Genomic DNA, 72,089 nt, shown 5'->3' on the forward strand with positions numbered 1-72,089 from the left:
CATTTTGCACTTGCTAGGCTCAGGTTTTATCTGCCCACCTCTCCAATGCTGGTTCCTTTCCCATCCCAACACTGGAGGGAACCACTGTTATCAGATTAGTGTGGAGCTTTCTATTCCCTTTTTGGTCCATTTTCCAACTATGCATATATATACATATATTCTATTTTTTGTTTTGGGTCTCGAACTTTTTGTGGCAAAATACACATAACATAAAATTTACCATCTTAACCATTTGTAAGTGTGCAGTTCTGCGGTATTAAACACATTCATAATGTGCAACCATCACCACCATCCATCTCTAGAACTCTCTTCATCTTCACAAACTGAAACCCCAGACCTATTTATTAAACATTCACTTACCATTTCCCCCTCCTCATAGCTCCTGGAAACCATCATACTATTGTACTTTCTATCTCTACGACTATGACTACCCCAAGTACTTCATATAAGTGGAATCATCCCTATATGTCTTTCTGTGACTGGCTTATTTCACCTAGCATAATGTCCTAAAGGTTCCTCCACATTGTAGTATATGCCAGAATTTCCTCCATTTTTAAGATGAAGAATATTTCACTGTATGTATAGATCACATTTTGCTTATCTTTTTGTTCATTGGTGAACACTTGGGTTACTTCCATGTTGTAGTTATTGTGAGTAATGCTGTTATGAACATGGGTATACAAATATGTCTTCAAGACTCTACTTTCACAGTATCTATGAGCTGTGGCCTATAATATCAGCACAGTCTCTGATGAAGGGTGAATCTCATTGCTACTACTACCTCTAGACCTTTCCAAGCTCACCTACAGTTGGAGTGATTATACTATAGTCCTTGTGGGATTGAGATAATTTTTTTTAGCCCTGCAGGATGTTTCTGCTATTGAAAGGAGCTAACACAGTCTGCTGCATTTTTTAACTGGCTCTTTGAAAGAAGCCCACCATGATGTGGACTCCTATCTCATGAGCCCCCTTGATGCTTTTAATATACTGAATATGTACAATGAGTCCTGCTATATTTTTTTTCCTGGAAAAAACAACAACACACACACAAAAAAAACCCTTTCCTTTGCACTTAAGGATACCTACACTTGTAAAGATTTTGCATATAAGAGGCTACAATTAAGTTAATATATTCAGAATGTCTATTTTCAAATGAAATGAGTGGCAATCATTAGCATGTTCTATTTAAAGAAGAGGAATATATGGTTCCATTTTATTTTTTTAAATATATATTTTATTGATTTTTGTACAGAGAGGAAGGGAGAGAGATAGAGAGTTAGAAACACCAATGAGAGAGAGTCATCGATCAGCTGCCTCTTGCACCCCCTACTGGGGATATGCCCGCAACCAAGGTACATGCCCTTGACCAGAATCGAACCCTGGGGCCCTTCAGTCCCCAAGCCGACGCTCTATCCATTGAGCCAAACCGGTCCCGGCATATGGTTCCATTTTAAAAGAGGCTTTTAGAGGAATTCAGGCTACAATGGAGTGAAGAGACATTATTAGAATGTTAAAAAAAAAAGAAAAAAAAAGAAAAAGTTAATGAGATAATGCAAGTATTGAGCATATAGGACATTGTTAAATAATGTTTATTCCCATCTATGCTTCTAGCCACTTACTTAGCCTTCTGCATTCACCATCTGTTTATTGGGTACCAGCTATGTGCCAGAAGGCACTTTACACAAGTACTGTGACTGTGGAGTGTAGGGGTGCCTCAGAGAGGGTATCCCAGTTTCAGAGGGTTTTTAATATAGTGAAAAAGACAGGTGTGGCTAACTGGACTCAATGAAATGGTATGCACAATAAAAATATTGTGTTCTCAGTCCTCATCTCTCAGCAAGGAAAATAAGAGAGAACTTTACAGAAGTGTTTCTTGAACTTCACCTTGAAGGATGAGAATGAATTCACCAGACAGGTAAGAAGAGCGGTGTAAAAGCAAAGACAGAGGAGCATGGAGTACTCTAAAACTGATTAGCTTTTCTCTTTCTTTTCTAGAATGCCCGGCCTGGAATTATTATAGTCTCTCTTTTGGTGCACATCCACGTTCAAATACCTGGGCAATGTAATCAACAGAGAAGTCAAGAATTACTAATGCCCCTTGCATACTGGAGCTTGGAGCTCCATAAATGAGCCCAGGCCTACAAGTTGATCTAGAAAATGCTTAGCTCATACTTTTCTGTTACCTTTTCAGAGTGATAAGAAAGCAAATCACAATACAGTGGTGCCTCACACAACGAACTTAATTCGTTCCAGGAGCAAGTTTGTTATGCGAAAAGTTCGTTATGTGAAACGTGTTTTCCCATAACAATGCATGTTAAAAAAAATAATTCGTTCTGTAGCATAAAATATGCTAAGATGACATAAAAAGATAATTTTTTTGTTATTATTCACCTATGTTTTTCATGAAATAGTTTTGATACTCCTTTGGCTACTTTGGCTGATTTGATTGCATCCTTATTTGTCAAAATGGTGAAAATGGTGGTCTTGCTGAGGCCAAACTCTTTGACGAGGTCACACTGTTTTACCCCACATTCACTCCTTCTAATTATTTCCTGTTTCATTTCAACAGAAATCACCTTCCTGCTTTTTTTTAGAAGCCATGATATAAAAAAATATTGAGTTTAACTTAAAAGGACGACTGCCGTGATACGTGCATGATTTAATTCGTAATGAAGAACGATTGCCGCGATACGTGCTTAAGTTAAGCGCAGTGACTAACGACTGCCTGCAGTGCCTGTGCGGAAGGATGCAATACATCGGCAGCGATCGTGGAAGCTCGGGCGAAGCGTCGTGGAAGCTCGGGCAAAGCAGTCGTGGAAGCTCGGGCGACTTCGTTGTGTGAAACGAAGTTCGTTGTATGAATCATGAAATGAAGTTCGTTGTGTGCAGCGTTCGCTGTGCGAGGCGTTCTTTATGCGAGGCACCACTGTAGTGGTGTCTGACTGTAAATAGGTTCTGCCTATCCCTGCTTTGACAATGAGAGATTTTTCTCTTTGGAATCATTTAATCTCATTTTTAAAAGAAGTACTGATGTGGTAATGGGTGTATGGATATTTCTAATAACAACAAATGATCAATGATTCTTCCAGCAAAAATAGAAGAAAGTCATCTAGTGGGCAGAAAAGTCTGTTCTTCCATGCTCATTTAATAAAGAAAATTCCGAGCATGAATTAATTTGTAATTAAAAGTGGCCATTCCCAGATACAGTTCTTATCTCTCTATATTTTTTGTAATGCTTTTATAAGCATTTTATAAACCACAGGCATCCACCAGCTACTGCTGAGACACAAAAACATGGTAGGAAATTAGCATCCTGAAACCAACATGAAGAAAATACCAACTTTTGATGGGTATTTTAAAAGAAATTCTAGTCCAGTGGTAGCTGAGAGATGACTCATTCTATTGACAGAAGACCAAGAAAAATAAAGTGGAGAGGATGAACAAAAACAAGAATCTGTTTTACATAATTCTCATTTTCATGTGAAGCTCTGTTCAAAAGGCTCGTGAAATTAGCCAGCAATTTAACTACCTCATTATATACAGTATCAGGCAAAGTACACCAGGTTTTTTTAAGCTAGGGATGATGACAGCTGGGCATTGTAATCAATAGAGAAGCCAAGAAGAAGGTCTAAGCCAATAAAAAGATTGCCATAGACCATAACCTACCTACCATCTATAACACCAAGAAAAGGTCAAAGCCTATCAAAAAGATTGGGAGGATCTTTTGATTGCAGCAAAGACACATTCAAGTGACCTCAGAAAAGGTGGTCCAGGGAGTTATCAGTGGATCTCAAACTTGGCAACACATTCACTTCACCTGAGGAATATTTATTTATTTATTATTTTTAAATATATTTTTATTGATTTCAGAGAGGAAGGGAGAGGAATAGAGAGATTGAAACATGAATGATAAGAGAGAATCCTTGATCAGCTGTCTCCTGCATGCCCCATACGGGATTAAACCTGCAACCCAGGCATATGCCCTGACCGGAAATTGAACCTTGACCTCTTGGTTCATAGGTTGACATTCAACTGAGCTATGCCAGCCAGACATACCTGAGGAATTTTTAAACTACTGATGTCTGGGTCTCACTCCGGCTATAGTCATTGATTCAGTCTGGAGTGAGATTTGGGGATCAGATTTTTTTTTTAATACCTTAGGTAATTCTAACATAAAGCAGAATTTAAGAACTATTGATAGAGATATATAGCAACTGGAACTGGAGTAGGAAAATGCTAGGAAACAAAATGATCAAGGCTACTGTATTGCAGTTTTAGGGAGCAACAGTCACAAGGTGTCCTGTGTGAATGGTGCACCGTAGAGTACAGCTCCATGATCCTGTGGCAATGTTGATGATGGATACTCTCTCCATCCCTACAATTGGGTGATAAACAGATTGTTACTCACATATTGAAAGCTGCCTCATGTGCTTTCATTATAGCTGTGTTACCGATGACCCAAGTCTCTTGATTTCCCAATTTCAAATTCTTGAGAAAGGACCTTAACACATCCAGCTCATTTTTTTGAGACAGATGACAAAAATCACCTGCTTCTGACCAGCCTATGGATGAAGGACGCTTGAGCCAGGTGGCCACCCCAGGCCATCACGACTGGGGAAACATGTGGTGCTGGCCGTTAAGGGACCAGAGCTCTGGGCATGGCACGTGACTTCGAGAAGTGTAAGTAGGAAGATGATGGTAGATCTTAAATGCAATGAGTTTGGTAGAAGCTGACAGATTTCATTAACAGTGTTGAAGCTTAGGTGGCCATAAAATTAACTGGACAGATAAAGACACTTGAGAGAGAAATAGTGCTGTTAATAGTAACATTGGAATAGTAGGTGTAGACTGGAACAGTCTCATGCAAAGTGGCATATATGGCTTAAATTGTGATAGAAAAGGAGAAAGAAAAAAAAAAAAGACCTAGATAAAATTGCAATATATGGATATGAAGTAGTCATGTGTTACAGATATAGATGGAAGAACCATAGTGAAGAAAGATCTATGAAGAAATATACTCAGGCAATTTCTCTTATATAAGGTGGAAATTTATGGAGTCAGGCATCTCTTCATTCTATTATAATACAATTCTATATATGCAAATTGCCCTCATAAGACAGCTGTATTAATTTCCTAGGGCTATCACAACAAATTACCACAAATTGGATGGCTTGAAACAATATAAATTTATTGTCACAATTTTGGAAGCTAAAGGTCCGAAATTAAAGTGTCCTGAGACTCTATTGTTTAAGATTCTAGGGGATATTCCTTTCTTGCTTCCTGCAGCTTCTGGTGGCTCCAGACATTCCTTGGCTTCTGGATGCGTAACTCCAACATTTACTTCTGCTGTCACATGGCTTTCTACTCTTTCCTCTCCATGTCTCTTTTGTCTCTATAAGGACACTTGTCATTGAATTTATGGCCCATCCAGTTAATTCGGTATGTCTTATTTTGAGATCCTAAACTTAATTACATCTGCAAAGGCCTTTTTTTTCCAAGTAAATTCACATTCACAGGTTTCAGGTGGGCATATATTTTGGGGAGCCACCATTCAACCCACCATCGCAGGTTAAGGACCTTAGAGTCAGCTTCATTTAGAATAGAATGACCTGAAGAAAAAGACATACTCAAGAATCCATTTTTAGGTACTATATATTAGAATATATGTTGCACTAGAAAACCTGTATGAAACTGACCTAAACAATAAAGTAAATTTATGGTCTCACAAAAAGTCAAAATATAGGTCTAGCTTCAGGTGAGGCTGAAATCAGCAGCTCAGCCATGATTCATTCCAAGCCTCCACTTTGCCCTTCATGGAGTTTCTTCATAATAAAGCTGGTTTCACTTGTGATCTTATAATGGCAGCCTATAGTTCCAACTATTCTAGTTCAGAATCTCCAGGAAAGAGTAGGCTCTCCCCCGCCCCTTTTTTTTTGTCTAATCCTCTAATCCTCACCTGAGAATATGTACCACTATTCATTGATTTTTAAAGAGAGATGAGTGGAGGGAGGGAAGGAGGGAGGGAGGGAGGGAGGGAGGGAGGGAGAGAGAGAGAGAGAGAGAGAGAGAGAGAGAGAGAGAGAGAGAGAGAGAGAGAGAGAGAGAGAGAGAGAGAAAGAGAAACATCCAAGAGAAATGTGAGATAAACATCCATCAGTTGCCTCCTTATGTGCCTTGACCAGGGATTGAACCTGAAACTTAGGTATGTGCCACAACCATTTTGGTGTATGGGTCAATGCTTCAACCAACTGAACTAGCAGGCCCATTTTTTAATAATGAAAACTGAACACTGGAATGAATTAAATTGGACTCTCATTGTTCTCGACTTAAAGTGATACTCTAAATTGGCTTAAGTTAATTGGGACTGACTCCTAGAGTTGGGGTGGGGTCAACTGAACCCAAACCACATGGCTGAGACTTAAGATACTGTTTAAAATAAGGAAAATAATAGGATACTGAAGATACAACTAGCATCACAGAATCACTACAGGTATTAGCAAATAATGAACATGAGGAACTAACAACTGAAGTAATTTTCAAAGTGTACATCATGCACCATGGACATCACACATGAACTATATCATATGTTTGCAATACCTGTAAGAGGTATGATAATTATTCCCATTTGATTGATCAGGAAATGGAGGCAAGAGATGTTAAGTAGCTTACTCAAAGTCCCACAACTAGTAAGAATATTATTCTGAAGGCAATGATGACTGTCATAATAAAATTTGTTTTATAAATATCATTCTGGCAGTACCATGGGGAAAAGATTGGAAGGACAAGAGGGGTTACTGGAAGGTCAGCAATCCAGATAAACAGCCAGGAAGACTTGAACTATGGAATGAGCAGTGAGAACGAGAAGAAATAACTGGTGTGGGAAATGTCAAGGAAGTAGAGTCACTCGACTTGGTAAATTCATATGGAGCAACAATATAGGAATCAATGATGAGCCCTAGGTCTTCAACTTGAATGACTCAACTCATTCACCACCACTAACTGAAACTATAATAATAGCTTACCTTTATAGAGTGCTTACTTTATTTTATTAAAATATGTTTTTATTGATTTCAAAGAAAATTTTATAGAGTTACCTTTAAAAATTAAAATAGAACTGCCTTATGACCCAGAGGTTCCAATTCTGGGAATTTATCTGAAAAAAACAAAACAAAAAACAAACAAACCCTGAAACACCAATTGGAAAGAATATATGCTCCCCTATCTTCATTGCAGCATTATTTACAATAGCTAAGAGATGGAAGCAGCCCAAGAGTCCATCAATAGGAGTGTATAGAAATGGTGGTACATTTACACAATGGAATACCACTTGGCCATAAAAAATAAGAAAATTTTGGCCATAAACAAATAAGGAGTCAGATTGGGACATATTTCATGGGGTTAATAAAACATTTAAGTGGAGGTGTCCTGAGGACCAAAGGTCCTCCAACAATGATAGATAACAAAATCTCCTGGGACACTTGAAAAAATAAATCTGGGGAGTGTATTGGGGTCTGGATGTCTGTCTTAACAAATTTCCCCAAATTCTTTGGAAGCCTAGAAAAGATCTGGAATAAACGTTGGTTGGTCATGTGACCTTATGAAAAGTCATTTAGTGTATAATATAATATAAGGCTGACTCTGTTTATGCAAAGCTTTTGGTTTCCAAAAGAGGTCTTGCAAATATATATCTCCTCATTAATTGGATTTCAAGAAAGAAAACTTAAAACTTACATTGATTAATGTAAGGCTTTTAATATGTAAAAACACTTTAATATTCACCAAAATAGCAACAGTGGTTTTCTCGGGTTAAGGGTGCTTCAGGCAAGATTTGTAGTTGCAAGCATTAGAAAAACAATTATGGTTGTTTTAAGCTTACAACAGATTTATTTTAAAATACCTGAGATAGTTTACAAAATCTTAAGGCAGGGAGGGAGGAGGCATAAAGGACTGAATAGGCTAGCTCAGGAAGCCAGGAGCAATGTTCAAAATCACCCCAAAGCCAGTTCGGTGAAGTCACTATTGCTCCAGGCTTTGTCTGGAAACTTCCTCAATGTGATGAAAGACATCAATGTACAGATTCAATAAACTCAATAAATTCCACTTATTTGTGGATGGATCTATATATACATAAGATTTAGGCAGTGGGTATAAGCTACAGTTCTGCAGTGCCACATGGCCAGAGAAGACCAAGAGCCTAAAAGTTAATTATGAACAAAAAACCCAACTGACTGCTGTGTTCCTTTCAGGAAGAACGTTCTTGTTATTCTTATTGAGAACCAGAGGGAGAGGAGGGCCAGAGAGACTTCCCCCTGACTCCTTGCTACAGACGTGGACCTCTAGTCAAGTATCCATAAGGCTCTAAGGAAGACCCTGGGGTGACATTCCAGAGTCCCTGTAATAGAAACCCAGCATGTCCCAGACTCTTGCTTGTCTTAGAATGCAGCGAAGACCTGAAGCTCAGAACTGGGATTTCATAGAGCCTGCTTCTGCTTTTAAATACGAACCAGACTTATGGCTGAAGGTGTTTTACTTTTTAACCTGAGAACAAGCAAGTATTTAAGAACTTATTCACCTGGTAGACCTTCTGAGTGGTGTATTTTTTGGGCCAGGCACTAGGTTGGATTGAGCAGTTGAGGATGAAGAAGGGCAGGTCTAGCCCCTTAGGGAGCTCATAGTCGGGTAGAGGAGCAGAAAACAGGTAAATGTAGTCAGTTAAGTCCAGTGCTAGTTGCTGCACAATCTCCTGGGAGCAGAGAAGAGAACACGTGGAGCACTGGTGGTGGCGGTGAGGTTCTGCAGAGGAAACAAGGTCTGAGCTGATGACAAGAGGCCAACAGGACATGTGCAAAGCCCAGGTATGTGAGACAGCACAGTGAGATCAGGACTCTGCCCTTTAAAGAAGGAATATGGAAAAGAGAGATTCCCAAGGCTTTCAGGGCAAGTATTTTAATAATCACAACTTGGACTTTCTAAATTTGGAGACTTTCACTTTGGAATAGTAAATGTCTTATTTTGTACTCAACCAGGGACAAACACCTGTTTGTTTTTAACCCTCACCTGAGGATATTTTCTCAGTGAGTGACTGCCTTTGCACGTGCCCCCACCAGGGCCTGGGAGAAGCCCACAACCCAGGAATGTGCCCTTGTCAAGAATCAAACCTGGGACCCTTCAGTCCATAGGCCGATGCACTATCCACTGAGCCAAACCAACTAGAGCACAAATACCTGTTTGACGGAGCTCTTTATCCATTGGTCCCTTCTTCCTTCAGTGTTACCTCTGGTGACACTTCATCTCCTGCAATGTCCAGCCAGCCCAGGAAGCTGTTCTTCTGCAGGCAAGTTAGTTCCCCAAGAGGTCTGGGTACACCTGGGAAGAGAGGATGCAGGACAATAACTGCAGAGCATTTAGGAGTCCTGCCAACCACCTCAGACCTCCTGTACTCTCTGGAGTCAGGATGCTGAGATTCGAATACTGTCTCTGATTCTAACTGTATATTTGCCTTGAGGCAAGTTATTTAAGTTTTCTGAGTCTTAGTTTGCTTATTTGTCAAGTGGGAATATTGATAATTTCCACCTCATGGGGATTGTGAGGACTAAATGAGATAAAGCATGTAAGTAAGGTAGATAGCATTGTGCATATTAAGGATCTTAAAAGTGATGATTATTATTACTGTTGTTAATATGCCATGTTCCGATATTTTTTTTTAAAGTCCATGTCCTTTCAATGCTTTTTCACTCCTATAGTTTGCATATAGCCACTGGATAGTTCCATTAAGCTTTACTTTCCTGCGTTTACTAGTATATTATGAAACGAGTGTTGTATGTGCTTTCTCACACCTTAATTGCTCCTCTGAAGGTCCTGACATCAATCTCACCCCCTACAACCGCCACTGGTTGAGAAATGGGGTCATTGTAAACTTTCAAGCAGGGAGGGGAGACACCTGACTTGGTGAGGTTGCTTGCAATATCAATTAATTGTCTTGGAATCAAATGTTTAGCATGTGTCTGGAATAGTTTAGTAGTCTAAGCTCTGATGTCTTCATTTATCAACCACATCAATTTTTTTTTATTTCTGGGGAGATGACACTCAGGCTTACCATATCTATTGTACTACGCTGGGCCCAGAGATGTTATATTTCACACAATGTTTAAATAAGCCCTTGCCATTTCCTGAGCTAACACTCCTGGGATGAGTCAGATGTTTGCCTCTGAGCAGCATGGCTCTGCAAGCAGCGGCCCTGCTTTCAAGGGCCAGGCTGCTCTCTCAGAGGAGCTCTGGCTTGGCTGCCACCTAATGGTGAGTTTCGTCAGTAAAAAAAATGACGAGAAACACTTCAAACTCACCCTTGGAAATGAGACATTGTCACTGTGAGTCATTCCGGATGACAGCGTGATGGATATTAACTCATCTTTGTAAGAGATGACTAAGTGCCTCTGGCCAACCGGAGGCTGTCTTTGAAAAACAATTCCATTTTGTCTTCAACAAATACGAAGTTCAGGATTTTCTAAACATATTAATAATTTTTCTTTTCAAAACCCACCTGAGCAGGGGAGAAACTAGGCCAGCATCGGAGAAAGGGAGGGTGTATTGCTAATATCTCTCAAGCCTTTAGAAGGTGACAACTCTGTTGTAAGCACTAAGAATATCTCACTTAACCCTCATTTCAATCCTGAGATAAGTACAGTAATAAACACAAATCTAATAATTATTATTTATTGTCATTGTTGCGATTGTTATTTTATAAATGAGGAAATTAAGGTTTTGATAGTCTATCATCACTTTGCTGTGGCAGTACTGGAATCCTAACCCAGGCCTGTTTGAAATCAGCTGTGTTCTTGAATGATGCTTTCACTTCTCTGCATCAGTTGGGTTCCAACATTAACTCCTCTGGCAAATATTTGTCAAGGTCCAGAATGTGCTCTCTATTAAGCACTGGTTATCAGTCAGCTATGAACTAGATGCACACCCTTCCCTCATGGAGCTTATAGGCTACTGGGAGAAAAGTAAAAAAAATTACAACATAACTGGATACGTGCTATAATGAGGCGAGCACAGGCTGCTAGAGACCATATACATAAGTGGATTATGCTGTCACCTTGGGGCAGTCAGGGTAGACTTCCTAGGGGAGGTAACCAAGGACTGAGAATAGATCCAAAGAAGAGAGATTAGAGAAGGACATTTCAGCCAGAATAAGCAGGCGCGGGGGACCAGAGGTCCCAGGTGGATACTGAGTACCTGGGAAACACTCTCAAGACTGGAGAGTTTCAGGGAGGGACCTAGGAGTTGGCTCATTTTGTCTTTTGTCTTCTGGGTCCAGCAGGCTACCTCATTGCAAAAATAACACTGCTTGGCAAGGAGAGGCTCTGAGAAAGTTTTACCCCCCCCTGGTGGCCCGAAATGGATGTGTCGTGGGCCTCAGTGAGAAGCTTGGTGAGGATGCTGGTTACTGAGCTCTGAGCTCAGCCATGGTGGGTCTGGTGGACTGGCAAATGTTGTGTGGTCAAGAAATCACATCACCACATGCTATATCGTGGTGCGTCTCAAAGCCAAAATTTGGGAAGATGAATCCTGGTTTTCTGTTAAGCATAACTGCAGAGAAAAAGGAACCACTGTAATAGAATGGACCACAGAGAAGGCTCTCTCTTGTGAGCTGCTAGTTCCTCCACAGATGGTGTGAAGGAATTTCTGGGCTCTGAAATATGGTAGCATTCATACTTGGGTAAAAACTGCTGTTTGAATTTTAACCTTGCTATCTGACTTCGACCTTCGATTACTTGCTTAAACAATAGGGTAGTTACAGGAGATTGACTCCCACTGACTCAGTGGCTTCAGGGGTAGAAACTGTAGATAACCTTTAGTTCTGCTTTTGTATTATGGGCAAGATAGGGCCACATTCCAATGTTCAGCATGGTGTGACTGGAAACCTACCCTGCGGGCTGTCCCCAGTCTTTAGAATTTAGTCTTTAAGACTTAGGAACAGACAACTGATTGGCCAGTTCTTTGTCCTGAGGGGCCAATCAGGGTTAGCTGAGGCAGTGACATCACCACCGACCTGAGTAAAACCCCTGGACTGGGCGATATTCGCTCTCTTCCTCTTCTGACATGCTGCCGGGGTGAGTGGGACAGCCCATGCTAGCATGGAGATGGCTCTTTTGTTTATTGCATCAGACTCGGCTCCCTGGTGGTCCTTGGGGATCATGAATTCGTCTGGAATCCCCAGCCAGGACCATGAAGGACCCCGGTCTGGAGAGCCTGACTGGCCGCGGTAGGTGTGTGTTTGTCTGTGTTTTTGTGTGAGCGCTCTGGAGGGACTGCCCCTCCATCGGGGCTCTCACCTGGATGTTTGCCAGCTGCTGCGTCAGCCAAGGTTTGAGCCCGGATTCAAATCTGTAATAAACTCTAGCATGCTTAATCAAATTGGCTCCGGTGGTCCATCTCTTGGGGACTAGCTCTGTAACAGGCTCTTCTCAAAAGGGTGAGCCCTTAAGAACGCTATCTTTCCCTTTTGTTTCTCCATAGTATTGCCCCACTAGTGGTCTTCAGCACAACTGTCTCAGTATACAGATGCTTGTTGGGCAAAGTGATTTCACCAAATGATGAGTAAGCCACGAAGCAGGTGATTTAGAGGTATGTGATGTATTCAGTCAACTGGACTTGGCCTCACACAAGGAGTAGGTTGTTGCGTCGCATTTTTGTCCCTTTTGCTTACTACCTACCTAATTGGTCACTTCATGTGGGCCCCTGGGGATGCTTTAGACTTTCTTTGTTGGGAGCCATCAGAGTTGAGACAAGCAACTCCGTCTTTAGGAAATAGAATTAAGTTCCTTCTAGCAGAAGTTATGCGGTGCCCTGAGGGTTTGGCCAGAAGATAAGATTAACCTGCCGCTTAGCATCTTTGCAACTTCCCCTTCCTGATCCTCCTCCACAGCTAGCCCAGCCTTGGAATGTTACACTTTGGAATGTTACGCCGCCCTGGCAGTTAGCCAATCCTGTGTTGCCAGATACCATACCACCTTGTCACTCAGTGCCTAAACCAATTATACACTGCCAAAGACTCCTCTGCATAGGCAACCCTGCCCCCCTTTGTTTCTGCTGTATATATACAGCCATTTCAAAAAATAAAGTTGAGGCTTGATCAGAACCTTGTCTTGCCTCCATTCTTTCGCGTTCCTTGTTTGTTTCATTCTCTTAGGTGGTTCCTGCGTGCCCCCGTTGTTGTCCCGTGGGTCGGGACATTTCTTATTAGATTTTGCAGACTTAACCCTTTGGTTCAGGTTGGAATGATTGTTCCATATCCTCCTCAGTCCCAGCCTTATGTTTCTTCATTTTTCTGTATCTCTTGGCCAAATTTTCCCTCCTAGGCACTTTCTTTCCTCAAGGAGAAATTCCCCCGCAGAGATTGCATATCTTTATTTAAATCTTTGTAGAATCAGTGTGAATCTCCCAGTCTTAATTCAAAAACAGGAAATTACTGTGGCATGTGGGAGGACTTAGCACCAATTTTCTATTTCTGACTCATTTAATATCCTATTAAACTGCTTTCATAGCATAGCAGTTAAGAACGTGGGCTCTAGTTTCGTCACTGTCTAACTTAAATCTTGGGCAGTTAACGGAATCTCTTTTCATCTTATTTTCTTCATCTGTTAGTTCATGGGGTTGTCCTGAGGCTAATCAGCCACAACTGCACAGTACTTAGAACAGTGCCTGGCTCAGAGGAAGCCTATTGAGTGTTCACTTTCTTCTGGTCAGTTACTGTTACGTTTTTTTACTACTTCCTGTGGTGCCTCCAAACATGAATAAATCACAGTTAAGTCTTGTTTAGATAATACTTGCCTACAGAAACAAGTTGTCAAGGACATCATGATGTTTATTTGGGAAATGGCATTCCTTCACTGTAACTTTCACAAGCCTTAAGAAAGCCCATATGGCAGTAACAAAGACCCTATGTATATGGACTCCCAGCTCATTCCTCCTACTTAACAAAACCACACTCTAACTTTCTCTAGAATGCCCTTCCAATGCCCAACTGTAGACTGTTCTAGTTGTGCCCATTTCCTATTCTAGTATAAGTTCTGAACCCTCTCAAGTAATCTCAGGTAGTAGGTATTACTAATTTATTTTAAATAGCTTTCTATTAAAATTTGTAATTTATTCTAATGGATACCAATATTCTATTGTATGCTAGTTTATGCTAGTATTTGGTCTTGAAATCTGATCCATTCATTTGCGGGTTCCTGAATAGAATTTGGATAAATGTCTACCTTGGTGTTTTCAATATATTCTATAAGTCTGAACAAAAGCCTGACATGGTACTGCACACTCATCATTTCTTATCTTCATGAATTACTCTGTGCAATAATAAATGCTATTCTTTCTAAGTGATTTGTTTGTGACAAAAGCCAAAATTGATATTCTGCTGAAGAAAGATCATATTTGCCTTTTAAAACAAAATTTTAATTCTTTCAGCTATATTATATAATTTGATTTCTCATTGCTTCATGGATATTACATTTTCATCTTTGTTTTTCTGAATTCTAATATTCTAGTTATCTCTGTTTTATCATGAAGACGATGAGAGTTTAAGGCAAAAACTCTCAATACTTGAGCCAGTTTTACTCTTTTCTTTGCAAAGATGTAAGAGATAAAATGACTATTCCTATATTATCTCCTTTGTCCTGTGGAAAGGAACATAATAGACTTAACTAGAAGCCATATCTTAGTGTCTTTGCGATTGAGAATTGTGAGGGTAAGTAATGGCATCTTTATTGACAGCTATGACTATTTGGCAATGAGGGAAAACATCCTGAGTTACTTAGTAGAGTACATTAGCATAGTGAATGTGACTCCTGAGTAGGTTACTATACTTGCACTGTCTAGAATAGAGTCTCCTAGTCACTGAGTGATTTCAAATCCAGACACATTACTTTTACACAGTTGGGTGAAAACTGGGAATTTCATAAAGGACCTCCTCCTTGAAAGGAGACATGTGTGAGATCATAGGTCTCCATGCCTCACCCTGAGCTGGTGGTGGCTTTGGGTGCTTCTCGGCAGCACTGTGAAGTAAGTGAAGGCCACCTGGGGTATCTTTCCACATTTCTTCCAGGGACCCCTCACTTCACTCTGGGTCTCCTCTCCTATGGCATTTCTCGCTGCCCAGAGCCTTTGCTTGGGCCTCTCCCTTGGCAGCTCTTACTTCTTTTCCTTTTTTATCATTGCTTTTGAGAGAAAATATAAATACATAACATTTACTTTTAACATCTATTTCCATTTCAAAACTCTCTATCTCTGAACTTATCTATATAAAGGATTTAAAATTTTTTATTGGATTTTTCAAAAAAAATAAAACATGTATAAGATATGTATGCTGAAAACTACAACATGCTGTTGAAAGAGATCTAAACAAATGGAGAGATGTATCATGTTCATGATTTGGAAGATTCAACATGAAAAAGATGTCAGTTCTTCCCCAACTGATTTATAGGTTTAATACAATTTCTATGAAAGTCCAAGTAAGATTTTTTTTAGTAGACATAGAAACATTTATTCTACAATTCATAAAAACAAAATAAAACACACACACAAAAGAATTAGAACAATTTTGAAAAAGAACAAAAAAGATGGTATCACTCTATCTGATTTTTAACACTTGCTACATAATACAATAATCAAGAGAGTGTGGTTCTGGCAGAAGGATAGAAACACATCAATGGAACAAATAAAAATCAAGACAGAGGCCATACAAAAATGCTCAAAGAAGTCAATGGAGGAATGGTACTGAAGCAATTGGACATCCATAGGCAAAAACAAACAAACAAACAGAAAAACCTTGAATTAAACCTCAAATTTCAAATTAAAATTATCTTACAATAGATCATATATTTAAATATAAAACTATAAGACATTTAGGAGAAAATATAGAAGAAAATCTTCAGGACGTAGGGCTGGATGGAAAGGTCTTGAGGTGATACCAAAAGTACGATTCATAAAAAAATTAAATAAATTAGAATTCATCAAAGCTAAAAACTTTTATTGAGGTTTAGGACCCTATTAAAATGATGAATGGGCAAAATCCAGAGTACAAGAAAATATTTTCAAACTACATGTCTGAGAAAAAAAAATTACATTTAAAATACATAAAGAGGTGATGTCAGAGGAATGGCAGTTGACCTTAAACTGCCCATTGACCTTAAACTCTACCTCCCATCTATTTCCTCTGGCAAGGGATTTTCTTTTAAACAAGGGACAAGTCCACATCCTACAACTAGAGATGTTGCGAAATGCAAACACTGGTGCAAAGGTAGCAGCATTGATGTGAAGTGTAAATAAGCAACCTAGTACAAAGGGAAGAGTTCTGACTTTGCTGAGTCAGAACTGATTTCAAACCCGGCTCTGCCAGATGTGAGCTGTGTGGCCTTGAGCTTGTTGGTTTGATCTCTGCACCTCAGATTCCTCATCTACAAAGTGAAAGTTATGCTGCTTACGTCTAAGATAAAGAGAAAAATTACTTGAGAAGTACACAGAAGTGCCCAGCACAGTGCCTGGCACACAGTACATGCTGAATCAATGATAATTATTCTTTTTTATGACGGTGACAACTCCTCAGTATTTTTGAGTTCCCAAATGTGTAATCAGACAGGACAAATAGCACCTGTTATTTGCTGATTTCAGCTCCACCATTTGGTGTCTTTGTAATTTTAGGCATGTCCTTTACCCTCTTAGCCTCACATCCCTCACTTTAAAGCCAGACCATTGTATCAAAAGAAATGTATGTGAAAGGGTGTGCAACATGGAAAAGTCTGTCCATCTGTAATTGTGGTGGATATTTGAAAGTGGAGGGTTATATAGAAGTATCATTAGTTTAGAATGATAACATTATTGACCAAAGTACTAATTACAGGTTAGCGGATGTTGATGGCAGAATCTTGCTGGAGTTGTAAAGAAATTTCACCTTCATGTTGTATCTCTACTAAGGTGTATATGTGTAAATAGACACCCATTTTATAGATATGTGTAATAATATGTTGTATGTAATAATATTAGTTTAATTATGCCTCACGTAAATTCCGCAAGAGGCCCCTCCTTTGAAGTATTACCCTCAGGCCAATCTGGGAATAAATGCTGCTGTACATGTGGATTCACAAAAACAAAACATGACACTGAGTTGGGTCACCAAACACCCAGATGGAGCCTGAGGCCACACCATGCCCCTGAACAGAACTTGTATGCAAGCATTTCACAGACGTGGGCTTCCTCTGAGGTGGCCAGACAACAAATATGAAAAAGTTATTAAGGGTTTCCCAGGCAGATAAGTTCAGAAATAGGCTCGACAGAGTGGAAAGCTCTTTGAAGTTGCCTGAGCAGCTGCTGGTGGCTACTGTATCTGCTCTGGAGTCTGGCAGCCTGCTCCTCCTGAAGGTACTGTCTCCTTCACAGTATGCCTTCTGTCTCCCTCTGCTCCCCCTCCTTAGCTAAAACAGTGTTCTCAGTGTTCATCGGCTTGCCACAAATTCTTGGTCTGTGTTTTACTAGAAAATTCTCTTCCCTCCAGAGAATTTGCCAAGAGGGCCTTGCATACAGAGCAGGTTAGGATGCCAATAAATGCAAAAGGGAAAATAAAGGTTGTTTTTATGAAGTCGTTGGCCAATTGGATATAGTTAGCAGCTATCAAGTCCTTGAAATAAGAAAATTAATTAAATTTAATTTGATGAATAAGAATAGTCACTTCAAATAGGATACTGTGATAAATAACCCCTTACATAAGAACAACAATTATCTCAATGCTATAGGTGCCTTATTTTGAGAATTGCTGAAATGTGAAAAATAAAAATACAAATAAATCCAAGTGTATGAAAATAATGGTACAAATGATGACGGTGCCCTGCCCTGAAGCCCCCCACCCCCCCACCCCAGTGGGACTCCTGCTTCTCACATTGCAGCCAAAGGGGAGTGCTGTGATCACCAGAGGAACATACTTCTCCTCAGAGTATTCATTGCCTATTGCTGCTATATCACAAATTACCACAAACCTAGTGGCTGCAAACACCTTTTTGTTCTCTTTTGGTCTGTACATCAAAAGTTTGATATGGGTCTCACTGGATTATAATCAACGTGACATCAGGGCTGTGTTACTTTTGGAGACCTTAGAGGAGAATCCATTTCCTTGCCTTTTCTAGCTCTTTTAGCCACATACACTCCTGGCTCATGGTCCCCTCCTGCATCTTCAAAGCCAAGTAACAGCTTCAAATCTCTCACTCTGACCCTTGCCTCCGGTTTGGCATACTAGCACATGCACTTAGAGTATATACATTTGTGCAAATCCATAGAACGTACAACACCAACAGTGAACCCTAACGTGAACTGTGGACTGTGGGGTGGGGGGGGCAAGGGGAAGGGGGGCCTGGAGAAATGATGTGTCATTGTAGGCTCATCAATTGTAACACAGGAGCCATTCTGGTAGGGGATGTTAACAGTGGGGGAGGCTGTGCTTATCTGGAGGAAGAAAGTAGATGGCTCAATTTTGCTGTGAACTTAAAATGACTTTTAAAAATAAAATCTCTTCTTAAAGTCTTTAAAGAGAAGAATTATGTGAGCAATGTTCTTGAAAAAGTTGGGAACCACCGTACTTGAGAGAAGAGACGCTAACTTATTTCAACGTTATGTCCTGAGCGTCGCACAAATGCCTGCTTGTGGAGGGAGCTAAATCCATGACCAGAAGGAGACCAGGGTGTGTCAGGATCCATGCAGTTCACAGTCGCCCTCAGTGACAGTGTCTGCTTTTGCAGGGTGATGGCTCCTCCTTAGCTCAGAGCATAAGGCGGGAAGAACACTAGCATTGTTCAGCTCTGTGCCAGGCACTTCTGTATGGTCTCACTCCGTGCTTACAATAACTCTACAAGGTAAATACTAACAGTTCAGTGTTTAAATTAGAAGAATGGGGTCTACATGGCTAAATAACTTGCTGAGCTATAGCCTGAGGGGCTGCAATTCAAATCCAAGTTTGTGTGAATCCAAAGCCCAGGCTGGGCTTCCTCCTCAAGTGACAAGAGAAGAGGATAGCAGTTCTTTGTGAGTGTTCTGAGCTCTGGGTGTGGAAAATGATGCAGGAAAATGAGCCTGCAAACCAGGAGAAGTCCAAAGGGAGGATTCACTGTTGAAGCAGGTTTACAGTTGTTCAAATAGAAAATAATATTAAATTAATAAATAATAATTCAAGAATAATTGTAAGCCTACTTTCCCCCCACCATGTATTCATATGAAAGACTGGTTGTCCCTGAAGGAATTTTCAACCTTTGTAAGACGCCAGTGGTCTCTGTGGGCCCTCCCAGAAAGGGGAGCCATCTCTCAGGCCACCAGGCTCAACCAAGAAGTGCTGGAGCAGAGAGGCCAGCAGAGGGCGCTGTGTAGGCATGTTGGCCAGGTCTTTCTTTCCAAGGCCCCTCCCCGACAGACCCAAGACACCCAGAGTAGGTGCCTAGGACTAAGGCAGGGATGGAGAAATGTCTTTTTGAACTAAATTGGTTTCCCTACTTTGAGAACATGAAGCCCAGAGAATATTTTTCAGAAAATATTGGGGAGTGAAGTTTGCCTCTTGCAAAATTACTAATAGTGGTTTCTTTTTCTTACATAAAACTTCCTTTTGCCCCAGTAGATGTGAGGAGTCAGTGCAGAAAGTGGATATAGCAGCAAAAATAAGCATATGCAGTCCTAGATCTGTCTCTTATGAGAGGTATGGATTTGCTCTGTGTCTTTTTTTTTTTCTTTTTTTTTTTTTTTTTTCTTCTGGAAGCTGGAGATCAAGGCTTTATTTTACAGATCTGTTCTGGAGAATAAAGAGAATGCACCAAAATGGTACATAAGTACATGATGTCACACAATTTGCAATTATTGTATTTTGGTCTGTGTCCGCTTTACACTCTTAGAAATTATTGAAGACTCAAAGAGCTTTTGTTTATATGAGTCCTATCAATCAATATCTACCACATTAAAAACTAAAATTTATTTTTCACTTAAATTTCTTATTTAAGTATTTATGTTAGAAAATAACAAGAAGCCTATCACATGCAAAATTTAAAAATTTGCTTTTTTGAAAAATAATTACATTTTCAAATTTTAAAATAGTTAGAAGAATGACAGTGTTTTTCATTTTGCAAACCTATTCTGTGTTCAGACTGTTGACTTCATACATCATGTAGCCTGTGAAAACTAATGTAAGAATGGGAGTGAAAATGCAAATAATACCTTAGTGTTCTATGAAAATTGTTTTGATCTAGGCACTCAATAAGTGATAGTGATTACATTGTTCCCTGAGCAAGTTTATCCCAAATTCCTGGTAGCAACTCTAGCTTATAACAAAAGATGCTCTAGCAGGTAACCTGATCTTTGGAGAGAGTGTCTGACTGGAGGGTTATGAGAAGTTTTACTCAGCATGCAAAGAACTTGATGAGAAATCAAGTAATTGATGAAATAATGCAGACATGCACATCTGGAGCAGGCCTGAGCTTGTGTACCTTACTGTATGCCAAGGTACATATCTTGAACATAAAAAATCAAGTCACAAAGAGAGCAATTGGTTAACCAAATATTTTATTAAAAACTAGAGGCATGGTGCACAAAATTTGTGCGGGGGTGGGGAGGGAGGGGTACCTCAGCCCAGCCTAGACCCTCTCACAATCTGGAACTCCTTAGGGAATGTCTGGCTGCCAGTTTAGGCCGCAGGGATTGGGCCTAAACTGGCAGTTGAACATTTCTCTTGCAGTCTGAGACTGCTGGCTCCTAACTGCTCACCTGCCTGCCTGATTTCCCCTAACCCTTTTGCTTTCCTGCCTAATTACCCGTAATCCCTCTGCCTGCCTGCCTGATCACACCTAACCATTCTGCCTGCCTGCCTGATCACCCCTAACTGCTTTCCTGTTTGCCTGATTGCCCCTAACTGCCTCTGCCTCAGCCCCTGCCACCACGGCTTTGTCTGGAAAGATGTCAGAAATGATGTCCAGAAGGTTGTTCGGCTATCCAGTCTAATTAGCATATTATACTTTTATTATTATAGATTAACATAAAATCTGCCTTTTAGGGACTTCTAAAATGTTTCATTCCTTCCTGCTTTGGATGATGAAATACATTTACTGTATTTCTATCTCCTCCTCTCCAGCTGGCATCCAAGCCAAATGAATCCCGTGTTAAGGAACTGAGACCCATGTCATCTCTGCACAGGCCTTCTTCTACCCAGGTGGGCATAAAACCTTCCCCAGGCCTTCTGCAGAGGGACATCACTGGCCAGCTTAACCAACTGTGTATCTAGATTCCTCTTCTTCCCCTACTCCTTCTATGCTGCCATCCTTTTACAAAGCACCCTATACTTCAGCCTTTAGATTCTCTCAGACCTCTTTGTAACCCCCATTTCTCCCCTAGTTTCCTCTGTCAGCCCAGCCTGAATCCTACTCTCCACTGACTCACTGCTCTCTCTGTGTCCAGGCCTACCTTTCCTTTCAGGCCCTTCTTCCTCCCTCCTTTCTCCTCTGTGCATCACAATAGAACACCTTTCTTGTGCAGGAAGCCAGAGCCCCAGTCATGGGGGGGCCTATGAGCCGTGGTAAGCTGTTATAGGATTTGAAGCCATAACTTGCTTCCGGTATAATGCTTTTTACATTGCATCATGTAACCTCCTCAAGGAGCTATCATAAGAGATAGTCCAGTTTTAAAGATCGGCAAAGAAGGTGGTTTGGACTCTCTTGACATTTGCTTTCCTTCAGTTTACTTGCCAACCAGCCAACAATCGGAGTGAAGATTATGTACAAGACCAAGAATGCAAGGGACAACTCTTCCTAACACCTCCCTTATTCTTCTCAGAGAACCCAAGTTCTGAGTACATATAACTCAAGAGGAAAGAGGAATATGCCATCAAGAGGAACCAGAACCACTGAGATGAGGAGAATCATGTCGTTCTAAGGGGCTCTGCCTCAAAAGTATCATTAAACTCTTAAAGACTGAACTACATTCCCAACCAAATTCATATGTTGAAGCCTTACTGCCCAATATGACCATATTTGGAGATAGGACTTTCATAGAGATACTTAAGGTCCTAAGGGTGGGACCTTAATCTAATAGGACTGGCATCCTTATAAGAAGGAAAAGAAATACCAGAGCACCCTCTGATGAGCTTGCCTCACCCCAGAACCCCACATGCACCCCATGTACACAGAGAAAGGCCATGTGAGGCACAGAGAGAGGACAACCATCTACAAGCCAGGAGGAGAGGCCTCACCAATCCAGCCCTGGTGGCACCTTGATCTTGGACGTCTAGACTCCAAAACTGTGAGAGAAAAAAAAAAGTATCTATGGTCTTAGGCTCTACAGCAGCGGTTCTCAAACTGTGGGTTGCTTAAGACCACCAGAAAACACAGATATTTACATTATGATTCATAACAGTAGCAAAATTTCAGTTATGAAGTAACAACAAAAATGATTTTATGGTTGGAGTTCACCACAACCTGAGGAGCTATATTAAAGGATTGCGACATTAAAAAGGTTGAGAACCACTGGGTTAGGGGGGATCAGGCTGGCAGGCAGAAGCGGTTAGGGACAATGAGGAAGGCAGGCGGGCGAGCAGTTGGGAGCCAGCAGACCTGGATTGTGAGAGGGATGACCCACTGTCCATTTAGGCCCGATCCTATTGGGATCCTATTGGGATCGGGCCTAAATGGGAAGTCGGACATCCCACGAGGGGTCCCAGATTGGAGAGGGTGCAGGTTGGGCTGAGGGACACACACCCCTGTACATGAATTTTATGCACTGGGTCTCTAGTAAATGAAATAATGTTATTTGTCTTTCTCTATCTGACTTACTTCACTTAGTGTAATATTCTCTCAGTCCATCCATGTTGATGCACTCTTACATGGTAAGATTTCATTCTTTTTACTGGTATGGCTGAGTAATATTCTACTGTAGCTATGTAACACCTCTTCTTTATCCAGTTATCCTATGATGGGCACGTAGGATGTTTCCATATCTTGGCTATCTATATATATAAAAAGCCAGCAACAGGAACAACTGTTTGCTATGATGCCCACTGCAGCCAGCAAACCCGCCTGATCAGAGGATGGGGCCAGTTGGCCAACCTCCTGCAGCCCCTCCCCCTGGCTTGCCCTGACCCTGATTGCCCCTTCACACTCCCATACAGTTCAGGGCCTGCTCACCAACTTCCTGCAGCTCCTCCCCATGGCTGGCACTGCCCCTGATTGACCCCTCTACCCCAAAAGGGAGCAGGGCGGAAGTCAACCTCCTGCAACACTGATAGCCCCTATTACCCTGATCAGCCCACAGCCCCTGCCCTCAATTGGCCACCCCAATCTGATCAGGGGCAAGACCACTGGCCAACCACTCATGGCCTCTCCCCCAGGCTGCTGCCCTCCCCCCCATTATTCCTCCCACCTCATGTGGGGGTGGGGCCAGCCAGCCCACCATCCACTGCCCCTCCCCATGGTTGGCCCCACCCCCAGTCAGCCCCCACCACCCAATTGGCCTGTTCCCCCTCCTCCTATCCAACTCCAACCATGATGGGCCCCCCCACACACCAATCAGGGGTAGGTTTGGCTGGCCAACCTCCCATGGCCCCTCCCCCAGCTCCATTTGGAGGCAAGACTGGCCACCCCACAGCCCCTCCCCACAGCTGGTCCTGCCCCCACTAAGCGCCCCCCCTAATCAGGGACAGGGCCCACTGGCCAATCACCCATGTCCCCTTCCCCCAGCCGGCCCAGCCCTGATCAGCCCTGATTGGGGTGGGCTGGCTAGCTAGCCTCCTACCATCTCCTCCTCTGGACAGGCTCAGGCTCGACCCGCTGATTGGGGCCAGGCTTCCTGGACCCCACCTGTGCACAAATTCGTGCCCTGGGCCTCTGGTTATAAATAATGCTGGTTCCAGGTGCACTTGGAAAGAATGTATATTCTGCTGTTTTGAAGTGAAATGCTCTAAAAATATAAAATAAATCCATCTGGTCTAATTGTGACATTTAAGGCTACTATTTCTGTACTGATTTTCTGTCTGGAAGATATATCCATTGATAACAATAGGGTATTAAAGTTCTCTACTATGACTGTTCTATTGTTGATTTCTCCTTTTGTGTCCATAAATATTTGCTTTATAGATTTAGGTGCTCCCATGTTGGGTGCATAAATGTTTACAAGGATCATATCATCTTGTTTGATTTATCCCTTTATCGTTATAAAATGTTCTTCTTTGTCTCTTAGTATAGCCTTTGTTTTGAAGTCTGTCTTTTCTGATATAAGTATTACTACCCAAGCTTCTTTTGTTTGTTTCTACTTTTAAAAAATATCTTTTTCCATCCCTTTACTTTCAATCTCTGTGTGCCTTTCAAACTAAAGTGGATCTCTTGTAGAAGCATATATATGGGTCTTGTTTTCTTATCCATCTAGCTATCCTATGTCTTTTGATTGGAACATTCAACCTATTTACATTAAAAGTGATTATTGATTATTGATAGTTAATGCCATTTTATTAGTATTTATGCTCTCCCCCCCTCCCCCGCCCCCCGCGCACTTCTTTTCCTCAAAGAAGTCCCTTTAGGATTTCTTATAATATTGGTTTGATGGTGATGAGTTCCTTTAGCTATTTTGTGATTATGGCTTTTTTCATATATTTCTGTAGTTACTAAATATATTATGTAAGAAGCTGTTTATAGATGTCTGCTTCTTACATAATATTTGAGAGGAGGTTATGGAGATCCAGAGTCACTTTGGATCATAAAGAATTTGGCTTTCGTGATGCCACTTCTTAAAGAAAGAGGATTAAGGTAATTTGGCCCCGGGACCCCTGCGGAGTGCGTGGAGGAGCTCAGGATGTTGTCTTCTCCCGGAGGTCCCAGGTTCCCTTCTGTCCGCTGCTGCGTTATGCTACAATCATTGCAATCTGTTCAGTTGAAACATGACTATGACCTATTTTCAGAACCTTCAAAATAACCAAATTCAAATACAAACACACACACACACACACACACACACACACACACACAAATTAGGGACTGACATCACAAAATAATTATTTGCTTTAATTAAATTTATTGATTATTTCACTTGCATGGCAGACTCCACAAAGGCATTTAAAATATAATTTGAGTAACAAAACTCTATTTATATAAAATATCTAGTAGTGTATAATAGCTCGCATTTCTGTAGGGTTTTATAGATTTCAAAAGGATTTGACATCTGATTTCATATTTTATATTGTCTTCATCTTGCAAGATTAGACTTTATTGTCATTCCCATGTTTCAAATAAGAAAACTAAGGCAAAAAAAGCTAAGTCCTTTGCCTAAGGTCACATAGCTGAGTAAGACCTGACACTATTTATTTATTTATTTTATTTTTTAAAAATATATTTTATTGATTTTTTACAGAGAGGAAGTGAGAGGGATAGAGAGTTAGAAACATGGGTGAGAGAGAATCATCGATCAGCTGCCTCTTGCACACCTCCTACTGGGGATGGACCCGCAACTAAGGTACATGCTCTTGACTGGAATTGAACCTGGGACCTTTCAGTCCACAGGCTCTATCCACTGAGCCAAACCAGTTTCAGCAAGACCTGACACTATTGAAACTCTTTGTTAAAATATTCTTTCCCTATAAGCATTTTTTTTTCTGATTTATATTTTCTCTTGAAACAGAACTTAGATAGTTGGGAGCTATTTGGGGGTACATTCAAATTTGAAATAAAGAACTGTTTATAACAAATGATTTGACTTCTTCCAAAGGGGGTAGTTGGAGATCTGTCAGGTTTTGAAAAGATATATATAATAAATATATAAAAATATATTCCATCAGGATCACCAGTGAAGTTTTTAAAAAACACAGGTGATAGGAACCATGTTGGTGGCATAGGTAAATGCTGGTACTTGCTGCTTCCCACAATTCACATCAAAATTACACAACTGAAATATCATTGCTGGCATGTACACACAAGGAACTGTTCAACATTGAAATTGGGACCCAAAAGAACTGTTGGCCCAGAAAGGAACTCACTATAGACTGATTCATTTGCCTCTCAGCATAACCATTATTGCTTGTTTCATTTTGGTTCTTATAAGTGTATTTCTTGTGTCACATGATCTCACGCATCTAGGGGAAATAATGAACAACATAAACTGATGAACAAAAACAGACCCAGAGACAGGAAAGCATTGATCACACTGTCAAACCTCAAAGGGAAGGTAGGGGAGGGAGAGGGTAAGGGGGAAAGATCAACCAAAGGACTTGTATGCATGCATATAAGCCTAACCAGTGGTCATGGATAACAGGGGGGTGGAGGCATGCATAGAGAGGGGTTTAGGATGGGAATGGGGGGACGAGGACAAATATGTGATACCTTAATCAATAAAGAAATTTTAAAAAAAGTAAAGAAGAAAGTAAGTACCTTGAGACTGGTAGGAAGGGCAGAGGTAGGGAAGAGGTTGATCTGATACACACATGTGCTGTCTTTTTAATCAGGAGGGAGATCGTCCCTGCCTAGGCTGCCCATGAGGATCAAGGGGTCCCAGCCCCACACCAGACCATATCCAAGGTTCCAGAACTTGGAAAAAAAGTCCCCATAACTTCAACGTCAGGCTGTAAAAGCCAGTGGAGATTGTGGCTGAGGGACACAGAGGCTGCTGGAGACCCAGGTGCTCCTCTTAAAGGGTCGATACACAAACTTACTTGGACTTCATTCCTCTAAGCTCCAGCACCAGGCAGCTGTGGGTGTCCCAGATACATACGGAGAGGAACTGGATTGTCCGGCATTGGAGCAGGAACTCAGGGGTGGCTTTCTCCCGGACAGGGGTTCTCACCGGGGTCATTGTTCCTGTGCTGGAACCTTTCCTCTGTCCGAGAGCTGACTGGCAGCCATATCTGAGTCTTCATCAGCCCGGCTCACAGCTTGCTCTGCCCTGGTGATTCACAGAGACCCCACTCCAAACTGTGTTTCTTTGATTACTCTGTGGATTTGTGTGTCAGTGTCATACTCTTTATATTTATTATATATTTGAAATACATGTTAACTTTTTAACAAGCCCTCTCTTGTTATATTTCTCCTTTTGACTTTTATTAGACTAAACTATCTGCCTCTATCTACCTGGGGATGAAATGTCCTCAGAGGAAGAATCTCCCATTGCCATATTCCCTGGTTTACCCCCCTTTTTACCCCATTCTCCCCTGATAGGGTCTCTGCTTTCAAGTTCTGTTCCAAGAATAAAAATGAGTTCTCTATGGAAAGCCACCACCTTGCCTATTTCCTCCTCCTAACCTGTTTTGGGCCAGTTTGCCATTATTTCTACTTCAGAATAAATTTAAAATCAGCTCAATTAGATTTAAAATAGAGAATTAGTCATAGAAAGCACAGTTTCAGTATCATAGTTATACTAAAATTTACACAACAAAAATCCTCTCTTCTAGTTGACCAATCTATGTACTTGCTTTGGGGGGTAACTAACCTTTCAAACAAAAACAAATGTGTTTGAGACCCTGAACACTCTTGGTTTTCATTTTGGTAAATAAAGGGTTCCATTTTGTTTACTTCCTCAAGAACAACGTTCTTCACCAAATGAGAAAATGAGATGCTTCACCCTGGCTAGAAAATGTCTTGAAAAATGGAATAATAAGTCATTAAAGCTTCTCTCTCTCTCTCTCACTCTCTCTCAGACACACACACATACACACTATAGACTTAAGTACACCAATAAATCACAACCCTTGCATTACTGCTCATGCCAAGGGCCTTGGTTGCTCTCAGTTATTTCCAGTTTTATATGGAATATCATATACTTAGAGAGTTGTTGAGATTTCTAGTTGTCATTAGAAAATATCCTATAACTTCTTCCTCAAGTGCATCATCCTTCCACCTTCCTCGGCTGCAGGGCCTGCTGCTTAGGTACAGTCCATGCCCAGCATGGATGCCTGGCTGGCAGTTCTATTTCCAACTCATTGAAGGGCAGGATATGTGGCTTCTGCAAGCCTCATTTGCTTCTTTTCCAGCTGAGTGTTCAATGGTTTAACCCAAACCTCAACTCTAATTGTAGACTCATATCATCCTTACTCAGAGCAATTCTTTCTTTCCTGATTTCCTTTAGAAGCTGAGTGTGTGATCTGAGTAGATCTTACCAAAAGGAAGCTCATTACTTTCTTTTAGTTGAGGTGGGCAGGAGAGATTCTGTTTCTTCTCCTGGATTCAACTAAAGAAGTATGTAGCCCCCAGCTGCTTGCAACCAGCTTTTTCTTGATGGGACCTGGCCATGGAACCAAGCCAATACCTGGAATCCCCAGCACCTGGAGAGGGAGGCTCACAGAACCTGACTGAATAGAGCCAACTTCCTTGTGTCATGTTTCAGTTATGTGAGATAATGATTGTTTAAGCCTCTTCGAGTTGTATTTTCTGTTACTTGCAATTAAAAAATATCCGGATCTTTCAAATCATCTCTGACCCCTGGAAGGGACACGCCTCCCATGGCAGAGGTGGGTGGGCATCCCTCAGGGTTCTAAATCCAAGCCTAGTCCTTTTTTGCTTTTCTTTCTCCTGTCAGTATTCAATTTCCACTTCTGGTGGGATTATTTCTCCCCTCATTTAAAAAAAGACAACACAAATAATTGATTTGAAGTTTAAATTTTAATTTAACTTAATTTTTATTTTATATCAGCAATACATATTTGTAAGTTAGACATTAAATAGTTCTTAAAAGGCGAAGAGAGGTTCCCACCCTATCCTCTCACCTGCAACTTCTCTGTAGAGTTAATCTCTGACTTTTCTTCTGGACTTTAGCTCCTATTGCTAAATAAATTTTATACAGTTATTTATCAGTTTCTAGCTTTAGTTATGTATTCTCTGCGATGGGAGATGGGGATTTAGTTTGCTGACACTCCTCTTCTCTCATATACAAATCCTAACCCCCTCATTTCTTGAAAAAAAGTTTATATCATAATATTTTGTTATTTACATTATTCTGTACATAAATATTATTCACAGCTAACCCATGCAGTATATTATATTCTTTCTTTAAAAAACAAATAAGCAGATTTCCTAGTATTTAATAATTGCATTGTCTTTTCACTTTCTATTTTTCTATTTATCTCCACTAGTTCATCCTAAGTTCTCTAAAAAAACCAACAACACATAAATCGCTCCAATGTTTACAAATCAATTTGTTTCTTGTGTGTGTTTTTTTGCTACATACCAACATCCTGGGAATTCTTTTCATCTTTCTCCTGTGTTGGATTTCTTGTTTCCTACACTGTTATGTTTTTCTCTGTCTTAGTTTAACCTGTTATTTTGGAAGAGCATATCCTCCAGTATATTTCTGATCAAAAGTGCAAAGGTGATAACATATTTGAGACCTCTTATACTGAAAATATCTCTATCTGTCTTCTCATTTATTTGTTGGTGTTTTCCAAGTCTGGCCATTTTTCTCTAATGTGTAGTGGTCATTGACTATTCATAATTAAGGGGGAGACTTTAACATGTTAATGGATATTCTAGACTAGGAGTGTCGAACTCAATCAGAGAAGGGGCCAAAATCTAAAATCCAGCCTAAATCGCGGGCCGAATGGTTTACTGAACAGTCATAAACTGTCGTTGTGATGGAAACGCAGCGGAGTGCAGTGATGACAGCACGGTGCGGGCCACATTGCAAGGCCTGGCGAGACGGATTTGGCCCGCGGGCCTTGTGTTTGACACATGTGCTCTAGACAATAGGATAAGCTCTGGTTTTTGTGATCCTCCCAACAGTCTGTATATGTTGATCTTTTTTCTTGGGATGGACAGTTTTTTCATGTGAGGATCCTCTACGAGTCTGTCATCATCCTGCCAGCTGAGTAAGGGAACGGTTCTGGGGCTTTGATGCATGTCCTCCCAAGCTGCAGAACACCACCTCCGTCCCTCCCTCCACTGTGCCCAAAGTCAACAAATCAGAAGAGAAAACCTCTATCTTCAGTCTTCTCATGGGAGTGAGGAAGGGTAGATGCCTGCTTGGAGAAGAGAACTGTTATTCTGACTCCCAACCAGTCTTCCTAGAAGTCTTTAGGGAGAACAGTGGAGGAAGCACCCAGCCAACCAGCCATAGAGGTTTTTGACTTTTATGATCTGTGTGAACTTGAACAAGTTTCTTGATTTCTCTGAACTACAATTTCTTCATTTGCAAAATGGGAACCCAGGGCTTTGGTGTGAGCATTAAATGGGATCAATGAGTGTGAAGTGTCTGTCCTGTCTGCCCAGCATAAAGAGGGCACTCAATTGTTGGACATACAGTGATCATGATGGTAGTAGCTGTAGTCTCCTTAGCCTTTCTACACTCTCAAAAGGAAAGCCACCCTACTTATGTTCTGCCAAAGTTTTAATAAAATTTCAGGGGTATCACAAGCTTTGTGACTTGTCGTCCATGCCACCCTCTCTGAGCACCCAACCAAACCTTTAGAGTCATCTCCTCCAGTCTGACCCCCAAACCCAGCGGATTAACATGACTGAGAACTTCAGTGAAGTCCATCTAAACTCAAATCTCAAAAGTAAAACTGATCACCCTTCTCCCTTATTCTGCACAATGCCCACTGTCTTTCTCCTATTCTCCCTCCCTTTCTTATCATTCCTGCCTCCAGTGTGCTAGAGTTCCTCTCCCAGTGCAAAGTGGGATTCCTCCTTCCCACTCTTCTCACCAGTTCTCTCATGCCCTTGTCCTTCTTCCCCATTTTCCTCTCACTGCTCACTTGGAACCTGGGCTCTGGCTTTGTTAGAGGATAGCCTTCCTCTTCACAATCAAGGTCTTTTCCCTAAATTCTTAGGTTTTCTCATCTGCTCTGGACCTCCAGCAACTTTGTTAATTGGCTATATCTCAGGGGGGGTGAATAAGGAAGAGGAACTGAAGAAGCTGGAGAGGTTGGGATTTTCTTAAAGTTAAGAATTTAGAATGCTTGATGGGCCATCTAGTACAGAATATGATGAAAAGTAGCACCCACTGTGCTTGGCATTTTTTCTCAGTCCGACACTTCAGATGGCAAAACTTTAGTAATGAGTGTCCCTACTATGTTCCTCCTGTGCCTCAACCACTCAAAATACACCTAATGAAATCTTTGAAGTATGTGTTACTAACAAGAGTCCTGGTGAAGTAAATGTTGGGAATTGACCTTTGTTGGGAACAATGTAAATACGTGGTCATTTGGAAACTATGTTTTAATAAAAGTAGGTGGTGAAATGTAAGAGCAAGCCTCACTTAATAATCTCTTACATTCTTTTTTCCTTTTTTAACCACACGAAACAGGAAAACCGCACTTTGTTGTCTGTACATGACCTTTTCTGAATGCAAACCTTAGTCTGTCCTTAAAATTCTCCCCAGCAAAATAATAAAGCAAAGGGTTGAGGCAGCTATTAGCAGCTGCCAAGGCCAGTGTGACGATCACAGCTTTCTGCAGCCTGTCTGTGCACTTGCCCATTTCCCACACAACCAGGTGGAAGGTTCTCAGGACATGATAGGGCAGAAAACACAGGAGGAAGATGATCAAGGCAATGATGATGGTGACGAGGGCCTTCCTGTGAGAAACCCGCAGCCCTGACTCCGGGACCTCCACCTTCAGCAGGGCTCGGATAATCAGCAGGTAGCAGACGCTGAGCGTGCAGAGTGGCAGCAGGAAGCCCACCACCAAGGCGATGTAGTTCATGATCTGCAGTTTAGCAATTTTATTGAAGCTCAGCTCTAAGCATGATGTGACATTTTCCTTCTGCTCAGAGCCATTCTTCAGAAGTATTGTTGAAGAAGCCATGATGAGGGTCCATATGATCCCACATAGGACCCAGGCACTTCTGATGCTGGTGACATGGAGGAGCCGGAAGGGGTGGACAGTTGCCAGGTAGCGCATGACACTCAGCACAGTCAGGAAATAGATGCTGCTGTACATGTTGACATACATGGAGTAAGACATAATCCTGCAGGCCAGGTCCCCAAATATCCAGTTGGAGCCTCTGAGGTAATAGTCAACCCTGAAGGGCAGTGTGGTTATAAACAAGAGATCAGAAATAGCCAGGTTCAGCATGAAAACATTTACAGATGTAGACTTCTTATAAGGCTGCAGAAAAACATAGATGGAAAAGCTATTTCCCAAGGCTCCACAGACAAATATTATCAGGTACACAACAGGATAAAAATCCCTCTTGAATTTTTCAATCAGGCAGTCCTTGTGGCTGTTGTTATTGCTGAAGGTGTCATTGGGTTCCATTTCTGATATGGAAGTGGATAGAGGCAAATACATAAGTTTTCTCTCCATGCTGGATTAAAAAAAAAGACATAAAAAGTTACTTCCTGCTCACTTTGTTTACCTATTTCCAGATTTTAATGAAGTGTAGAGAAATATTAGTTTTTCTTTGAAACTTAAATCAAAAATATATTAGCTAATATTTACTATATGCTCCATTATATTTCATGATAAAATTCTAGGATGCAGAATATACATTAATTTATTTGATTGGAGCTGAAGCCTTAAACTTGAGAGACTTTTGGCCTAGAGTTCATATTGACGTGAATGTCCTACAACACTATGGTCTAAATCTACCGGACAGCAGATTTCTGACTAGCATCAATGGAACACAGAAGGAAGTGGCACAACATTTTTCAAGTGCTGGAAGGAAGGCTCTACCAACCTAGAGTTCTATATCCAGCAAAAATATCCTTTAAGTGTGAAGGCAAAATCAAGACATTCTCAGATGATTAAAAACTAAGAGAATTTATTGCCAGCAAACCTACTTTAAAGAATGAAGAAAAGAATTTCCCAAACAGAAAAGAATCAATAAAAGAAGGATCTATGGAATATCATAAAGGAAGAAAGAACACAATAAGCAAAAATATGAGTAAATGCAATAGGACTGGTTCTTTGAAAAGATCAATATAATTGGCAAACCTATAGCAAGATGAACAAAAGAAAAATAGAGCAGACACAAGTTACTATTATCAGGAATAAAACAGGGGGCATCATTACAGGCACTGCAGACATCAAAAGGATAATAAGGAAATACCATGACCACCTCACAAACATAACCTTGACAACTTCAGTTAAATGGATTAATTACTCAAATAATATAAACTATCCCAATTCACCCAATATGAAATAGGTAATTTGACTATTAAGAAAATTAACTTCTTAATTAAAAATTCTTAATAAAAAAACTGCCAATACTAGATGGTTTCACTAGAGTATTCTACAAAATATTTAAATACTAGAAAGAATTAACACCAATTCTATACAATATCATCCAGAAAATAGAAGAGGAAAATACCTACCCCAACTTTTTTGTGAAGCTAGTATTACCTTGAAATCAAAACCAGAAAAAGTCAAAGAAAATACTTATATAAAACTACAGATCAATAATCTTTATGAAAATAGATGTAAAAATCTTAGCAAATAGATGTTAGCAATATACAAGACAAAATTTTTTTTTACACGATGATGAAGTAGGGCTTATTCCATGGATTCAAGATTGGTTCAATATTTTAAAAATACTCAATGTAATTCATGTAAATAGGCTAAAGAAGAAAAATCACATGATCATATCAATGATATACACAAAGCAATTGAAAAAATCCAATAGCTATTTATGATCAAAACTCTCAGAAACAGAGGAGAAGGGGGAGTTCTTTAATTTGATAAAGATCATCTGAAAATATCGACAGCTAACATGCTTAATGGTGAAAGACTGAATGCCTTCTCCCTAAAATTGGGAAAAATGCAAAGATGTCCACTCTCACTGCTCTTATTCAACATATTTCTGTTACAGTCTAGTCAGTTAAATAAGGTTTAAAAAAACAGGAAATAAACATCATACAGATCAGAAAGGAAGAAATAAAACACTTCCCATTTTCAGTGACATGATTGAAATTAAACTACAGTTCCGTTTGTAATCATTAAAAAATGAGACTTAAGTATAAATCTAACAAGATAGTGCAAGCTTTGCATACTGAAAACTACAAAATGTTAATGAAATAAATTGAAGTTCTAAATAAATGGAGATAGGTACCATGTTCATGGATTGGATGGTCAACAGAATAAAGATGTCAGTTTTCCTCAAATCGATATATAGGATTGATGCAATTTCTACCAACAATTTTATAGGACTTTTTTTTGTAGATATAGACAATATTATTCTAAAATGTATGTGGAAAGGCAAAGGAAGTAGAACATTTTTTTAAAAAAGAAGAATAAAGTGGAAAGAAGCAATCTACTCAATTTCAAGACTTATAGCAAAATTTATCAAGATTGTGTGACATTGAAGAACCTAGAGTTCTATATCCAGCCAAAATATCCTTCAAGTTCCAATTTTTTTTTGATAGACACAAAAAATAAGTGGAACAAAATAGGGAACCAAGAAACAGATTCACACAAATACGCCCAATTAAATTTTGACAATGGTACAAAAGTGATTCAACAGTGAAAAGACAATTTTTTGAGGTGCTAGAGCAATTAGATTCATAGATGGAAGGATACAACTGAACCTGAATCTCACACCTTATACAAAAATTAACCAACATGGTCATAGACTAAATGAAAAAAATAATTATAATTATATATATATATATATATATATATATATATATATATATATATTTTTTTTTTTTTTTTATTTTTTTATTTTTTTAAGAAATAAAGCATAGGAGAAAGTCTTTGGGATCTAGATTGAGGGAGAGAATTCTTAGGTTTAACATAACAAAACACACACATAATCTATAAAAGGAAAAAATTGATAAATGGGACTTCATCAATATGAAAAACTTTTTCTCTGCAAAAGGTCCTGTTTATGGGATGAAAAGGCAAGCTATAGACTAGTAGAGAATATTTACAAACCACATATCCCACAAAAGTAACTAGAATATATAAAGAACTTTCAAAATTCATTAGTTAAAAAACAACTAAAACACCAATCCAATTATAAAATGGTCAAAAGACATAAACAGATATTTCTGACAATGTGAAGATAACAAATAAGCACAGGAAAAGTTGTCCAACATCACTAGCCATTAGGGAAATGCAAAGTATAATTTTAATGAAATATAACTACATACTTATTAGAAAGGCTAAAATAAAAATTATTAACAACACCAAGTACAGAGAAATTGGACCACTCATATATTACATGCCAATGATACAGTCTTTCTGGAAATCAATTTGGCAATTTAAAAAAAAAAAAAAAAAAAAAAGCACCAAACATGCAACAACCTCACAACCCAGTAATTTCACTCTTGGAAAATTATCCCATGGAAGTGAAAATGTATGCTCTTACAAAAACCTATACATGAATGTTTATAGCAGCTTTATTTGTAGTAGAAAAAAAAATTGGAAACAAGCCAGATGTCCTTTATGGATTAAATACTATATACATGTCATGGAATACTACCCAGAAATTAAATGGAGTGAACTCTTTTTTTATATATATATATTTTATTGATTTTTTACAGAGAGGAAGGGAGAGAAGAGAGATAGAGAGCTAGAAACATCGATGAGAGAGATTCATCGACCAGCTGCCTCTTGCACACCCCACACCAGGGATGTGCCGGTAACCAGTGTACATGCCCCTGACTGGAATCGAACCTGGGACCTTTCAGTCCGCAGACCGACGCTCTATCCACTGAGCCAAACTGGTTTTGGCTGGAGTGAACTATTGATACATGCAATAACTTGGATAAATCTCCTGGGAATTATGTTATAAAAAAGCCAATCTCAAAATTGTATAAAGTACAATTTTATTTATAAAATAAAATCTTTGAGCCCAACTGGTTTGGCTCAGTTGGTAGAGCATCAGCTTATAGACTGACGGGTCCTTGGTTCTATTCCAGTCAAGGGCACATGCCTCAGTTGCAGGCTCAATACTTGGTGGGGGTTGTGCAGAAGGCAGCCAATCAATGATTCACTCTCATCATTGATGTTTCTATCTCTCTTTCTCTCCCTCTTCCTTTCTCTTTGAAATCAGTAAAAATATATTTAAAATCAATAAAAAATATTTTTAAAAATATTTGAAATGACAAAAATGTAGAAATGGATAACATAGATTAGCAGTTGGGATTAAGAAGGTGATGGCAATAGGAGAGAAGTGGATGTGGCTATAAGAGGGCAGCTTGAGGAATGATAGAAATGTTCTGTATCATAACTGTCCATGTCAATATGCTGGCTGTGATATTTCCTATAGTTTTGCAAGATGTTACCATTGGGGGGGGAGATAAAAACAAGTGATATCTCTATTGTTTCTCACAATTCCATGAAATGCTATAATTAGCTAAAAATGAAAAGTTTAATTAAAAAGAAAAAGGTTAGTTGTAATTTGAGCAGGATACCCCACAGGCGTCTTCAAACTACGGCCCACGGGCCACATGCGGCCTGCAGAGGAGTCTGATCTGGCCCACCACGTTTTTGGGGCAGTGAGCGCAGCCGAGGTGTTACAGTAGGAATTAGTAGTTCATATAGTCCGGCCCTCCAGCTCTCTGAGGCAGTGTTTCCCAACCTTCTCTCATGATGAGAATCACCTGGTGGAGTTGTTAAAACACAGATTCCCGGATCCCAACTAAGAAGTGCTAAACTAGAATTTTTGAGAACATATAGGTAAAATTGCATACCTAACTTAGTGCTCTGTATATAAAATCTGTCTTAGAGCACTAGTTAAGTATACAATTTTACCTATATGTTCCCAAAAATTCTAGTTTAGCACTTCTTAGTTGGGATCCGGGAATCTGTGTTTTAACAACTCCACCAGGTGATTCTCATCATGAGAGAAGGTTGGGAAACACTGCTCTGAGGGACCGTGATCTGGCCCCCACTTTAAAAAGTTTGAGGATGCCTGCCCCAGATGATTGTAGGATTCCATCTGGAAATGGTTTTGTGTTTAGAGCCTTTTATTATTATTATCATTATTATTATTATTATTATTATCATCATTATCATCATTATCATTATTATTAAAGGTCCTCTTCCCCACACACTGCATTCCTCTCCAACCTGTGCACACTGTGTACCCGGAGATATCATCTCAAGGAAGATGGAAAAGGCTCTCAGGAGCCTCATTGCAGTTAGTAATAAAGCCAACTTGTTTTGTTTAACAGGTGTGTTTCTGGTGGTCTTCGGCTGAAGGATATTAACAAATTAGAGTTTGACCAAGGTTCCCGAAAAGTATTTCCTGATTTTAACTAGTACCTCAACTCAGTAATAGTGCACCAATCTGAGACCCCTTGCTCATGGCTGGTTATGAGTTCATACTGCATTGAGCTCTGACATTTCATTGAGAACCTTCAGCAGGTGTGCGTTTTGTTTTCTTAGGAATAGACCCTCTGAGTCATTTTAGTTACCGATCAGACTTGTAAATTTAGTAAACTGTGAGAATGGTTTTCTAACCTTCTACCACCAGATCTGTAATCTGTCTATTGTCTTGAGCGTTGTTTGTCTATCAGGGGGAAAGTGTATAAGGAAAGAATAAGATAATTCCCTACTAAGTCCACCCTCGAGCTGCCGCAGCGGCTGAGTTCAGAAGGACCAGCATTCCTTTTTGTCAGGTCACCATTTCAAAACTTTGACCGACTTGCTCTGTCTTATCTTTGTGACCTTGAAAACTGTTAACTTCTCTTCTTTTCAGCTCTAATTGAAGACAATTGACCTTTGTCCAAATCCCAAGACAAAAATTCATACAGGTACCATTTTTTTTTTCTTTAATTTTTAAATTGATTTTAGAGAGGAACGGAGAAGGAGAGAGATAGAAACATCAATGATGAGAGAGAATCTTTGATCAGCTGCCTCCTGCACACCCCTCACTGAGGATTGAACTCAAAACCCAGGCATATGCCCTTGACCAGAACTGAAGCCAGGACTCCTCAGTCCACAGGCCAATGCTCTATCCACTGAGCCAAACCATCCTTTCACCCCTGCAGCTCCGTGGGACTCCCTCAACCTAAAATGGCACCTCTTCCAGGCCCAAAACCTGCTTCCTTCAGCTTTTCTTACTGTAACACAAATGTGTGCTTGTCTCTACAACTGGCACAATTTTGTTGGGAGCCATCAGAGTTGGGACAAGCAACTCTGTCTTAAGGAAATAGAATTAAGTTCCTTCTAGCAGAAGTTATGAGGTGCTCTGAGGGCTTGGCCAGAAGATAAGATTAACCTGCCTCTTAGCATCTTCCTGCCGCTTCCCCTTCCTGATCCTCCCCCCTAGATAGCCCAGCCTTGGAATGTTGCACCTTGGAATGTTATGCAAAGACCCCTCTGCATAAGCAACCCTGCCCCCCTTTGTTTCTGCTGTATAAATACAGCCATTTCAGAGAATAAAATTGAGGCTTGATCAGAACCTTGTCTTGCCTCCATTCTTTCGCGTTCCTTGTTTGCTTCATTCTCTTAGGTGGTTCCTGCGTGCCCCCGTTGTTGTCCCGCGGGTGGGGGCACAATTTCACCAGGATCGATTTGGAATTATAGTAGCCACTTTGGGGAGTTTTTAACATAAGATTATTTTACTTGGAAGCACGTTAGAACAATAAGTTTCTTTTGTTTAATGTTGACGATAACCTCCTCCTTTGCTTCCAAACTTTGGGAATTAATAAGTGCTGGCTTTTTAATCAGTTATTGATAAAATTGTCAGGGACTTAAATCAATTTTAATGTAACTGTTTTATGTGTGTTTATTTCAAAATCTGTTTTCTATGCTTTCCTCTCTTTGCAGAATGAATGTAATTCTCCTTTTTCAGTGTTAATGTCATATTCATACGAAGCAGCCTCCCTTTTAATCTTGTTTGTGATTCCTCTCTTCCATTTTCATAAGAAATTAAGAAATTAATTTCACTAACTTTGTGCACATTATAGGACTACCTAGCCCAGATAAACAGTCAAAATGTCTGAAATAAATAAACATTTATTAAACATGTGTTGAACTTTATGAACACTAAAAGTATATTTACATAATAGGTTCTTATTATTACAGTTGCAAGAAAAGAAGAAAAGGTATTATCTTAAAATTAAAATATAACGTGTGTGTTTTTTTGTTTGTTTGTTTGTTTTTTTGGCATGATTCAGAGTCTTTAAATATTTAGTTTAATATATAAACTAGTGACAATACAACATTTTGGTTTTTAAAAGGCCAGGGTTAATTATTTTTTATTATTAAACTAAATTTTCTACTTTAGTTTTATGAGTCAAGCAAGATTCTACTACTTTGATAACTTGTTTAAAATTTTAAAATATACATATAAAATCGCATTCAACTAAAATAGGTGAATAAAAAAATGAATGGCATTGTATTAAAATGAGTGACAGTAATGAATGCCTTTCTAAAGTAAAGATTTAAATTTATGAAATCCTCACATTGTTAAAAATCATAATAATTTAATGTGGTGTTAATTAAGATTATTTCCTGATCCTTAACTAAATTTAAGACTTTAGGCAAATAGTTAATAAATCTTTGGATGCCTCAATAAATAAATAAAACAGATATAAATAAAACACTGGCCACTACATATAATATTTACTTATTTGTTAGAATTGGCAATAGATAAAATATGCAAATGCCTTTGGATTATATGTTTATACATCAAAATTGTTTACATTGAATGATATAAACAGTAATAGAAAAAATATCTAAATAATCCCTTATCTTCTCTAATTGTTTTTATGCTTGAAGAAAAGGAAGATTGATTACTTTAAAGATGATAATTAATATAACTGGTTAATACTAATAGGTATATACGGTAATGAATATTATTTTCTGTTTATTTGGAAGCTACAACAATTTATTCAGAGGATAAATTTAAAATGATATACACATTATTTTACTTAATAGATTTCATTTTAAAGCTGTAAACACTTTAAATTTATTATTTATTTATATAACAGAGCCTGGTGCACAAATGTATGCACCAGTTAGTGGGGTCCCTGGGCCTGGCCTGCAGGATCAGGCTGAAACCAGCTCTCTGACATCCCCTGAGGGGTCCCAGATTGAGAGAGGGTTCATGCCAGGCCAAGGGACCCGATCAGTGCCTCATCAGGGCCAGGGAGGGACAGGGGAAGTTGGTCAGCCAGAGAGGGACTATGGAAGGGCTCCAGGGCATGTCTGGACCCCAACAGCAAGTTAACCTACCAGTCGGAGCATCTGCCCCCTGGTGGTCAGTATACATCATAGCAAGTCATTGAGCAGCCTTAGCATATCATTAGCATATTATGCTTTGATTGATTGAACAAATAACTGGAGACTTAGCATATTGGGCTTTTATTATATAGTATTTAGAAATTTGAGAATGTCTAAATGCAGTCATACAAATGTATATTAAGAAATCTTTTACTTCAGATTGTTACATGAATAATGTATAAAAAAAGTAATATTCAAATTTGGGTCTTCTTAATATAAAATTAGCTCTCATGCTTCTTCTGACACAGTTATAAATCATTTTTCAAAAAGATTCCTTGCTCTAAAAATAGTTAAGTCTCTAATAACTATTGTTAATTGCTGGGAATTCTTACCATAATTATTTTTTGACTTTAAGTATTTGTGACTTATATTTTGTTTCCTCAAACAACTATTCTTTTTTTTTTAAATAAAGGTTATAAATGCTGCAGGAGTTTTAAAAAATATGTTTTTATTGATTTTAGAGAGAAAGAAAGGGAGAAATAGAGAGAGACAGAAACATCAATGTGAGAGAGAATCATTGATTGGCTATCTCCTGTATTGGGGATCAAGCCAGCAACTCTTGCATGTGACCTGACTAGGAATTAAACTGTGACCTCCTGGTTCATGGGCCAACACTCAACTACTGAGCCACACCAGCGGAGCTCAAATAACTATTCTTGAGTCTTCCTTCCCCAAGTTCAGAATGAAGCTACTTATATGCATTTCTGCCTAAACCACCTTGGGGTTTATTAAAATGGCCAATAGGTAACATGAGATTAGTTTCTTCATCCTATAAATGGAAGGACAATGGAAATAATTAGATTTCTAAAAAATTTTTGAATTTTAGCCAGGACCGGTTTGGCTCAGTGGATAGAGCATTGACCTGAGGACCAAAAGGTCCCAGGTTCGATTCCGCTCAAGGGCATGTATGTTGGTTGCGGGCACATCCCCAGTGGGGCTGTGCAGGAGGCATCTGGTCGGTGTTTCTCTCTCATCAAAGTTTCTAACTCTCTGTCCCTCTTAATTCCTCTCTGTGTAAAATCAATAAAATATATATTTTAAAAATTTTAAAAAAATAAAAAAATTTTGAATTTTAATTAATTTAAAACTATTATGAGTCTTTATTTATCAAACTTAGTAATAAAAACTGATAAATTACAAAAAAGTGGATTTTGCTAAGTTAATTATACTTAAGTAAAATACACTATAGTATTAATATCTTTCTTTTTAAAAAAATATATTTTATTGATTTTTTACAGAGAGGAAGGGAGAAGGATAGAGAGCTAGAAACGTCAATCACAGATAAACAATCGACCAGCTGCCTCTTGCACACCCCCTACCAGGGTTGTGCCCTCAACCAATGTACATGCCCTTGACCGGAATCGAACCCAGGACCTTTCAGTCCGCAGACTGACACTCTACCACTGAGCCAAACCAGTTTCGGTGATAGTATGAATATCTTTCAAGGGTTATAAACTTTTTAAGTTAAAGGAAGTATTCTCATGTCTAAATACAAAGAACGCCATAATAAATGAGTATCAAAAGACTTTCTTCCAGGATTCTAGATTTACAAATCCTTTTCCCTTTTCTGTCATGACAAGTCTGAGAAAGCACTGAGAAAACATCATTATACAAGTTCTGACTCAATTACATGGGAACTCCCAGAGATCGATGCTCATTTTGGATATGGGTTCCGTAGCTACAGTGTAACTATATTGTTTAAGAGCAATAGCAGCTGCAGCAAGGCTTGCAGAAGCCTTAAATTAACTTAGTCAACTTAAATCTAGGGTCTCCACGAAACAATAGTTTTTCTGCTGTGCAGACACTCTTTATTGATAGAAATAACTCAGGACTTTTCAGCTAATCACTTACACTCCTGTGCAGTTTGGTGGTTTCCCTTCAACATCACCATTCACTGCTGTAACACTCTACACCCAGCTACCCTCCTTCCCACCTCTGCAGAAAGACAGCAGTTATTGGTTAGTTTGATTAGGGAGGGATCCACACCCTGCATGGGCTTTCTAGATTCTCCCTTGGATGTCCCTAATTTAACTTTTTTAGTTGTTTGGTTCATACTTAAAAAGAAAAATTAAAAATTGCCAAGCAGGCTATGCTATTGCTAAATTTACCCTGAAACAAAATAAGGTCAGATGACTAAATTAATAGCCTGTACCCAGACTTGCCAGCTGCCAAAAAGATAAAAGAATAAATATTTATGTTGATATATGGTATCTAATTTTGGATTCATCCATCAATTCAAACTGGTTTAGAAGTAGAGGTTTCCTAACCCCATCAGACGGATTAATGAACCTTGGGGTGCTTTGCTACACCCTAAAGAGAGAACCATAAAAATGCAGAGTGTAGCAAGGCTGCTTCATCATATTAGCTACAGTGGCAGAGATACACTGGCAGTGACATTAAACCAACGCTGGGGGGGTAATTTTAGGCTGTTGCTAGGGAGGTCCCAATGCACACCCTACCTGCCATCAACACAATCTTAGCGAGACTGTGAAGGAAGAAGATGGAGAACCGTAGCCTCGAGGCTCCTTTGAACATCTCTAAAGAATCTGTGAATGTGCTCTAGTTGTTGTTTATTTTCACAATATGTTAAAGCTTTTCTTTGCTGAAAAGCACTGCTGTAATAGTATAAAACTTTGCTTAATTTTGTAATTCCAACTTGTCTCTACATTTTAAGAGACACACATTTCACTGACACAGTTGTTAAATAACTGTAAAGCTTTACTTTTTACTTGGAACATCACTTTCCGTATCCACAAACAGCGGAGAAATAATGATAGGATTCTACAACCCTCAAACTTTAAATGGCCCAAGCATTTCCATTGACCTTGATGGCAGGTAGTAAGCAATCTCTTCTAGGACCCACAAGTTACCTCCCTCTGAGTTAATGACAGGCTGCCTTATGCATGGGAATTACTTCCAATTTTTTATCCTATTCCTATTGCAATCTACTGTGATGAATGCAGGAAAGATGCATTTCCAAAATATTCTCCAAAGCAGCCTCCATGAGATTTGAAACCTAGATATTTGGTCTTTGGGAAACATCAGAGAAAAACTTCTCTTGAACCTCGATGAAATGGATTTTATTGGAACCTTTAACAACTGGCATAGCATTAGAACTCCAATATTTTAATGTTTGAATTCATGGTTACCGACTAAAAAGTCATAACTTCCCCTTAACTACTGGAAGTCCTCAAACTGAGGATTTAAAAAAATTCTCCAGAAGCTTCTGCCCAAAACAGTAATCTACAGACTGCAGAAGAAGACAGCTTCTACACAACACAGCACAACATTACTTTTCTAATTCTTTGGCACTTTTTTCATTCCTTTCACTACTCATCTTGTCCATTATTATACTTTCACTCTCTCAAAAAGGAAGGAAGAGGGAGAGAGAGATAGAAACATCAATGATGAAAGAATCATTGATTGTTTGCCTCCCACATGCTCCCTACTGGGAACAGAGCCCACAACCCAGGCACATACCCTTGACCAGAATTGAACCTGGAACCCTTTAGTCCACAAGTCGACTCTATCCATTGAGCCAAACCCACTGGGGATAATCTCCCTTCTCTTCATCCTATAACCCATTATTATCTTCTGCCACTTAAGAAAAAAAAAAATTTGACATCTATACAGCAAGACCACAAGCACCAGCCAAATGTGAAATTTGACCATAATCTTTAAGTCTGAGCTACTACCAATGGAGCATTCGTTACTTACCTAAAGCTCAATTAACTCAGAATAAGGTCATACTGGAAAAGTTCCGTAAAGATGGTGGAGTAAGGTAAGCATTATGCTCATCTCCTCCCATGATCACTTCAAAATTACAACTACATTATAAAACAATCAACCTGGAAAGGTTGAAGACTAGCTGAACAGAAGTCCTATAACTAAGGTTATAAAGAAAAGCCACACTGAGACTGGTAGGAGGGACAGAGACCTGGAACAACCTTCTCCACACTCACATGTGGTGATTGGGAATCAAGGGAGATATCTCACACTCACATGTGGTGATTGAGAATCAAGGGAGATATCTCCACTGCAGAGTCCTCCTGAAGAGTGGAGGGTACCAGCCCCACAGCTGGCTCCCCAGCCTGGAATACCAGTGCCAGAAAGAGGAGCCCCCACAACATCTGGCTGTGGAAATGAGTGGGGATTTTGTCTGGCCCATGGAGACAGAATATTGCTTGAAACCCAGGCATCCCTTAGGGCCTGCAAACAGACTCACTGGCTTGTAGGCACTTACCATAGGCTCTGGCAGAGGTACAGTGGCATGGAGAGTGCCAGAGACGTACTGGAGGGATTAAATGGCATCGCTTAGGGCAGCTGCCATTGTCCCTGTTTTAAGCCTTCCTCCTACACATCCAACAGGCAGGCACCATCTTTCTTGTGTTGAGCCCTCCCCTCAGACAGCCAAATATGAATCTTTTAAAAATTGTGCATTGACCCCACATCAACAAAATGCTTGCTGAGGCTTTTACCACCCTATCATCAAAACCCAACACTTTAGGAACGGGAACAAAAGCTGGGCATATTCTGGATAAAACCAGTTTCTTCATTTTCTTCAAAGGCATTCCAGACTGCTTTGCAGGACGTGTTTGACTTTACTAAAGGCATCTATGAATAAAGACTCATTTCTGTTGTGATAAATAATCCGTAAACTCCCAATACCAGTATATCTTTGGCCTCACTGGGATACTTCTCATGTGGATAGCAGGCTTACACCCACCTGTCACACACTAACTTAGCCTGTAAAATCGGGGTAATTGTTAGAGAATTTTAGAATTTTTAACCATCAGCTCTTCAGTGAATCATCATAGAAACCTCTGGAATAGGTAAGCAATGCTAATTGAGAGAACTTGCAGGACTAATAACTGACTCCGAGGTATGCTGGCTGTGCAATCAACTACTACCAGAGTTGAGACAATGCAACTGGAAAGGATCATCCAAAACTCATCTCTGACCCTGGAAAAAGTCATAAATTATATAACATCTCTAGAAGTTGATAAAAGTTCTTTCTTTAATCAAACTCCAGCCAAGCTCTCTTCTCAACTAGGATTCCTTGGCCTATAAAAACTCAAATAAAACATTAACATAGCTCAAGGCCACATCTGTACGATGACCCTAACCTCCCCTTCTTACACAGCCTGGGAAACTCCAGGCTGTCAAACGAATTTACTGTGTGTCCCAGCTAACAGTGGAAGATTGACCCCTGCCTCCCAGCCTCTGTGGGAAGGTAGGAGCCTACCATCTATAACACCAGTCAGCAAACCTAGATGCATTTGACATGGACCAAACTTCCCTTCCAACTTTTTATAATTTTTCAATTCCCTGACCTACTGAGTACTGTCTCTATTTTCTCATTCCCCTTTGAAAATATTCAGTTATCTCTATAAAAATCAAAACTGAGTTCAGTTCTTGTTAGACTCTTTTCTCTATTGCAATAGTATATTACTGATTAAAATCTGTCTCACTTTATCTGGTGTTCAGTTTTGTTTGTGAAAAAGCCTAGGTTTAAATGCAAATTTATGAGACAGAGTTGCCTTGGATAATGACATAGTCCCTAATTTCTTCTTAGCCAGTCAAAGAGAAATTTATGCAAGAGTAAACACCTCTTATTACAACTGTATAAATACTACAGAACAGCCTATGACTAGAGTGGGGTGTTGGGGAAGCTTCCTGAATGCATAGAAAGGAACAGGTAGAGATTAACCAAAGGGCTTGTATGCATGCATATAAGCCTTACCAATGGACACAGACAACAGGGGGGTGAGGACATGAGTGGGGGTAGGATAAAGGGGGGGGCCAATGGGTTGATGAGGACACATATGTAATACCTTAATCAATAAAGAAAAAAAAAACAGATTTTTGGGAGACATACTTTCATTGTCTGGCTTCCTGTTTCTCAGAATTTGTTATAAGAATTAATAACCACTTTTGTTCCTGGAATGTCTTGCTTTCTTGAGTCTTACTTCCAAATTACTTAACACAAGCACGAATCCTATAACTCCTCACATCTTCTTTCTGAGACATCCCAGTTTTCTAACGTGTACATTCTCTTTTGATACAAAAAGCAATAAATCCAACTTCATTCCACTACTGGAATGTTCCTAATGCCCTTGGACTAGAAGACACTGGGATGCTCGTGGAAGAGAATCCATGTAATAATCTCAAGAATGAAAAAGGAATGGCAAAACAGTTAAGTTAATCCACCAAAAGGTGGTTTGTAAGTATATTTCTGATGCAGTATGGATGCTTTTCAATTCTCCTTCAGAGACTTATGTGAAGATGTGACTCAGATAATATGGTTTGCATGTAAAGTGTCAAAAAAGAACAGCTTTTTTCCCTTTAAATTAGCAATTCCACAAGTATCTTCCAAAAAATATGAGCTACATGAGATTCTCTGTAATATGGCCTCCATGTTCAGATCAGCCTGAGAAACACAGCAAGCTCTAGAATTCTTCCCTTGCAGGTTCGGAATCCACGTTAAAGGCTCTATGGGGGCTCTGAAGGAGGGAATGTTGGATTTATACAGGGTATCTTTCCTCTTTTTTTTACTCTGAATACTTTTTTGTACATTAACACATACTTCTATCCCACATAACTAATATTTTATACAGTCTTACTTGTGAAATGCTGATATTATTATATGAAATATCTGGAAGATAATTTTGATACACAAGAAAGAAAAACCTCTACCCGCCCACCCCCCACTCCCCAACAGGCCAAATCAACAAGCAAGTGTTCAAGTGTTTAGAGTCAAGAAGCTCTAAGCACTTTAGACTAAATTAGCATTTTTGAGTATCCATTATTTCATTTATAAAATGGAGATTGTATTAGTTTTCTAGGGCTGCTTTATCAAAGTACTACAAATTGGGTGGCTTAAAACAACAGAAATTTATTCTCTCACAGCTCTGGAGGCTAGAAGTCTGAAATCAAAGTGTCAGCAAGGCCATGCTTCCTTCTAAGTCTCTAGGGAAGAATCCTTTTTTGCTTCTTCTAGCTTCTGGTGTTACCAGAAATCCCTGTCATTCCTTGCCTTATAGATGCACCACTTTAATCTCTTGAGTCTGTCACATAATGTTTTTCTTATGTCTTCCCATTATCTTCCCATTATGTATTTTGTGTCTCTGTGTCTTGTCTTCTTCTTAAAAGAATACCAGTCATTGGGGTAGAGGTCATCTTAGTTTAGTATGACCTCATCTTAATTAATTAAATCTGCCAAGATCCTATCCTATGTAATATTGTAAAAGGCTAATGTGCAAAGTGTCCCCTGGATAGGGAGTGACCAAGAATTCGACCAGAGGGTGGGGCTGGCCAGCCAACCTTCCACATCACCCCCTCCCCCCGGCTGGCCTGGCCCAATCAGCCCTGATTGGGGTGGGCAGGCTCGACCCCACCTGTGCATGAATTCGTGCACCGGGCCTCTAGTTTCCAATAAGATCACAATTACCTGGGTTTAGGACTTGGACTTAACTTTTGGGGGGACATAATTCAACCACCACAGTGACATATAACACCTATTTCATAAAGTTGTTGTAAAGATTAAATGAGAAAGAGAGAGAGAGTGAGAGGACTTCACAGAGTACCTGGCACTGGTAAGTGTTTCCTAGCTGCTTCACTCTCTTGAATAGTAAATGATCTAGCTTCAACATCTGTCATTTCAGTGACTATGAGAATGAATTGATGACCTCAATTCTCACATTCATATGAAGTATAAAATGTATTAATAGATTTCTCTCCCTAGCCAGTTTGGCTCACCAGATAGAGTATTAGCCTGCAGACTGAAGGGTCCCAGGTTCAATTCTGGTCAAGGGTTTTGAGCTCGATTCCCAATAGGGGGTGTGCAGGAGGCAGCCAATCAATGATTTTCTCTCATCGTTGATGTTTCTATCTCTCTCTTCATCTTCCTTCCTCTCTGAAATCAATAAAAATATTTTTAAGCAGATTTCTCTTAGATTATTCTGACATGTTTGTGATGAAAATCTCTCAAAAATCACTCCACTTCTTTATTTTGAGTCTCTGCCTACCAGTAATTTTCTGATAACCCATCTTCTTAGGCCTCACTGGAAGAGTGGACTATGGATTGTGAACTAGAAAATTCCAATAAAAGGAAAGTGGAATCCTCCATTATAAATACACAAATCAGAATTCTGGGTTAAAAATTTGATCTGTGTGAGTTTTGTTTCTGTAAATTGATTTCTTGAGGCTTAGGAGTAGATTGACCAGATGAAATTTCTCATGTACAGCCAGCACCAGTTTGGCTCAGTGGATAGAGCGTCGGCCTGCGGACTGAAGGGTCCCAGGTTCGATTCCGGTCAAGGGCATGTACCTTGGTTGCGGGCACATCCCCAGTGGGGACTGTGCAAAAGGCAGCTAGTCGATGATTCTCTCTCATTGATGTTTCTAACTCTCTATCCCACTCTCTTCCTCTCTGTGAAAAATCAATAAAATATATTAAAAAAAAATTCTCATGTACAGAGCTAAGGGCCATATCCTATTTCTGAGACAACCAAGTACCTTAATGCTGATTGCATGGGTGGTGGCTCTTTCCCTTTGATCTGTTTCAACAGAGAATCTGAGGTTTCCACTTGGGTTATAAGAAGAATGGTGAGGCCATTAGCTGAATGAGAAACAGATATTCCAGAGCTCAGGAGACAGAACAAGGCCGTTGAAAGAGTTCAGGGAGATCGTAATGAAGAGACCAGAAGTCTGGAAGCCTAAGCCTGACTTGGGAAAGGGAATACAGCAAAATCAGAAGCTTGGAGATAGTGTTTTAACCAAATTCGTAGGATTTAAAGTTTCTATTGGTTGGCAGAGCCAGGACAAAAGGATCAAACCCAAAATCAGAAAGGACAGTGTTGCAGTGTTAGAGTTCATACAGGCAGCACACACAAACAAAGCCCGTGAAGCAAACACAGATTTGGGTTAGATGTCACAATTATGTGTCGGCTCTGGATGGGCATAGCACTAGAGTAAGGGTTAACACACAGAGCCTAGGGGATACAAGGCAAGGGAGCTAAGACTGGTACGTGGCCAGCCAGATCAATTTTCAAGGAAGTGTTCTATTGCAAATGGGCTTTTTTTTTTTTTTTAATGGACACCTGTCCCTATGGCCATATAGAACCTCTTTAATCTGAAGAGCCTGACCATAGAACCAGGATTGTAACAGAATCCTAAAGAAAAGTAAGAGGCCAAGGAAAAGTCTGCATTAGTACAAATAGACGTGAAAATGATCAAGTCCTTAGACTTTTTGACCATGAAGACCACCATTTCTCCCAACTAAGGACCAACAGGGCTTGTGTATTGTAATGAGAAGTGGCAAACCTTTAGGGATGCTGTCAGCTGCAGATGTTGGGGGAAAGTCCCTATCATAGGCAGAGCATGAGATCCAGCAGGTATAACCCACAAATGTCATAAAAAAATATGGTTCAGGTGGTCCACGATGGAGTTGAGGGGTGCGAGGGATCAAAAACAGACTCTAAGGATTCCTTGAGCAACTGGGGAGGAAGAAAGAATTCATGGGGAGGTCAGTATAAAAGCAGCTAGGCCTTTTACTGCCGATCCACAATGCAAAGAGAGGACTTTAGGCCTGAGAGGAGGCCTGGCCAGTGCAGGCAGGTCCTGAGTCTTGGAGAGCCCAAATGCTGAACAAACCCTTAGACACAGGCACTCAGACCACGGATGCTAAAACAGGGGTCCATGTCCCTGAATGAGGTAGAGACCACACCTCAGGAACAAGAGAGATGCCCAATTTTAGAGTCAATGCACAAGATCAGGATCAGATCATCCCCAAGGGTATAATGCTGAGTCCCAGAGTTGCTTCATTTCCTCTGCCTGAGATTAGGATGGCTCTGTGCTTTGTAGGGGACTGCTGGGAAGTGAGAGAGGTGGGTAATGGCCAGACTTCCAGGGCTGCAGGGAGAAAGCAACTACAGAGTCTGCTTTGAATCCAAAATCCTCTTGAATCATGTGAAGCTAAGAAAGGGAAATATACAAACACTCTTCCTAGAAGCCTTACTTAGCGAATAGATACAGGCTAAAAGCAGGCCAACTCAACCAAAATTCAATTTAATTCAACACTTCCTCTTGAGAAACCTTTGAAACACTGTGACTGTTCCTTCCTACCAATACAAAATATATTTGACTACACTACACTGCAGCCTTTCATTAGACTTATTTAAAAGAAGAAGAAGAAGAGGAAGAAGAAGAAGAAGAAGAAGAAGAAGAAGAAGAAGAAGAAGAAGAAGAAGAAGAAGGAGGAGGAGGAGGAGGAGGAGGAGGAGGAGGAGGAGGAGGAGGAGGAGGAGGAGGAGGAGGAGAAAAGAAAGAAAAGAAAAGAAAAGAAAGAAATTACCTGCTAGATGTGGCTGTAAAAACCAGCCAGACCAATTAAGTATGTGACAGGAAGCTGAGAAATATATGAACAGGGAAATTTGGAAATAAATTGAGAGCATAATTTCTACTGCCTTAGAGAGAGAGTGTGTGCATAGCTTTTGGTACTGAAAGTGGGGTTAGAGCAAAGAAAGAATGAAGGCTTTGTCTCCTGAGGCTTTACTGGTAATAAAACAACAAAGAAGAAACAATGAGAAACAGCAGCAGATGGGGATGCCACACTTCAGCTATGGAGAAACCCAAATGTGCTAGAATCGGAGGAGGATGAATAACTTGCATCGATGCTGACTGTTTTCATGATCATAGCAAAACTGCAACTGTTCTGAATCTCACGGAAGTTATTTTCCTTTATACTTTTTAAAAAAAATTTTCTTTATTGATTAAGGTATCACATATTTGTTATTTTCCTTTATACTTAGAAAAAATATATTTTTTATGCATTCACAGGAGAATGTGTCGCAGAGTCCTCCCCCACAGATGTTCTCACCTTCAGTTGCAGATCTGGGCTTGTGATCTGAACTCTGAACCTCAAGACTGAGGCACTCAGACACACTAACATGGACATCATACCTAGCAGAGCAGCAAGCGATATGCAATTAGGCAACCAGCTGCCGTGACATTGTGGTAAACCACTAAAGGACAGATAATGTTCTGGAGAATCAAGGTTGGTGCATTGTGCATCATCGTTACAAGGCATCAGTGGTGGCATTTTGTGCAGGGCAGTCCCTGGGTAAAGGGCAGCAGCACCTCATGGGAAGGAGAACTGGTAGACCGGCCATGCCAGCAGCCTCCCTGATTGCTACTAGGTGATATTCTGAGTCCTCTGTTTGGCCACTGTTTCTGGGCCTTCAAACTCCCACAAGAAAAATCCTTCTAGTAAAATTGACATCAGGGTCCTTGTATGTCTGACTCATCAGCCATCCTCACTGCACATCCTCAGCTTTGGCCAAACCTGCCTAAGGACTCTGGGAAAGCATGCTTCCTCTATCAGTCCACCTCCACCTCCCTCCACCTCCGCCTTCACTTCCACCTCAAGTCACAAATGCTTGTGTACTTAACAAGAAGCTATAGCCAATCTGCACTGCATTTACTCTGTGGTCGGCACTCAGTGAAGTTCCTTTGTATATTAACTCAGTAACCAGGATGGGTGAGCTCTTGGGCAATTATAAACAGAGGTAGCTGAGGACCAGGGAGGGGCTCCAGTGGGGGGTCCACAGTCAGGTGACGATGAACTGATAGTGGGCTGAGCAGTTGGGAAATGGAAAACCATGAGTCCTCAGGGCCACAGAAGTCAGGGAAGGAGTGGAGTTTCAAAGGCAAGAAATGAAGATCAGATGAGAAAAGAGAGGAGTTTCAGCTGTGCACAGTGACGATGACCTTAGCCTTCTTGTATAATTCGGGGTCTCTGTGGTGGTGGGGATGTGGCAGGGCAGCTGTTGCTGTGGACTAAGAAGAGGAAGATGAGATAGAAATGACAAAAGCAATTTAGTAACTTTAGGCATGAAAGGACAAGGAAATATAGAAATTTGAGTAGGTCGTGGAGTTAGGTAGAAGAGGGAAGTAGCATTTGATTGACCATCTGCTGTGCATAGTGAATACATTCTCTCATTTAAAACTCAAAATCGTCCCAAGGGACTATCTTTACTAGCCTCCTTTTCAAGGTGAGGAAACTAAACCTCAAAGAGTAATGGTCATACAGCTAAAAAGTGAGTGGGTGGTGAGTCAAACTAGGTACGCTGGGCTTCAAGTACAGAGTACATTCTACTCTAGTCTGATTCAGGAGTATGAAGTTTGAAGAGACAGGAGGAGAAATGAACAGAGGAAGAAACTGAAGTCACTTGGGGGAGACGGGCTGAGAGTAAGGGTCACTCGGTGCCTCCAGGGAGAAGAAGGCTGCACCTTCCCTGCCCGACCCAAACTTCTCCAGCAAGAACCCTTCCCAGCTGCAGGGTGTGAGAACGCCCTCTCCCTTCGTTGTGGTCACTTTATCAGCTGCTGCGACTTCACCAGTTTCCTGTCCTCGGGCTTCCCCTGCCCCTCCCCTCGCTGCCTAGTCAATGATAACCTTATTGCTAAGTTCTTTGATATTTTTATCTCCACCAAGTACTCATCAGTCTTTCTCTTGATTCATCTCATATTGTTTGGCCAGTCTTTCCTTCCAAGTTGCTGTTCTCTTTGCCTGTCACCTAATTATTGATGTTTCCCAACATTCTGTCCTTGACCCTCTTTCCTTCTTGGTTCTCACGTCCTTGCATGAACTCATCAACTTCTTTGGCTTCAGTTACCGTCAAGGCCCCTAACTTAATCAGGCTCCTTTATCTCTTCCTCCCCAGCTCTAGATTGCAAAGAATCAGTTCTATTGCACGTTTCACAAATTCAAAAATGCCCCAAGTTTTCTTTCAAACTGCAACTCTCATTTATTTGTGAAAGGTTTTCCAGACTTAGCTCCCCAAAGTTGTGTAGAGAAGATACAATCCTCTGGGTTGGAAGATTCTACATGTTTGTCCCTCAAAATCCCAGAGGCCCCAGGTTGCTGAACTAATATGCCTCCCTCCCCCAAATAGGGAAGTATCATTGAATGTCTAGTTCTTGAATTCCAAGACTGCTAGCTCAGTCCTTTGTTGAAATAGTCACCAAATGTCATGGTAGAAACATAAAGTTTTGTTGACCTTTCCGGCCTCCTGGGAACAGTCTCATGCTTTAAGAATTATTCCAAAAGGATAAGTGCATCTTGGAAATCAAAACAGAAATGTAGACAAAATGAATTGAGATCACAACATCTTTTGAATGAGGAACTGAGCTGGTGTGCAGGCTTCCAGAATTAATGGGGGCAGGGCAATGAACCACACAGTTCTCCATTTCTATGGAGTCAGAAGCTTGGATCATTCTGCTGCTCCAGTTGTCGTCCATGCTATCTCCCTCATAGTTTCTCAAAATGCCCCGAAGTGCACCACCAAGCTAACACCCTTTGCCTTCCCAATATCCTTTGTTTCCCCAGGCCTCATAACTGTAAAATCAGCACTTTGGGCCCATTAGTAAGAGGGATATTTGAGGAACTGCTGAAAACCAACCAGTAGGTGTTTAATAGTATTTATGGCTCTAGAAGTTTCCTAAGAAGGGGATTCTTTAGTCCACTTTCTCTGTCCTGCAGGACTTCTCTCCAACAATTCCGGGGCCCAGAGAGACTTCTTAGTCAGTCCCCTGGGGCCTGATTATTCACCCTGCAGGATGACTTGGGTTTCCCCAGAGCAGAGTTTTACTGTCTAATATTTGTCCTCTGGTTAGGATTCCACATTAGGACTCCTCCACATTTGTAAAGCTCATAAAGCCCTGTCCTCCCAGTACCTAAATGAATAGTGTCTGATTTGTCCTGGAGCTTAGCAGACAGAAAAGGCTCCCTGTTGCCCATGGTGTTACCATGGGATCCTAGAGTAACCTGAAGCCCCTAAAGAACAGCCTTTGGAACCTGTCTGTTCTCCGTGGGGGAAGACCTGCATGAGATCTTGCAGCCTCTCATGAGGTTGGAAGGTGTTCCCAAGCAATTGTCACAACAGGCAGAGAATCCCTGTGAGAAACAAGCACTTTCTCCCTTGTAATGGCCTACCCCAATTGGCTTCTTTTATAAGCAAACTTTCCAGCTCCCTCTTCCCCACTCTTACCATTTCTCCTCAGATTTCTCAGGAATTCATCAGGAATTCATCAGATTTCTCAGGAATTCATCAGCCAATGGGAAGAGGGATGCTGGTGATTGGTTGATCTTTCTGGCCAGCCTCTTGACTAAATTTTAAAATGCTCAGTGAAAGTTCAGAACTCCCTAAAATAACTTCTGAATTTCATTAACCTGATTTCCTATTTTAGTTCTAAAGACCAGATATGCCCTATAATACCATTTTCTAATTAGAACATTTTCTTGGAACCATAGTAGTTGTCACCTTCTCAATGATTTATCCCAGCTGCCCATCCATAGGTGCCCTTCAACTTGCATCTGCCTCCTTCTTTTTCTAGCTCTGACCCTGACTCCTGAGAACCCACGGGAGCCTGAGCCCTTGTGCCTGGACTCTGTTGAAAGTTGCTAGGCCTTCTTCTTCTTCTTCTTCTTTTTTTATATATATTTTATTGATTTTTCACAGAGAGGAAGAGAGAGGGGTAGAGAGTTAGAAACATCGATGAAAGAGAATCATCAATCAGCTGCCTCCTGCACACCCCCTACTGGGGACGTGCTCGCAACCAAAATACATGCCCTTGACTGGAATCGAACCCGGGACCTTTCAGTCTGCAGGCCGATGCTCTATCCACTGAGCCAAACTGGTTTCGGCGGCCTTCTTGAAATATTGCCCAGTTTAGGGGAAGGACTGGACATGCAGCTCACCTCAACTATTACCTTCTTCCACTAAAAGGAGAACTTTGCTTAGACCACAGAATGTGTGGTAAAATGACATCCACCATCATAAACATAAATGGACAAAAGGAAGGAGAGGCACTCCAGAAGATGTGTATTGTCAGAGCCGCCATTAGGGCAAAGAGCTGCATGGGTAAAAAGTAACACTGGGGAAAGTTCTGGTGTGGCCAAACTGCCAGATCCTTTTAGTATCAGTATTGGACTGATGGTTTAGCAATAGTTGTCTTTTTTCTATCCTTCTCTGACAAAATGTTCCTGTCTGTTTACTTGTTTGGTTAGTTTGCACATTCTCCTCTGATGTTCCCTACTTGAGAATTTCCCTGTGCAAAAAGGTTATAGACACAGATTATAGACACAGTTGGGGATAACTAGCCCCTAAAATTGGAGTTGTTTCACAATTTGATTCTTTTTATGTTATTTTGAGGGGACAAATGCTCCCAGAGAACAACTTATCCCAGGGACATGGAATTTAATGTTATAAAACTCTCTCAACAAATTTTTGTCATTTTCCTAGTGTACTTTATTAGTGCACCTTGATTAAGGAAGATTGGAGCTATCTGTTATTAACCCAATTTCTGATCTAAGTAAGGTTGCGGAATCATTTGCATTTGAATCTTGATTCTCAATTCTTCTAATTTCAAAGACAAAAGAAGAAAGATAGTAGATCAGCAGATATTACTTCAGAGGCCAAACTCCTTCCAATAATTCCTAGGGATTGTGTCAGCAAAAGGAACCTCTCCCTCACCCCCCAATATCAAAGTGACTAAATGACATGATGCAGGGGCTCCCAAAAGCCCACTAATTCAAATTAAGACTCCCTCTCTTTCCCTTCCCTCTTACCTAGGCATTAAATTCATTTATTAGAGCAAATGAATTATTTACAAAGGTAGCTTGTTAAACATATTATGTTTCTTGGCATGATACGGAGGTATTGTGATATCATGAAAACCCTTGGGGAGTAAATCCCAACAGGATCCAATTCCTGGCTCTCTCTCTTGCCAACAGTGTGAGCATCAGCAAGCACTCACCCTCTCACTGTTGCTGAGAGAGCCAGAGGAGGCAACACATGTGAAAGCCTCCTGCAGAGCTGCACTGAGCCTGGCACATCCTGTACACCCAATGCACTAGCATTCCTGTTGCAATCCTATGATGTCCAGGAAAGAAATGGCTAAGAACTTGTTAGAATTCTGGGTATAAAATACATGTAAAGATAATAGGAAAGAAGCAGATAAGGAGAGAATGTTTCCATATGTCTGGAAAACTTGAAAACCAGAGAATTAATTGCCTGAGAAATGCAATATCTGACTACTTACTCTTCTGTTAACAAGGGAAGCCTCCTTCAAATATCTCAGAGAATTTATAAGGAAACAAAGCTATTATTACGGTAAACTCAAAATAAAAAGAAATCAACTTACCTTAAAAAATCTATGCTGCCCCCAAGTACTCTGTAGACGATTGTGCTTTCTGAACTAGAGGTGCAAATGAGGCAAAATGTGTCTCTATAGCTTCACAGGATGACACTTACACAGCATATATTTTTTTTCTCATGATAAAAATCTTGTTTTTATAATGTACTATACATTATAATGTACAATAACCATGGACTGGGTCCTTTTCAATTCTCCCAGCATAAGTAATCTTTAAACTTCCAGAAACAAATAGTCTTTTCTCCTCCCTCCCTCTCCTTCTCTTCACCCTCTTCCTCTTCCTGTCCATCCTTTGCTTGTTTTTCCCTCTCCTGTTGTCCTTCTGTTCTCCCTCAGATCTGCTTCCTCTCTTCTTTGCAATTTCTCCTTAAAACACTGAAGACACAAAAAGCTCCTATGCCTGGTCCTGGCTTTTCCTAAAGGCCCTTCCAACTTTGGGATTCTTTGGTTCCAACTGCTCAGGCCCTCATTACTTTCTTTGTCACCAAGTAATTAATCCTATAGGAGAAGTTTTCCTGTAAATAATCAAAGGTGGTACTATTTTCTCCATGGTTCAATTAATATAAAAAGATTAATAGGTTCAACAGAGATAAACATATGCTGTTAACTGGAGTCCACATTCATTCATGAATTAATCTATTTACACTTTCCCATCTATTCTTAATGGAGCCATGTACTAAGTTTTTTGCAAGAACTCCAGCCTCAGTCATTCTTTGTCCAGTAAAAGGATTAAACTCTGACGAAAGTAACTACAATACAAAGAAGGCAGTCAGTAACATCCAGAGAAAAGCATAAAGCCGGCGCTGGGTATTCTCACGGGGATCTGATAAGGCTCTATAGCAAAGCTGAGCAACCCAGGCAAATGCTTGCTTTTCTCTGCATTATCCAGCTTGGACACTGCATTTATCCAGAGCTCACTGGACAAGTTCACAAACTGAGCCCCTGTAGGCTTGTCTTCCAGGCTTAGTCTTGGGGAACTAGCACACCTGAGATGTGTGGTGTGCAAGATAAACTAGAAAAGCAAGATCCCTGAGCCTGGAATGAATACACACAAGATTTTTTAAAAATGTCTAAGATGTTCTTGACACACACCAACAGATTCACATTGCAAAAGTATAGCAACTTTCATCCAGAATCCATGATGTTTAGATGATAGGGGTACACTTTAGGACCCCAGGCGGGTACGGAGGCAGAATATTAACAGATCTAAACAGGCTAAATTTTGACTCATTTAAAACAGTCTGGAGTCTTGGTGTCTCTAACTTTTAACCACCAATATCTTGGAAACAAATTTATTTCTTTAAAGCATTAGTAAATTGAAATTCTCAAGAAGATTTTCATCTAAACAGTTTATGCAGTTGAGATGGATGACAGAAATTGCTAGAAGTCTTATATTTTCCACAAAGTACTCTTGCATTATTAATACAGTGTTAAAAGGGAGATTTAGGTGGCTTGCCTGAAATTGTACCTTTCTTTCCCTTGATTTTGTATTGCTCCCAGGTATGTGTCAGAAACAGGAAAATATTTTAAATTACTTAGGTCAGTTGTGTTGGCCATTAGAACCATCTGGGAGCGTTTAGAAAAGAAAAAAGAAAAAAAGAAACTACTACAGATGACTGCCTTACCTTCAAAAATTAATTTTCCCCTTTTCTAGGGGTACTTTTTTAATCTCCTCAGGATCAGCTAGAATAAAATGTGCAACTAGAGTAGAAAACCACTGATTAAGACCCCAAAGGTTATAATCATATGCTCTCATACACACTTTCGCTGTCATTGTGCCTCTGAGTAATATCAATGAAATCTACAATCTCAAATTTAACCTCCTCCCCTCTCCCAAGAAAATAAGATCCTGAATGGAAAAATCATCTTACATACTAAAATGACCCATTAATGAAAAAATAAGAAAGATGCTATATGGCCCAAAGTGAAGGTATAGTAAAGTACAGTAAATCCTTCCAATGTAATATTGTCTAGCAATTTTAAATTGTGACTATCAAGAATTTATGGCCATGTAAAAAAATAAATATAAATATATCTATACCATATGAACACAACTATGAAAATCAAAGTAGTTATATATAGAAACATACAAAAGAAAAAGAATGTAAAATAAATACCACATACACACACAAACATCAGTAGAGGCTATCTCATCTTTGGCATTTACTTTCTTATTTTGTACTTTTTCAATATTTTCTAAACTGCTATGTATATGATAAGAAACAATTTTATAGCCAAACAAAGGTAATTTATTTTTCAAAAATAATTCTTCTTACTATGTCTAAAGTGACAAGCAAGGTATAAATCTCAACAACTAACAAAACAAAGATAAAAATTCTTACCTGAGGTTTCTTTCTTTTAAGTGACTTAGCGTTTGTGTCTTCTGTCTGCTGCTTTCCTCCTCCAAGTAATTCAGCTTGCTCTTTAAAAAGCAAAATGAAACTGTGAATTATACTTTATGAACAGTGTCAGCCAATAGCAATAGAATAAGGAACTTTTTCAGTAGGTGGGGCATCTGTCCTTCATAGAAACTAGGTTGTGGGTGTTGGTGCTGGCTTACCCCTCAAAAAGGGGAAATATTTCCAGTTAGGAGCCACATCTAAAAGGAAGAAACCTAGATGAGCTCTGACTCTCTCAGGACTATATTTATCAGCATCTTTTACAACAGATCAAGGGGATGTGATGGGCTGGAGTCAGCGGTTTTAAATGGCTTTTAGTTCTCTTGTTTTTTGTTTCCATGGCAACAGTAACATCAACATTTTTGCCTTAAGTATACAACACTTCGGTTCTGTTTAGAGTACTTCCCATCACCCACTTGCTTTATCAACTTACTTGCCCTCAGGCAAAGACCTTACCCATTCTGCTGAAAATGTTCCATGGAAGGCTACCAAAGACCGTTTCATTTCTCATGTCAAAGGTTCTTTCTTTCTTCATCTTCATCTTCCTTCCCTAGTGGTTATACAATTAATCAATGCCACTTTCTTGAAACTTTTACTCCTTGTTTTTCTCATTCTCCTGGTCCTTTTTTAACCTCATCATTGCTTCCTCTTTGCCTCCTTTTCTGTTGCCTCTTCTTCCACATCTTTTATAAAAATGAGCTTTCCCAAAAGTTTGTTTCCTGACTGTATTCTTTTATCTATGTCTACATTACCTACTATGACCAAATTTTATATGTCCAATACATAGCTTTTCTCTTCCCCTCTCAAGCATACCTTCCTCCATCAATACAATACAATCAAATGTCACTACAATGATTTACCCATTAATTAGTTTATAAACCAAGAAATCATCTTTAACTTCTTTCATTCTCTCACAGCCAGCATCTAAGCCAAACAATTCCATTTGCTCTACCTGAAAAATATTTCCCAGATCCAAACAGTACTTACCTCCCTATCCTTATTAAAAATTATCATCATTTCTAGGGTAGAATGTAGTAACATTAACCAAGAAATGAAAAACACCAAAATTGGAAAGAAAGAATTAAAATATATCTGTTTGCAAATGATATACATACTGGTACTCTTATATGTAGAAAACCCTAAAGATTATACACACACACACACACACACACACACACACACACACACACACAACCTGTTAGAACTAATAAATAAATTCAGCAAAGTTGCAGAATACAAAATCAACACAGAAAACTCAATTTCATTTCTATACACTATCAATTATAACATTGAAAAGAATAAAATATTTAAGAATTAACTATTGAGAGAGAAGATGTGACCAAATAGGCAGACCTTTCTTGTACCTCCTTCCAGGGCTAGACAGGAAATACAACTAAATTGGGGAACGTTCACCCAGAATTACCAAGTGAGGTCCAACTGAGAGGAGACTTATATTAAGGAAGGACAGAAAATACTTGGAGATTGCACCTGCAAAACAGCTTGCATGACATGGTCAGAGGTAAGCCTCACAGTCAGCCAGGCTGAGAGGATGTTCCTCTGATGAATGGGACAATGACATTCATGACCCAGTTACAATAGGAAAGTCCAAGTAACTCACACAAGGGACATTTGTAGAGCAACCGGGTCACAATATTTAAGAGCCTGCATCCCTGGGTCCCAAAAACACTTACAATATAAGACCAGCCCACAAAGACTAGGATAACAATTTGATCTGATACATAGAAACAAATTCAAAGGGAGAATAAAATTGGGGGACAAAGAAATAATCCCTAAATGAAAGAAAAGGAGAAAATTCTAGAAAGGGAACTAAATGAAATAGAAGCAAGCAATTTATCAGATATCAAGTTCAAAGTAATGATTATAAGAATTCCCAAAGAATTTTGTGACAATTTCAAGAAACTTAGTGGGAATAATAACAGCATGAAATGAGAAATAAAAACCATAAATAGAATCAATTGGAAATGAAGAATAACATATTTGACATTAAGAATACACTGGAAGTAATAAAAATAGACTAAATGAGGCAGAAGACTGAATCAGTAAGTTGGAAGACAAGGTAAAAGAAAGCATGCAATTAGAGCAGCAAAGAGAAAAAAAGAGTTAAAAATAAGGAGAATAGTTTAAGGAAACTTTGGGACAACATGAAACATAACAACATCCACATCATAGGGATGTCAGAAGGAGAAGAAAGTGAAAAGGAATTGAGAACCTGTTTAAAGAAATAATGACAGAAAACTTCCCTAACCTGGTGAAGAAAAAAGTCACACAAGTTCAGAAAGTACAGACAGCTCCAATCAAGATGAACCCAAAGAGATCCACTCTAAGACACATTACAATCAAAAGAACAAACATTAAAGAATCTTAAAGGCAGCAAGAAAGAGACAGAGAGTTACCTACAAGGGAGTACCTATTAGAATGTCAGCTGTTTTCTCAGCAGAAACAATTCATGCCAGAAGGGATTGGTATGAAGTATTCAAAGTAATGGAAAACAAGGACATGAAACCAGGACTTCTCTATTCAGCAAGGCTATCATTTAAAATTGAGGAGGAAATAAAGAACTTCCAAAATGTTAAAAATACTAGAAGTACTAGTATTGTTAACAAACCAGCTTTTCAGGAAATGTAAAAGGGAATGCTTAAAGAAGAAGAAATGAAGAGAGAGGAACATAGGTATAAAGAAAAAAATGCTAGTAAATAAGTACCTACCAATAAACATATAAATGGATTAAATTCTCCAATAAAAAGACATATAATGATTGAATGTATGAGAAAATATGTCTATACATATGCTGTTTACAAGAGACCCATCTCAGAACAAAAGCTTCACGCAGACTGAAAGTAAAGGTAAGGGGGAAAATTTCCATGCAAAGGAAAATGAAAAAAGAAAGCAAGGGTAGCAATACATATATGTGAAAAAGTAGACTTAAAAGCAAAGAACATAACAAGAGACAAAAAAAAGGCCACTTCATAATACTAAAGGGATCGATACAATAAGAGGATTATTGGGATATATGCACCCAATATAGGAGCACATATGCACCCAATACAGGAGAACCTAAATATATCTTAAAAAGCTCTTGGAGAAATTTAAGTGAGAGATTGATAGGAATACAATCATAATAGGGGACTTTAATAACTCAGTGATATCACTGGATAGACCTTCCAGACAAAAAAATTAACAAAGAAACAGAGATCTTAAATAATACACTAGATAAAATGAGTTTAATTGACATTTACAGAACTTCCCACCCCAAAGCTGCAGAATATACATTCTTCTCAAGTGTACTGGAACATTCTCAAAGATAGGCCACATATTAAGACACAAAATAAGTCTTTATAAGTTCAAGAGGATTGAAATCATATCAAGCTTCTTCTCAGGTCACAATGGAATGAACTCAGAAATCAATCACAATAAAAACACTCAAAAACATTCAAATACATGGAGGTTAAATAGTATGTTATTTAACAATAAATGAGTTACCAATAAACTAAATGAAGAAATAATACATTTCCTGGAAGCAAATGAAAATGATCATGCAAAAATAAAAAAATCAAAAAATCTATGGGACACAGCAAAAGCAATTCTGAGAGGGAAGCATTACAGATCTATGTCAAGAAACAAGAAAAAGCTTTAATATATTATCTAACACTACTACAACAACAAAATTATAAAAAGAACAATAAGAAAGGCCCATAATAGATAGAAGGGAGGAAATAATAAACACCACAGAGAAAATAAATAACATAAAGATTTTTAAAATGATATAAAAGATCAATAAACCAAGAATTGGTCCTTTGAAAAGATAGATGAACCTTTAGCCAGACTCATAAAGAAACAAAGAGAGATAAACCAAACAAATAGAATCAAAAGAGGTGAAGTAACAACCGACACCACAGAAATACATAGGATTATAAAATATATATATATTATGAACAATATATGCCAACAAAGCTGGACAGCCTGAATGATACAGACAAAATCCTAAAAAATACAATCTTCCAAAACTCAATCCAAAAGAATCAGAACATCTAAATAGGCCAATAACAACTAATGAAATTGAACCAGTAATCAAAAAACTCTCAGCAAACCAAAGTGGTCTGGGTGGCTTCACAGGGGAGTTTTACCAAATATTCACAAAAGAACTAACACCTATCCTCTCAAAGTATTCTAAAAACTCCAAGAGGAAAGAAACACTTCCAACTACTTTTAACATGGCCAGAATTACCATAATTCCAAAACCAAATAAAGATACTACAAAAAAAGAGAATTATAGGCCAATATCTCTAATGAACATAGATGCTAAAATCGTTAATAAAAATATTAGGAAATCAGATCCAGCAATGTCTTAAAAAGATTATACACTATGACCAAGTGAGAATTATTCCAGAGATGCAAGGTTGTTACAATATTTTCAAATCAATAAATGTGATATATCACATAAACAAATTGAAAGACAAAAATCATATGTTCATATAAATAGATGCAGATTAGACAAAATCCATGACCCATTTTTGATTTTAAAAAAAAAACTCTCAGCAAAGTGGAAATGAAGGGATCACACCTCAACATAATAAAAGCCACATATGACAAACCTACAACAAACATCATACTCAATGGCAAAAACTGAAAATATTCCCTCTAAGAACAGGAACAAGACAGGGATGTCCACTTTTACCACACTCATTCAACATAGTACTGGAAGTCCTAGTCACAGCGACCAGATAAGAAGAAAACTTAAAAGGCAAACAAATTAGAAAGAAGGAAGTAAAACTGTCATTATTTACAAATGATATAATATTGTGAATAGACTCAACCAAAAATGATTAGATTTAATAAATAAATTTAGCAGGATAAAAAATGAACATCAGAAATAGACAGCATTTTTCTATACCATAATAATGTCTCAGGAAAAAAAAAACACTTTAAAAATCCCATTTACCTTTGTAATAAAAAATTGAGATACTTCAGAATAAACTTAACCAAGGAGGTAAAAGACCTATACTCAGAAACTACAGGTCAATGAAAAATGAGGTGTAAAAATATATAATAAACAAGTGGAGCAAAATATTTTCATGGACTTATAAATTTACATAATTAAAATGTCCATACTATCTAAAGCATCCATAGATTAAGTGCAATACCTATTAAAATACTAATGGCATATTTCACAGATCCAATACTCCAGAAATTCATGTGGAACCAAAGAAGACAAATAGCCACAGCAATCTTGAGAAAGATTAACAAAGTTGGAGTGGTCACAATACCAGATATCAATTATACTACAAAGACACTGTCCTCAAAACAGCCTAGTACTGGCACAAAAATAAGCATATAAATCAATGGAACAGAACAGAGAACCCAGAAATTAACCGAAGCCATTATGCTCAATTAATATTTGACAATGGAATAAAGACGTCTCTTAAATAAATAGTGTTGGGAAAACTAGTCAAGTACATGTAAAAAAAAAAAAATGAAACTAGACCACCAACTTACACCATATCCAAGAATAAACTCTAAAAGGATAAAAGACATAAATGTAAATCATGAAACCATAAAAATCCTAGAAGAAAATATAGGCAGAAAAATATCAAACATCTCACAGAGGAGAATTTTCACCAATGAATCACTTAAAGCAAGAGAAACAAAGTTAAGAATAAACAAATGGGGCCGAAGCTGGTTTGGCTCAGTGGTAGAGCGTCAATTCCAGTCAAGGGCATGTACATTGGTTGTGAGCACATCCCCGGTAAGGGGTGTGCAAGAGGCAGCTGGCCGATGTTTCTCTCTCATCGACATTTCTAGCTCTCTATCTCTGTCTCTTCCTCTCTGTTAAAAATCAATAAAATATATATTTTTTAAAAAATAAACAAATGGGACTATATCAAATTAAAAAGCTTCTGCACAGCAAAAGAAACCATCTTCAAAATGGAAGCAGAACCCATGTATGGAAGAACATATTTGCCAATGATACATCTGATAAAGGGTTAATTTCCAAAATATAAGTACTCATACAACTCAACAAAGGAAAGATAAACAACCCAATTAAAATATGGGTAGAGGAATTGAATAGACACTCTCCAAAGAGGACATATAGAAGGCCAAGAAACATATGAAAAAATACTCAACACCACTAATTATCAGAGATATGAAAATTAATATGACAATGAAGTACCACCTAACACCTGCCAGAATAGTTACAATCAATAAATCAATAAATACCAAGTGCTAGTGAGGATATGAAAAAAAAAGGAACCTTAGTATATTGTTGGTAGGAATGCAGATCTGTAAAACAACCATGAAAAATAGTGTGGAATTTCCTAAAAAAAATAAAAAATGGAACTGCCATTTGACCCAGTGTTGCCACTTCTAGGAATATATCCCAAGAAGCCTGAAACACCAATCAGGAAGAAAATATGCACCTTTAAATTCATAGCAATGTTATTTATTTACACTATCTATGATCTGCAAACAACCCAAGTGCCCATCAGTAGATAAATGGCTGAAATGCTGTGATATATTTACTCAATGGAATACTATGCAGCTGTAAAAAGGAAGGCTCTCTTACCTTTGAGACAACATGGAGGGGCCTGGAACATACAATATTATTCTAAGTGAAATAAGCCAGTCAGAGAAAGACAAATATCCCATGAACTCCCTTACATGTGGAATATAATGAACAAAATAAACTGAACAAAATAGATCCAAAGACAATGAAGCATGCAACAGACTGACATATTTTAGAAAGGGGGAGGGGAGAAATTAACCAAAGAACTTATATGCATACTAGAGGCCTGGTGCACAAATTCATGCATGAGTGAAGTCTGGCCAGTCCCCCTTAATCAGGAGTTCGACCAGGGGGTGGGGCTGCTAGGAGGAGTTGCAGGCTATTGGCTGGCCAGCCCTGCCCTGGTTGAACTCCAGATTGAACTTCTGGTCGAGGGGACAATTTGTATTAGCGTTTTATTATATAGGATATGCATAACCCATGAGCACAGACAATAGTGCAGTTAAAGCTTGGGGAGAGGGTGGAAAAGTGTGAAGAGGTCAATGTAACACTTTAAACAATAAAGATAAATTTTTAAAAAGAATTAATTATGTAGGTGAAACATTTGTACCCTGACAACTGCAAAATATTGCTAAAATTAAAGAAGATATAAATAAAAGGAAAAAACATCTCATGTTCATGGAGTAGAAGACTTAATATTATTAATATATCAATAGCAATACTACCTAAACTGATATGCAGATTCAGCACAATTTCCATTAAAATGTCAATGATTATTTTTCAGAAATAGAATAAACATCCTAAAATTCATATGGAATGTAAGGGACTCCCAAAATATACCAAAATAATCTTGAAAATGAAGAGTGGAGGAGAACCAAGATGGCAGTATAGGTAAACATCTGTACTTGCTGCCTCTCACAACCACATCAAAATTACAACTGAAAAACAAAAAAACTATCATCCAGAACCACAAGAAAGCTGGCTGAGTGGAAGTACTATAACTAGAAGTAAAGAAGAAAGTACACTGAGACTGATAGAAGATGCAGAGGTGCAGAATGGGCTGGCAGCCATGTGTGTTGCTTTTTTAATTGGGAGGTAGATACAAGCTCCCACTTGCTCCTAACTCCAGTTCCAAGATAGACTCTGGGGACCCAGACACATATGGGGAGAAACTGGACTATCTGGCATTGGGGCAGAAATGTGAGGGTGGCTTTCCTGCAGACAGAGGTGCTCTCAGCGATCATTGTTCCTGCACTGAGAACTCACTGGTGCAGGGCTGACTGGCAGCCATTGCTGTTTGCTCCACTGTGGTGATTCCTTGAGAACCCTCCCCATCCAATTTACAACCCCACACAAGCTGTGCACAGTGGCTTTAGCATATGAATGGCCTGTCCTTTCTCAGCCTAAAACTTGTCAAACAGGAAGGAGCAGGGTCAGGGAGCCCCAAAGCTATCAAAAGAAGGCCAAAGGCTGGCAGCAACAGCCTGACTTGCTTCACAGCTGAGTCTCATCTGGGCACTTCCAAACCTGATACAAAGAGGAGGAATCTGAGATCTCTCTGTAACTCCTGCTGGGTGGCCCCAGGCAGTGGCTGATTTTGCACCTCCTTGGAGATCCAAGAGCCAGTGTACCCAGTGGTCAGTGGGGGACCATACTAAGTTAAAACTCTTCACACCCATAAGTGACACACTCAAGGGGCAGACTCAGTGAGCACCAAAGCCCCACTGAAGTAAGTCCTGCCCCATAAGGGTGTCTCCTGCATAGCAGCTCTTCCATTGTAGACACAACTGGTCCCCACAGCCAATTGGCCTGGAGTCAATTCCTAACAGTGATACCAACAGCAATTAAGGCTTAACTACAATAAGACTGTGCACACAGCCCACAAAGGGGTGCACCAAGTGTGTGTACCTCAGGTGATTGGGGAGGCTGTGCCACTGGGCCCCATAGGACACCTACCACACCAGGCTACTATATCAACTCAAGGATACTTAGCAGCTACCCAGTACATAGAAACAAACACAGAGAAGCAGCCAAAATGCAGAGACAAAGAAACAAGTCACAAATGAAAGAAACTGAAGAAAGCAAAGTATTGGATATAGAGTTCAAAACCAAAGTTATAAGGTTACTCAAGAATTTTCTAGAAACTTCCAAGGAACTTAGTGAGACCTTCAAGAATCTTAGTGAGAATGCCAAAATAATGGAAAAGGACAAATCATAAATTAAGCATACACTGACTGAAATAAAGAATAATATACAGAAATTTAACAGTAGACTAGAGGATTCCAAGAATCAAGTAAAATATTTAAAATATGAGGAAGCAAAAAACACCCAACTGGAAAAGAAAAAATAATTCAAAAATATGAACATAGTATAAGGAGCCTCTGGGACAACTTCAAGCATACCAAGTCGAAAAATGACCAATTATGGGAATTATGGGAATGTCAGAAGAAGAGAGAGAGCAAGATATTGCAAACCTATTTGAAGAAATAATGACAGAGAAATTCCCCTACCTGCTAAAAGAAATAGACTTACAAGTCCAGGAAGCGCAGAGAATCCCTGACAAGAGGAATCCAGGAGAAAACCAAAATGGTGGCATAAGTAAACACCTGAAATTGCTGCCTCGCACAACAACTTCAAAACTACAACCAAAAGACAAAACAGACATCATTCAGAACCACAGGAAGGCTGGCTAAGTGGAAATTATACAACTAAAAGGGAAGAGAAAAGCCCATTGAGATACAGAGGAGCTGAGGAAGTAAAGTGCAGAAGTTCGGAGTCAAAGACGTCAAGAGGGCTGGCAACTGAGTACATGGCTGGCTTTTTCAATCGGAGGGAGCCACAAGCTCCCAACTGCTCTGAACTCCAGTTCTGGGTGAGACTCTGGGGACCCAGACTCATATAGAGAGAAACTGGACTGTCTGGCAGCAGGCAGAACTTGAGGGCAGCCCTTTCTCAGAGATGCTTGTAGCAATTACCAAGAGTCACTGAACCCAGGGGCCTTTTAGGGCAGGGCTTATGAGAAGCCATTGCTGTTTGATCCACCCTGAGACTCTGCCCCATCCAAGTTGTGCACAGAGGCTTTTGCATATGAATGACCTGATCCTTTGAAATCTAAACTTACCTAACAAACTGTAGTTGAGTCAGAGAAATCCAAATCATCCAAAAGAAGGCTCAAGGCCCCACAGCAGCTTGCATTGCTTCACAGCTTGGCCTTATTATTTTTTTTATTTCAGTTAATGTATGCTTAATTTCTAGTTCGTCCTTTTTCATATCCTTGAAGGTCTCAATAAATTTATTGGCCTTTTCTAGAAAATTCTTCAAAAACCTTATAATCGTGGTTTTGAACTCTATATTCAGTAGTTTGCTTTCCTTCATTTCTTTCATTTGTGACCTGTTTCTTTGTCTTCACATTTTGGCTACTTCCCTGAGTTGATAGAGTGGCTTTGTGTGCTAGGTGTTCTATAGGGCCCAGTGGCTCAGCATCCTCAGTTACCTGAGGTGGACATCTTGGTGCACCCCTTGGTGGGCTGTGTGCACAGCCTTATTGTAATTAAGCCTTGATTGTCTTGTCGTTGGTATCACTGGGAAGAATTGACCTCCAGGCCAGATCAAACTGTGTCTATGATGGGAGAACTTCTGTTCTGAAGACACCCTTATGAGGCAAGAGTTGCTTCAGTGGGGCTTTGGTGCTCACTGAGTCTGCTTTCTGAGTGTGTCCCTTATGAATCTGAGGAATTGTAATCTGGATGGTCCTACTCTGACCCCTGGATACACTGGCTCTTGAATCTCCAAGGAGGTGCTAATTTAGCCTCTGCCTGAGGCCACTCAGCAGGAGCTATGGAGAGATCTGCAGATTCCTCTTCTTTGTTTGTTGTTTGGAGATGCCCAGATAAGGCCAAGCTCATCTTCTAGAAACCTCTGAGAAATTTAGTGAGACCCTCAAGGATATGAAAAAGGACCAACTAGAAATTAAGCATACTCTGACTGAAATAAAAAATAATATATGGAGATCCAACAGCAGACTAGAGAATCACAAAAATCAAATCAAAGATTTGAAATATGAAGAAGTAAAAAACACCCAACCAGCAAAGCAAAAAGAAAAAAGAATCCAAAAATATGAACATAGTATAAGGAGCCTCTGGGACAACTTCAAGCATATCAACATCTGAATTATGGGGGTGTCAGAAAAGAGAGAGAGCAAGAGACTGAAAGCCTATTTGAAGAAATAATGACAGAAAAATTCCTGGTGAAATACATGGACTAGGTCAGTGGGTGAAGGGTGGGGGCAGGCCTGGGTGGGAACCAGGTGGAAGGAAGTTATGGAGGGGAAAAAAAAGAGGAACATCTGTAGTAATCTGAACAATAAAGATTAAAAAGCAAACAATCAACCCCCCCCGTCACCCCCCCCCCCCAAAAAAAAAAGAAAAAGAAGAACAATGTGGAAGGACTGATACTTCATGATTTCAAAATTTACAATAAAATCTTGTAATCAAAACAGTATACTTTTGTTTTACAGAGTTATAGAGCCTAATGTAGTAGAATAGACAGCTTTGAAATAAACCTTCACATATATGGTCAAATGATTTTTGACAAGGGTACGAAGACCACTTATGGGGGGAAATAGTGTTTTCAACAAATGGTTCTGGGAAAACTGGATATCTACATGCAAAGGAATGAAGTTGGACTCTTACCTAACACCATACGCAAAAATTAACCCAAGATATAAGAGCTAAAACTATAAGGAGCTAAAGTTGTTTAGGAGAAAATAGAGAAAAAGCTTCATGGACTTGGCAGTGATTTCTTAAATATGACACCAAAGGCATAGGTTTTTAAATAAAAAATTAGACTTCATCAAAATTAAAAAGTTTTGTGCATCAAAAAACACTACCACAGAGTAAAAAGGCATCCACGGAATGGGAGTAAATATCTGTGAATCACATACTTAAGGAATTAATATCTAGAAGATAAATAAAACTCCTACAACTCAACGACTGAAACAAACAACCCAATATAAAAATGGGCAAAGGACTTGAATAGACATTCCTCCAAAGAAAACATACAAATGGCCAATAAGATACCCAACATCATTAATCATGAGGGAAGTGCAAATCAAAACCAAACTGAGACACAACTCCATACCCATTAGGATGGCTATTACAAAAACAACACCAAACACACACACACACACATACACACACACACACACACACACACACACACACACAAAAGTGTTGTCAAGAATGTGGAAAAATTGAATCTGTGTGCATTGATGTTAGAAATGAAAATGTTATAGTCACTATGGAAAACAGTATAGTGGTTTCTTAAAAAATTAAAAATTCCATATGATCTAACAATTCCACTTCTGAGTAAAGTAGAACCTTAGTTCTTGAACTTAATTGGCTCCAGAAGGCTGTTCAAGAAGCGATTTGTTTGAAAACCGAATAATTTTTTCTCATTAAAAATAATGTAAATTGAATTAATCTGTTCCCGACCCCCAAATGATTCCCCATTTTAACCTTTCTCATATTCATTACATGTCTAATGTACTGATTAATATTTAAATAAACCCTTTTTTTCATAAATTTATTGAACCACCCCCTATTAGCCTTAAATGGATCTCTTTTAGCATTCGGTCCAGGGATGTCTTTCAGGTCAATATGCAGCATCTTTGCTTGTTCATAAATCACTGCCTCTGAAATGGCTGTCTCTGGCTAACTGCTTTTCATTCATCCAAATCAACAACAGTTTTTCTACCTCTTCAAGTGCCTAAGATTCTTACTTCTTTCACACCCTTAGCAACATTAGCACTCTTTATGGCTTCTTTATGCTTTAAAATTGTGCTAATCAAGGTTTCGCCAGCAACAAAAGCATTTTCTCCTTTGTTGTCTGAGGACTCTGTCATGTTGTGATATCATCATGAAAGGTTGTCAGGTCAAACACCAAAGTTTGGTTAGACAACTGAGACATTTTTTCTATGAACAACTTGGTTGAGGACCAAGTTGTTCGAGATGGGAGATGTTCAGGAAATGAGGTTTGACTGCATATACTCCAAATAATTGAAAGCAGGATCTTGAAGAGATATTTGTACACCCATGTTTATAGTAGCATTATTCACAACAGACTAAAGGTGGAAGCAAACCAACTGTCCATTAATTGATGAATGGATAAACATACCATGGAATGTTATTTAGGATAAAAAAAGAAGGAAATTCTGAAATATGCTAAAACAAGAATGATCCTTAAAGACATTTTCAGAGAAAGAAGCCAATCACAAAAATACTGTATGATTGTAATTATATAAGGTACCTATAGTAGTCAAATTTATAGACACAAAAAGTAGAAAGGTATTACCAGGGATTACATAAATAATAATCAGAAATTGTTTAATAATAGTTTCAGTCTTGTGAGATGAAAAGTTCTGGAGGTGGTGATGGTTACACAACAATGTAAATGTACTTAATGCCATTGAACTGTACACTTAAAAAGGGTTAAAATGGTTAATTTTATATTATGTATATTCTACCACAATTTTTTTTTATATTTTATTGATTTTTTTTGCCCCCCTCCCCCCCACCCTCCCACACATCCCCTACCTCCCCAGAGTTTTGTGTCCATTGGTTGTACTTATATGCATGTATAAAAGTCCTTCGGTTGATCTATTATCTCCCCCAGATCTTCCTCCCCTCCCCGCTGTAATTTGACAGTCTACTTGTTGATATACTGTCTCTATATCTATCTTTTGGTTCATCAGTTTATAATGCTCTTTATTATCCACAAATGAGTGAGGTCATGTGGT

At 39.4% G+C, this 72,089-nt stretch overlaps 1 protein-coding gene and 1 pseudogene across 6 annotated transcripts; both read right to left on the bottom strand.

Annotated features, from left to right (window-relative positions):
• Positions 1-393, bottom strand: part of LOC118729624 — a 9,584-nt pseudogene extending 9,191 nt beyond the window's left edge.
• Positions 394-31,175: 30,782 nt separating this feature from the next.
• CYSLTR2 (cysteinyl leukotriene receptor 2) lies at positions 31,176-59,040 on the bottom strand. Of its 6 annotated transcripts, XM_036458386.2 has the most exons (5): positions 58,714-59,040; positions 57,997-58,072; positions 56,360-56,413; positions 55,477-55,575; positions 31,176-32,282 (listed from the first exon to the last, which is right to left on the bottom strand). In XM_036458386.2, exon 5 carries the CDS (start codon positions 32,279-32,281, stop codon positions 31,265-31,267), a length of 1,017 nt encoding a protein of 338 aa, XP_036314279.1. In that variant the 5' UTR covers position 32,282; positions 55,477-55,575; positions 56,360-56,413; positions 57,997-58,072; positions 58,714-59,040; the 3' UTR covers positions 31,176-31,264. The 6 variants fall into 6 exon arrangements, with proteins under 6 accessions (XP_036314279.1, XP_036314281.1, XP_036314282.1 ...); XM_036458388.2 differs by lacking the exon at positions 57,997-58,072; XM_036458389.2 differs by lacking the exon at positions 55,477-55,575.
• Between the last annotated feature and the right edge of the window lie 13,049 nt (positions 59,041-72,089).

The sequence above is a fragment of the Pipistrellus kuhlii genome, unplaced genomic scaffold (genome assembly GCF_014108245.1).
Source record: "Pipistrellus kuhlii isolate mPipKuh1 unplaced genomic scaffold, mPipKuh1.p scaffold_m20_p_3, whole genome shotgun sequence".
Lineage (NCBI taxonomy): Eukaryota > Metazoa > Chordata > Mammalia > Chiroptera > Vespertilionidae > Pipistrellus > Pipistrellus kuhlii.

Excerpts from the sequence above, each read along its gene's own strand:
- CYSLTR2 (XM_036458385.2), bottom strand. The coding sequence starts at position 32,281 with ATGGAGAGAAAACTTATGTATTTGCCTCTATCCACTTCCATATCAGAA.